This window comes from Cibotium barometz, chromosome 4, assembly GCF_041138505.1.
Source record: "Cibotium barometz isolate CiBa-2024 chromosome 4, ASM4113850v1, whole genome shotgun sequence".
Taxonomy (NCBI): Eukaryota; Viridiplantae; Streptophyta; class Polypodiopsida; order Cyatheales; family Cibotiaceae; genus Cibotium; species Cibotium barometz.
This window is the reverse complement of record NC_141049.1, coordinates 53796315-53868403: the sequence shown is the minus strand read 5'-3', so window position 1 is coordinate 53868403 and position 72089 is coordinate 53796315. Positions and strand designations below refer to the sequence as shown.

General features: G+C 41.1%; 1 protein-coding gene across 1 annotated transcript; it reads right to left on the bottom strand.

Annotated features, from left to right (window-relative positions):
• Window positions 1-47352: 47352 nt before the first annotated feature.
• On the bottom strand, window positions 47353-69128 carry LOC147639400 (uncharacterized). The gene is made up of 3 exons (XM_086790876.1): window positions 68797-69128; window positions 48725-49051; window positions 47353-48247 (listed from the first exon to the last, which is right to left on the bottom strand). Exons 1-3 carry the CDS (start codon window positions 68935-68937, stop codon window positions 47585-47587), a joined length of 1131 nt encoding a protein of 376 aa, XP_086647002.1. The 5' UTR covers window positions 68938-69128; the 3' UTR covers window positions 47353-47584.
• Between the last annotated feature and the right edge of the window lie 2961 nt (window positions 69129-72089).

Sequence of the window (72089 nt, the reverse complement as noted above, 5' to 3'; positions counted from 1 at the left end):
AAAATTATGAGAGTGTGGGAAGCTTCATGTGCTTCTCTTGAGTAGGTGAAATCTTTGCATGATGAAATCTCACATTGGACTAAAGTGAAGCTAGGGGTGGGAAGTGAATGAAGCTTGAGAGAGGATAGGAAGTGAATGAAGCTTGAGAGAGGATATGAAGTAAATGACGCTTGAGAGAGGATAGGAAGTGGTCCACAAGAGAGAAGTAGAAGCCAAATAGAAGTGGTGTGGAGAGTAAGATGAAATCTCACATTGGGCTAAAGTAAAACTAGGGGTGGTGTGTTAAGTCTATTTCTACACCTTGTATCATTGGAATCGACATAGAAGGAAACCTCAGGTCATCGATGTGGAGAGTAAGATGAAATCTCACATTGGGCTAAAGTAAAACTAGGGGTGGTGTGTTAAGTCTATTTCTACACCTTGTATCATTGGAATCGACATAGAAGGAAACCTCAGGTCATCGATCTCACTTCGGCTCTCAGGGGTAAGTAGAGGATTAGGGGGTTGGGATTAGGGTTAGGAAATAAGGAAGAAAAAGGAAAAAGCTAAGGGCTATACTCTCTCTCTCTCTCTCTCTCTCACACACACACACACACACTCTCTCTCTCTCTCTCTCACACACACACACACACACACACACTCTCTCTCTCTCTCTCTCTCACACACACACACACACACACACACTTTCTCTCACCCTCTCTCTCACACACATTAACTCAACTCTCACAGCAATGGATTAAGGTCATGATTACAACTTACACATGGCTAGATACTATCACCACCAGCAGGGAATCCCTAGAAAAGAACTAAGGCATGCCACTCCAAGTAGTACACACACACCAACCCCTTGGTAGATTTCCATACGAGGAGGAAGCCTCAACCAAGACATCACTAGCTAAAAGCTCAATCACATGTCTCTCACATACATAAGAACTCTCAATCTAGCATGCCTTCTAGAAAGCAATGAAAAGAAGAAGGAGCAACCAAGCAATGTTAGCAAGCAACGAGTAAGCAACCCAAATTCCCCTCACACATCAAAGAAGCTCAAACCAACAAAGCTTCAAACACCCTAAACTATATAGTGTCACACATGAGCTAACAAAAGTGGATTCCACAACTTGGAGGGGAACAAGACCTCCTCCCTCCATCATGTTATTATATAGAAAAGGGAGGCTATTTCCTATGCCACACGTTAAGCATAGGAGATTCCCATGGATTACAACCAATGAGAGGTGGCTAATGCCCATCACCCCTCTTTCGTGAGTCAAAACCTTAGGATATATGTACTAAAATAAAAGGATGTGTAATGTACTAAAATAATACCAAAGGATGTGTAATGTTCCCAATTACATGTGCAATGTGTGTACATGTGTGATGTACAATGGATGTGGCATGATGTGATACATGTGCACTATATCCATGCACTCATAGATGTACAATACATGCATGGATAACCCTAGAAAGATTTACATGAAGCCCAATATACAAAGGCCTAATGTGTTAACCCAAAAAGGGTTAACACGCCTCCACCTCTTGGATGTGGAAAAGATGTGATGCTGCAAAGTAGTGGGTAGTACAAGGGGGAAAATAATTTACCAAAAGATATAGAATGAAGTGACTAATGTAGATCAAAATATGTCACCAAAGCCCATGTCAATGAAGATCTGTCGATGATAAAGCCCATGTAGTAGAACTAAGGGATGACACCCCCACCTCTAAAGGAGACCAACTTCACTAGGATCCCAAATCAAAATCGGGAATTCAATGAACTTCCATAATGGAATGCTCGGATCCCCAAGATAAATGATCTAAGAGTAGGTCTCAAGTAGGTGCTCTAGATAAAGCATAAGAAAAAAAACAAAGTAAACTTGCTTCCTTTTGATGGAGAAATTATATCACATTGATAATCTTGGTCCTGGATGCCAAGATCCCAAATGAAAATGGCTCTCGAGGGGTGCACTACTAAGAAACCCTTTGTATCACATGCATTCAAGGAGTATTTAAAAAGCCCTTACCTGTGAATTTTTCATGAGTAAAATGACCCCTTTTTCTTTATGGACTTACAAGTTTTTCTTCAAAATCGATTTAAAAAACCCCCTTTCTATAAATTTACCTCAAAATTTTAAATTAAAAAAACCCTCATTTGAACTCACATGGTATACTTACATATTTTTAGGTGACCCTCGAGAAATGGCTATAGCCAAGTGCTCCAACAAAGGCCATAAATGCATAAATACCATGAGAAATGTGTTCATAAAGTCTATTAGATTTTGGGAAAAAAAAGGAAAAAAAATATAAAGATCACAAATTTGGAGGCTTGATACACTTTCTTAAGGTACTACCAAATATGGTAATTTGACAAAATGTTATTTGAACTCTGGTAATTGAATCACTTAGTCTTGGCTCGCTTTTTGCTCATACCAATTTCTTGTTATCTGAACATGACTAGGTATGGGAGTTAGGCCCTAGTTTTTGTTTGGCATGTTCTTGGTCATGGATAGGTAAAAAGGGTTATTATTTAAGGTAATTTGAATATATTTATAATAGGGGTTAACTCTGTTCACACATTGAAGGGTTATTATTTAAGGTAATTTGAATATATTTATAATAGGGGTTAACTCTGTTCACACATTGAATCTTGAAAAGCATACCTATCTTGATAGAGATCTTTAGCTTACTCTCACTGGTTTAGTTCTTAGGATCAGCTCTTCATGATCTATTTTGGAAATATTCTTTGGTCAGTGTTTGACCTAATCCGAGTCATTGGTGGTAGAGTTTTTGGAAAATAGAGACCTAAATATGGGTTTATTCTCTGTGTTGGTATAAAATGATACTGGTTCTTTCTTTTGAAGTTATAACCCAATGTCTTGGGGATAAATACTAGATTGTGCTTCAGTTCTTAGTTTGTGTTGCTAATAGTAACTGGATTGGGCTTGCAAGACCCTACTAAATAGTTTGGGTTTTAATATGGGTTAGCTGTGTGTTAGCTGGTTGCTTTGAGGTTTCAACTATGCTGGTCCTTTTTTTGGTTTAAATATGTTGTGTTGATTTAGCTTTTTAGCTTATTATCTAGATCAATTCTTATGATTAGCTTACTATCTAGATCAATTCTTATGATTAGCTTCTCATTTAATATGAAGCTTTGCCTTTGTTTGTGACTGACATAATCCAGGTCAATGGGTAGATGTTTTTTTAAATAAAATCCTAAACATAGGCTTATTCTCTAAGTTGGTATTGGATGATATGAGTCTATTTCTTGAGGACATACCCTAGTGTCTAGGAATAAAAAACTAGGTTGAGATTCATTTCTTATTTTATGTTGATCCACCTTCTCCAATATTGCTTATGTTTTTGGAGCACCTTATTGTTTGGGGAGAGTAAGACCCTTCTAACCAAGGATTTCATATTTACGTGATCACACAAAATTTTGTGTTAAGATTAAGTGTGATTTACATGTTAATGTATTCACACCATGATCAATTATTTACAAATAGCTGGTCATTGCCTAGAGGTTAATCCACCGGTAGATCTCCTATCTGCAATGCTACCAGCCCAATCTGAATTGGTGTATCCAAGCACCTGCAACTTTGTACCAATCTCATACAAGAGACCATAGTATACTGTAGACTTTACATAGCACAATGTGCACCTCACACCATCCAAATGTGGCTTTTGAGAAACCTGCGTAAACTGACTCTCTAATCCAACTATATAGTTCAAAACTGGCCTAGTGATCATCATGTAAATCAAGACACCGACTATCTTCCTGTACGTAGTGGGGTTCTCCAAAATTGAGCCCGCAACTGCACTTAACTTGCCATTTGAATCTAATGGCATAGAAATTGGCTTACAACTAGCCATACCATATTTGCATGTCCAATGCATACTGGCTGACAGCCATATGCCCTTGGCCATCCTAATAACCTCAATGCCAAGGAAGTACCTCAACGCACCCAAATCTTTCATGTCAAATTTATGTTTGAGGAGACATTCCACACTCTCAACTTCCTCTCCGGCATATAGGCAATACATCCAAAAATATTCAAGTGAGATAAATCAGGTTTCTTGCCACCGAATTTCTTCTCTGGCGTTACATCATTTATGGCTGCAGTAGGGGTCTTGTTCATGATATAAGCTGATGTGGGGAAATAGCTTCGGCCCAATAGCTATGTGGCATATTCTTCTCTGTTCATCAATGCTCGTGCTATCTCTGCAATGTGCCTATTTTTTCACTCATCAACTCCATTTTGCTCTGCACAGTGTATCTACATGTAAACTGTCTCTAAATGCCATTCTTCTGCAACAATAAGAAATCAGAGAACTCATTGGAGAAGTACTCTCTCCCTCCAATTGACCTTAGACACTTCACATGCTTTCCTGTTTGTTTTTTAGCCAATCACTATGAAATTATGAAAATGAGTGAACCTCCACTCTTCTCCTTCATGAAATACACCGATACTTTCCTCATGTGATCATCAATGAATGTTACATAATACATGCAGCCACCCATAGACGTATTGAGGCAGTCCGGGGTGGGCAACAAGAAGAGCAGCCTCTAAGCACTCCTCAAGGCTCCCGTGTTGCTCAATGGGCTTGGGGCACAACGCAACACAAACATAAGAACCCCAAAACCACACACCCAATAAGAAAAGAGGCACCACCTAGTTATGTGTGTGAACTAGGACACCAAACATCTTTCCTTGTAGCAAATCAATACAAGCTAACCATAACATCAATCAAAAGGCACACACCCTCAACAAACACTCATAACATATGATATTGTGTGTGGAGGAGACTAGCATAACACAAATAGATGCACACCAAACTTGGAGAAGAGCTTAGAGAGACAATATAAACTTGATTTTGTTGTCGATATACACATGGTCTTAAGATTATGGGAGCCCTCTCACCATATAATCCTCTTACCATGGAATGAAAGGCAACAAATCAAAAATAGGCCCTCAAGCCGCCAAGTATAAGATCACACCACAAAATACAAGGATCGAATTTACCTTAAATCAAACACCGGACCGCTTTGCTAAATCAACTTTGGAGATGTAGGAGTCCAAGATTTTATACACAATTGCACCCAAACTACTAATCTTATTTATGCAACAAAGGCAAGATACAATTATGATAGGGAGTATGGCATCACTCAAACCCTCACAAATGACATAACTAGCTTCAAGCTTCAAGCTTCTCTATGCAATCAAAGGTATTGATGTATAGAGAGAGCTCACAAGTTCACTATCTCCTTACACACTAGAGTTAGGAGTGGTGTACAATGTGTGTAATCTCCTTACACACTAGAGTTAGGAGTGGTGTACAATGTGTGTAATCTCCTCTTTTTACAAGGAATGGAGGGGGCTCTATTTATAGGTTTGAGAAGCCCCAATTAGGATTAAGCCTAATCAATCTTACTATGGGAAATCATAGATTATGGATTTTTTATTTTGAAATGAGAGTGGGCCTCTTCTTATCCCTTGAGTCACATGGATGTGGGCTCAAGGTAAGAGAATTATTGAAGATGAGAGGAGAGTGTGATGTAGAGGTTTGAGTAAATAACTTGTAATAATGCCTACTCCAAAAGTAGTAGAGTGGGTGCTTATTTACAAATGTTAGTGGTTAGTCGTTAGTAATCACTATAAAAGGTTAGTAATACAATGTACAAAATGGGTGAGAAGGGCTGAGAGGTTGAGTGAGAGGAGTAAAGATTTGGAAAGATCCTTTGTGTGGTTGAAAGCTCGAAGAAGCTTGGATTCTCCCATGTGTAGATCTTTAAGTTAACCGTCGGTCTCCTTCTTGCATTTGACGCCACAAAAGTTGATTGAGGTGAAGAACATGGGGGTTTTTGTAGATGGAAATCCCATATTTGCAGAGGTTAATATGATACATTCATACTGAATTTTTATGTATTTTTTGAGATTGGGAAAATAATTTAGTAATATGGGAGTAGTAGGGAGAGAAATGGAGATGAGGTATGGGTGTAGAGTAGATATAAGAGCAAATGGAGATGGAAGGAGAGGGAAAAGGTGGAGAGGGTGAGAGAGGACATGAATTTTTCAGGTTTGATGGAGTGAGAAAGGAATGAGCAAGTGTGTAGGTGATGAATGTGTAAGGGAGGTGAGAAGAGACTAGGTGTACCTTGCCAAAAAGTGGGCAGACTGGGGTCCAATAAAAAATTCATATCTGACCGCCATTACCTCCAACAATTCTCAAAAAAATTGAGCATATTCCTGAGCTCCCGAGATAACTTTTGTCTTTTGATGACTAGTCCAAATTGAGAGTGGAGGTGGGCGCAAAAAATTCAGCAGAATCATGTATTTTCTGAATTTTAAAAATCTTTGTGTGGATCCTTATTGGTGGAATTTCTTGATAGCTCCAAGAGTGAGGCCCCCAATACATCATACCCTGGCCTTAGAGACTCAAGTGTATGTGGACACTTGCATGGAGGAGATTTTTTCCATTTTATAAAGGATTTACATAATAAGAAAAAACAAGCTAGTAATTAACTAGTCAACATATCATGACAATATGGTTATTATGATAGGAAAATAAAATAAACAAAGAGATCTAATTGTGAATAAAATATATAAAAATAATTGATATATAAAAAAGTATTTAATAAAAATATATAAAATATTTAATAGTAAAAAATATATACAAAAATACTAAGCTATGGAAGTCAAAAGGGAGGGAGACCCTCATTATTTTAGGGTAGATGACAGAATAAAAGATGAAATAGTCTAAGGGAAAAAGTGATTTGGATAGTAGGCTTTCTACATGGTGTGGGTAGAAATGTGAGGGCATAGGATTTACTTATGTATGGTGAAGTTGAAGCATATGTACAATGATGGTCCAAAAGTATTATGAAGAAATAATAATAATAATAATAAATAAATAAAATATACTTAGGTTTTGTAATACACACGTCTAATGAAGTATTTACATATTTGAGAAAATAGAGATCCCCATATTTAGGCCCTTATATAAAATGAAATATTTACACAAAATGGGCCGTAATAATTTTATTTATTTTTGATGAGTAGCTAGCAAAAACTTTTTTTTAATAATATAAAAAATATATAGAAGATATGGGTAAAGTCCCTAACGCACACACGCCTATTTATAGTGAAAAGGTATTTATGACAAAGAGTTTATGTGATTTTCCTTGGCCGAGGTAGCTCCTTGTGGTAATGTGGATAGCCGAAAAAATGGCTATCATTTAGCCCTCCCCCTAGATGATGGTATATTCATGTACCATCATAATGTAGGCCTTCTAAAGCAAGTGGTGTAATGTGATTCTCTTGTCCATCATTCTTCTGTTCCTTGTGTTTTGCACCACATCCATCACTCAAACCACATAACTTACATGCCCTTTTATCTCCTTTTTGTGGTTGCTTCTGTAAGTCTGTCGGTAGAATGCGACTCAAGTATGGCTTGAGTCTGTAGCCATTAACCTTCTTAGAATGTTCTTTGCCATCCAAATCCATGAGCTGATAATAGCTAGAGTTGAAAACCTTCTTGACAATGTATGGTCCCTGTGATCTAGTTTCAAACTTGGCATCAAACCGATTATCAAGTCGATTGTCATACCTTAGCACAAGATCTCCTTCTTTGATGCCCTTGTCTTTCAAAGTTGCATTGAACTTCTCTGCTGCTTGCATGGCTTTTCTTCTATAACACTCGTATGCAGCTTCTCTTTTCCACTCTAGCTCAACTAAAGTGAGAAGTTGATCTACCCATGCATCTTGATCTCCTAGTCCACCTTTTCCATGTAGCCGCATTGTTGGAATGTTGAGCTCAATAGGCTGCAATGCTTCTTGACCATAAACCAAGTGAAAGGGCGTAAATCCTGTTGCTTCTCGATAGGTAGTCCGGTATGCCCATAGTGCTCCATCAAGGAACTCATCCCAAAGCTTCGTCTTGTTCTCCACCATCTTCCTTATGATTCCTGTAATGACACCATTAGCCTTCTCTACTAACCCATTTGATTGGGGATAGTAGGGTGTGCTATGATGATGTGAAATATGAAGCTCTTCACAAACTTCGGTGAGCAAACCTTTTCTAAAACCTGGATCATTGTCAGAAACAATCTCCAAGGGGGTGCCAAATCTGCAATATAGATGAGTGTAAACAAATTTGCTTACAGTCTTTCCATTCACCCTTGCCACACTTCAAGCCTCCACCCACCTAGTCATGTAGTCTATGGCCACTAAGATGTACAATTTTCCATTTTTAGTTCTAGGTAGTGGACCCATAGCATCAATGCCCCATTTTTCAAATGGACCACTTGCAATGACTAATTGGCGTGGACCATGTAGCAACCTCTTATTACCATTGACTTGGCAGTTATGAAAGCTCCTACACCAATGTTGGACATCCACATGTAAGCTTGGCCAAACATACCCAACAAGCAAAATCTTTTTCACAGTTAGTTCTTGAGCAAAATGGCCACCACATGCTTCTTCATGCAAACCCTCTAAAATGGCTGGAATCTCCTTGGTTGTTGATATTCTTCTGCACACTTGATCTTTTCCTTTTTGGTAGAGGGCACCTTCTAAGAACAAGAAAGAACTTGCCCTCTTCATGAGCCTCCTCTTTTGTGCCTTTGTGAAGTCTTGTGGGAATTCACCTTCCAAGATGTAGCTCACTATGGGAGCTAGTGCCTCCATTCCTTGCTATCGTGGTTGCTTAATAGTCGCTGCAGCCAAGACTACTACTTGCATTTCCTTCTTAACACATGCAACAGCTTGTTGTGCAAGTAGATCAGCATCCTCATTTTGTTTCCTAGGAATATGATACAATTGCACCTCCTCAAATTGATTAAACAGCCTACGGGTAGCATGAACCTTTTGCCTTAATCTTTCATTCTTGCATGCCCAAATGCCTGAAATTTGCCTTACAATAAGAAGTGCATCCCCTTTTACTAGGAGACGTATCCCTTGATTGATGCACACCTTTAAGCCATGAAGTAGTATGTCGTACTCTGCTTCATTGTTGCTAGTAGAACTTGGAAAGTTGATCTTCTCCTTCATAACCACCTCTCCACTTGGGTTGAGCAGCACCAGCCCTCCCCCTGCTTTACCTGTGGCTTTTCTAAAAGCTCCATCAAAGAACAAGGTGAATGCATCAGGTATAGTTTTGGGTGGTGGCAATGGTAGGGTCTTTACTTCAGGCACCTTAATCTCCTTTTCATGCACTCTATAAGTGAGAATCCCTGCCAATTGTGCACGCACACTATCTTCTACCTTGAAAGAGTATTGGAATTCTTGCAATTCCATAAACCACTTTGTGATTCTAGCACTGATAGTCATTTGAGAAGACACCCAAGGAAACAAATTTTCTGTAGTGAGAATTACAAAAGGTTTTGGTAACAAGTAGGATCTAAATTTTCTCACCGCAAAGATGAGAGCAAGCATCATGAGTTCTGCTTCCGTGTAGCCTTTCTCCAAGACATTCATGACCCTACTAACAAAGTAGATGGGCCGCATCCTAGTACTGTGGGGATCTTGCTGTAACAAAACTGCACCCACTGTTTCCTTTCCAACACTAGAGCTAACAAAGAAAGTGTACTCCCAACAAGGAGGCATGAGTGTTGGTAGCTCGGACAAAATGACTTTAATGTTACAAAAGTACTCCTCAAGCTCATTAGACCATGCAAACTTTACTTGTTGAGTCAGTTTTTGCAAGGGGTGAAGTAACTCTGAGGCTAAGTGAATGAAGCGTGACATGTACTTCATCTTTTGAATGAATGAGATGGCCTCCTTGAGACTCTTTGGAGATGGTAGGTTGATAAGAGCCTTTGCCTTTGTAGGATCCACCTCAATGCCTTTGGAAGAAACCTTATGACCAAGCAAGATTACTTCATCCTCACCAATATGACATTTGTCGAGATTGAGTTGGCCCCCCATGTCGTAGAGTTTCTTCAAGCCTTCTTCCACCTTCTGCACATGCAATGACTTAGAGCTATAGATGCAAAAATCATCTATGAACACTCTAATGGATTTCCCAAAGAATGCTTGAAACACCATGTTCATGAAACGTTGAAATGTCGCTGGAGCATTGGTTAAACGTTGAAATGTCGCTGGAGCATTGGTTAAACCAAATGGCATGACTCTGAAAGCATAACAACCCCAAGGAGTGATGAAGGTTGTTTTCAATTGATCCTCCAATGCAATCCCAATTTGAAAGTAACTCGAGTAGCCATCACATATTGTATACTTCTCATGACCTGCTACCTCATTTAGGATCTCATCTTGAAATGGAAGAGGAAAGTGGTCCCTTTTTGTCGCCTCGTTGAGTGGACGATAGTCCACACACCCCCTCCATTTGCCGTTCTTCTTGGGAGTGACCACGACGGGAGAGACCCACTTTGAATTTTCTACAGGATATATGAACCCCGCTGCTAGAAGCTTCCTCACCTCTTTGAGTAGTGCTTGCTCCTTGATGACTCCTAGTCTTCGTAGCTTTTGTGCCTTAGGTTTGGCTTCTGGCTTTAGCTCGATCTTGTGTTGAATGGCCTCTACGCCACGCACATCTGTGTAATCTTTAGCAAAAAACCTAGGAAATTTCCTTAGTATACATTTAAACTCCTCTCCTTCCTCCGATGTAAGCGTTTTTGAGAGCATAGCATCAAATATTTCGTCATCATGCACAATTTAGTCTTCTTGAGAGCCTACCTCCTCCAAACCTTGACAGGGTGTCTCTTTGTCTTTTGCTCTGAATCTTACCCCCATGATTTCAATGGAAGACTCCTTGTCCATAGTACTACTGCTGCTTTCTTCCTCTGAGGCATCATCGGTCCAATCCTCCTCTGTTTCGCCTTGAGAAGATTCTTCATTTATCTCCTCTTGTTGTTGCTCCTTCATGTCAAAGATAATCTTCTTACGATTTTCATTCCTGCAAATTAACTTTCCATTTTCCCAATCCTGCAAAGCTCGCATTCTCATTAGCCATGGTCTACCTAGGATAAATGGATAACCACTTCCCTTGGTAGACATAACATAAAAATCAACAACCTTCTTAATGCCAAAAACTTCCACAGAAACATTCTTACAAATCCCAAGACACTTTGCTTTGCTATTGTTTGCCATTTTCACCTTAATTTCAGGTGTTTCATGAATATGCATGCCTAGTTTTTGCATAAGGTCCTCTGTCATGATGCAAATTTGTGCACCCCCATCTACTAGACCCTTCTTAACTAGCCTTCCCTTGATGTAGCAATCTAATATAGGTGTAATGTCCTCATCCATCTCGGCTTGTGAAATTTTTACAACAACAGGCACATTCTCTTTTGTTTTTCTCCTAGTGCTCACGGTCTTTGTTAATTCCCTCCTAACTTGTGGACATAAGGCTAGAAATTGAGGCCACGAGATATCAGGACCCTTACCTCTCATGTCTTCCAAAAGGTTGTATGGAGCCATACCATGTCCAAGGGGGAAATCTTGGAGGTTTATACGACGTCGTCTCCTCTTGACTTCCTTGTTTTCCATCACTTTCGTTCCTCGTCCATGGTCACTTTGTGATGCCACACCCTCCTTTTCCTTCTCTTTTCCACGCCCTCGTTTGACACCATTTGCTTCAATGTCTACCTCCTTGGCCTTTGTTACCTCTACCACATGTACATTTGGGTCCGGCAAGGGTGGCATTCCTTCCACTCCTCGTGGAGGTGGTCTTGTTGCATTGGGCCTCTGCAAAATCATCAGTTGTTGACTAGTGCCTTCACCTGCATTCATCACTGGATAATTCATGTTAGGCTTCCCTGGCTCCCCACGAGGCCAAGGACAATTATACATCCCATGCCCTGACTCTCTGCAATTCCAACATTGCAAGAGTCACCTAGGTCGTTGCTCTCGTTCTTCAACCCTTTTAGCTTGGCCCTTCTGTTCCACAGCTTGTGCAAAGTGGATAGACAAGTTATTTAAAGACTCATTTAACTTTTCTATCACCTCGACTGTGACCTCAGGTAATTCTCTACGAGTGCAAGACTGTACCTCTTCCTTAGGCTTTGAGTCATCAAAGATGAAGCCCCCCCCCAAGCATACACCTCATCTTTCGGAGTTTCTTGGTAGCCCTAGCCTCAGCAGCATCAAATGTTGTGGGCTCTCCTGACTTTACTTGTAGTTTTAGTGATGGGTACATTCCTGCAAATAAATCTCTCCTTCTTCAAGAATTCTGCACCATCTCCAGGGTTAGGAAGACTACGCAACCAAAGAGTCCAAAGACGTAAGAATTCTAGCTTATAACTCAAGTAGTCCTCTAGATCCTTTTGCTTATGAGCAACTATTTCTTGCCATAGCTTTTGTGTGTTCAAAGGAGTGAAGTAATTGTCTCTAAAAAGTTGCATGACCCCCTTGTAATCTACTCGTGCGGGTGCAGGTAGAGATTGAAACCAAGTGGAAGCATCTCTTCGTAGGACCAACTCAAACATGTCTAAGCATTCTTGGTCTCCTACCACTCTCTTTATGTGGAGTGCCATTCTAAAGTTTGATAAGAACAACTCGGCATCCTCACCGGGCTCTCCAAAGAATAAGGGATAGCCACTCATTTGCCTAGTTGTATCCATGCTTAAGAAGAAGAAGCACAAATATGATTGCACAAAGGTCTTCCTTCACTCTCTTTATCACTCCTTTTTTTCTTTTTTCTTTTTTTTTCTTTTTTTTCCTTTTTCAAAGTAGAATGAAAATGTAGACGTCAAAGCTTATGTCATAACGAATCAAAGGCAAAATAAATGGATTAACTGAGGCATTAATGGGGCTGCTACTTGCCTAGGTCCAAACATACGACAAATGACACGCTGAAATTGTAACTTACTACCAACAACTATGTGTATTTCTTGCCTAGCATAAGAGATTGGCCTACGGTATAAGTCTTCTTGATACATAAAACTAAGCTAAAATAAGATGAAAATATGCACACAAAGGAAATGGTGTAATCTACAATGGGAAGTATGACAGGATTAGGTGATGCTAAAATCTCACTTAGTCTTTCTGGACCAAAAAGAAGAATCACATGCGTTGTTGGTAGAAAATTTTTCTATCAATGCAAACATTCACTCTAATAGAGTGCACCCAATGAATCTGGTTGAATTGAATCCCAAGAGGATTAGGAGGTGGATTGTTCATGAAAGATCACACAGAAGTACCACTTTCCTTCTTAAAATATGATACCCAACAAGCAAACAAGGAAATTTATGTGTTAGAGAGATCGATGTACCTTAAATACCCATTCAAAAACTGCTCGATTCCTCAGTGGGGGCACTAAAATTGAGGTAGTCCAGGGCGAGCAACAAGAAGAGCGGCCTCTAAGCACTCCTCAAGGCTCCCATATTGCTCAATGGGCATGGGGCACAACGCAACACAAACATAAGAACCCCAAAGCCACACACCCAACAAGAAAAGGGGCACCACCTAGTTATGTGTGTGAACTAGGACACCAAACATCTTTCCTTGTAGCAAATCAATACAAGCTAACCATAACATCAATCAAAAGACACACACACTGTTACATTCCCGTAACGCCGCTACGGGCATTACCACAAGAGGGGACGGCCTCTGGCTCACCACCCAGCCATAGAGGAAGAATGAGGATTGCCCCTCATCCCCCAAGCTATATGGTGTGTGACCTGCCGTCCACACTAGCCTGGCCGCCCATGACTCCGCACGGGCGTCCTCTCCCACTGAACCCCGGACATGGCCATCCGGTCTGCCGTCGGTCACAGGCATTACAGCCTACGTGACATTACCCCCCCCTTAAGAAGAGTTTTCGTCCTCGAAAACAAACTGGGGAAACCTTTTGGAAATTGCGCTACGGCGTTCCCAGGTTGCCACTTTCTCATCCCTATCTGTCCATTTAACAAGTACCTCCTGGTACATTTTATGTCGGGTTTGTCTGTCTCGATACCCAAGAATCCTTTCTGGTTAATGTGGTATCTTTGGTGGAGTGATCAATTCCACCAAAATATCTAGAGAAACTACGTTCTCTAACCCGTGAACTGATTTCTTCAGTTTACTAACATGGAAGACAGGATGAACTTGAGAACTCTCCGGTAACTCAAGTTTATATGCTACGTCCCCAATATTCTTAAGGACCTTGAAAGGACCGCAATATCTAGGAGAAAGTTTATCACACTTTTCCGTTTTCATGGTTGCTGACTGCGCAGGAACCTTTAAAAATACAAAGTCACCTTCTGCAAAGGTCACTTGTCTGCGTCCTTTATAGGCAAATGTATTAGCGCGATCCTGTGCGCTACGAATGCTCTCGCGTGCAGCTTTGAGCATATCATTTATCAAGGAACTCCTTGACAGATTGAATTATCTCCTTTTTAGGCCTACAACCATCGGAGATCTCGGCTGGAATCCATACATTGACATGAATGGTGTAAATCCAGTCCTCGCTGAATGCTTGGAGTTGTTATAAGCAAACTCCAATATGGGCAAATATTCTTCCCAATTTGATTGCTTCTTACTTACATAAGAACGCAACATATCCTCGAGTATTTGGTTAACTTTTTCAGTTTGACCATCAGACTCCGGATGATCTACCATACTCATACTCAGAGTAGTATCCAACTTTTTGAAGATTTCCCTCCAAAAATGACTGTTGAACTTTTATCTCTATCCGACACTATATCTGCGGGCAGGCCATATAGCTTGTAGAGATGTTCAATAAAGAGTTTTGCCAACTCTGGCGTTTTTACAGTTTCTTCGTGGTAATAAACTTTGCCAGTTTATTTGTCCACTACTACCCACACCGAGTCATTCCCTCGACTCGTCTTGGGTAAACCGGTAATGAAATTCAAAGGAAATGCTTTCCCATTTCCTTTGAGGAATCTCCAGTGGATGGAGTAGTCCTCCAATCTTAAGACGTTCATGTTTATTGACCTGGCACTTACTGCATTTCAGCACATAAGTCTGGACGTTCGTAAACAATCTAGGCCAATAAAACTGTCTTTTTACTAGTGCATAGGTCTTCTGAATTCCAGGATGACTCGCACTTGGACTATCAAGACTATACCCCGAAGACTCGGCTAGCCTCTCCGGACTAACTTTCGCTTCGCTACCCGCCGCACCTACGGCCAGTCTCTCCGGACTAGCATTACGTGCCGGCGAGGAAGGTGGGCGCGGCTGTGACAAAGTGCGTACGCGTACAGCGCGCCAGACCTCTATAAAGGCAGGATCATGCTCACACAAGCTATGATTTGGTATTTCAACCAAAACCCCAAGGCAAATTTCATGCCTTGATTTGCATCATGTCATTAGCACAGAAGCTAATGTACTGGAGAGCACTCTAGTAGCGCAAGTTCTCAGACTATGCTACCATGTTGCTTCACCAACTTGTTAAAACTTCTCCTTGGAAAGCTCTACGGCCAATCTAATCATGCATCACAAGGATTATTTCCAAAGTTGAGAGATACTTTCTCTCATAGAGTAACATCTTGGCACAAGCATATGCTCTAGAATTTTTTTGAGTTTCTAACTACCATCAATCTACGGATGGTTAAACTCCACTCTAGCCCAGAGTAAATGTAACTTTTGAAAATTTCCTTTCAAATATAACAATCAAACTTCCTATCTCTTATGCCATACTATATTTGCGAGCAGATCATATAGTATGTGGAGATGTTTGATAAATATTCTTGCACCACTACGGGTGTCTGGAATTACATCCATTCACTTACAACTCTTTGTTGCTATTACCAGACACATCCCTTCAAGTATTGTCTGGACTCACACAACTATTCGAGTTTATGTGATATTTGAGGATATCCCTCCTTTCCCTTAAGAAAGGTTTTTGTCCTCAAAAACTGTACTCTCAAGCGGACTACGCGCTCGTGTCATAGGTCCAAGAATAAATCTAGACCGTGTTTAATATCATATGTTATATTCTTGAGTCCTTCCAAGAAACTTTTAAACATCTTGCAACGAAGATGTGGTATAGTGTCTACGCACATATGGTGGTACTATTTATAAATTGCTTTGCAACAGATCAGTGGTTTCACACTTGTAACAAAGTGCTTCATTGTTGCATATTATTACCCTTCATAAGCGGTTACACACTTATGAATAATTTGGGTGGGTTGTACCATCCATCAAGAAAAATTACAAACTACTAATAACCACATTATCAATCCACAGATAATGACTGAGCTTGCTGCTGCGAAGCCATAGGTTGCTAGATAATTGATGGTAATTACACAAGTTCAATGTCTCATTACATCATACATTCAATATAAATGCAAACATCACAGTACTTCGTGATGATGAACTTAGGAATTTCATTCTATCCCTGTTTGGTGTTGGTATGAAGTATAACTATGAGAACATTATTTGCTGCCTCCTCATCATAGCGGCAAAGCTACCTACCCATCACAGGTGGCAATCTCTACCAAGCTATAACCAATGACTAGCAAATAAACGAGTACTCTTGTAAGAACTTCATAACCATATCTCACACCCAACTCATAATCACTACGGATTAAATGCCAGGGCTTGCAAAATTGAATGTTATCTGATAGGTAGAGGGGATCATCAAACTACGGATGACCTCGACAACTTACTAGGACTAGTGATGTGTAACTTTTAAGTTACTCCACTCTCCTTGCTTATTCCATACCATCGAACAAATCGGTCCCTCGATTTGAGCAATGCAACATATTTATGAGTACCTCGATACTCATGTATTGTGGTTCGGTAATTTAAAATGTTGATCTAGAGTATTTTTACTCGAGGATCTTAATGTTATTAGCAGCTATGTATTAGAAGTGAGTAACTACGTACCCACTATCATCACACTAGTAGTTCCATACTAGTTTGTGAGTAACTCCGTACCCAATGGCGTACCTCCCCCGAGTGGGAGTACCATATACAGCCATCTATAACAAGATGCTTAAGTCACTGTTTCTAAGAAGTGACTACACAAATTGACCCCTTCCATTGCACATTGCAGTACAATTTCTGGTATTACAACACGAATTTTTGGACGTCCTTATCATAGAGGTCAACTTAAAAACTAGTGCATAGGTCTTGTGGAGTCTCGGCCGACCTAACCACACCACTGGTGACTTCCTACAAAAAATGTGGCGCCGAAGTCACCACCTATGTACTTTAACTCCGTAAAGTACATGGTCTCATCTATCATCTATGGAAAGTTGTAAAACATTCCTGCGAGATGGATTTTTATCACCCTAAAATCATTGTGCACTATTTTAGTGTGAAGAGCTTTTTTCCTGGGTACCATGGTTCACCCCAAGCTCATCTTTTGCTAAATTCTCCGATTTAACAAAGATATGTCTGCCTCCGAACACTCCGGTTCAGCCCCAGACTTTGAGTTTACTTCTTAACACTCCGGTTAAGTCAAAACTCACCAGATACAGTAGGATTTACCACTAAGCTCTCCGGCTTAGCCTTCTATCCTAACTCAGCCCTAGTGAATGTACACTATATATGTCGGATCCGATTAACAACAACCAGGCTCATCTGGAGTGAGATACTACTCACTATTGCCATGTAAAACCTTATTAAATCCATGGAATGCTCCACTCATTCCCAAGGGGTCTTATGACTTATAGGGTTTACACGCACATGAACTTTGTAAGCAAAATAGCCGGTCATGCAATATTACAATTGCTTATGTAGGAAAGTAATATATTTCCCAAATTCATATGGTAGCAACTAAAATGTGCTCACACAATCGCACACTTATGTTGAACATAGGCAAGACTACGCTTGCAAAATGCTATAGGGCGTCCCCCATGCATGAAACTGTCCAACCAAGCTAGTCTTACTGCTAACCTCTAGATTTAGATCACTCCGGAACTAAATCACTCTGTTAGCACTAGTACACCATCATGGTCTTGCTACCTAGAGCTTCTCCGAACTCTGTAACTGGGTTTTATCCCAACTCATGGCTATATTTGTAATTTTCAAAGTTCAAATTTTATCTTGCACACTTTATCACTACGGACAAGTGTACATACAGACCTGCCAAAGAGTCAAGTTACATGCACAAGCCTTGGCGTCCCATTCCACCAAGACTACAATCGATTCCGTGAGAATTGATGTCCCATACCATCAAATTACCACCAAACCAATTGATGTGACATATAAAAAGGCTCTTTCCCCCCTCGAAAGATCACCACAAACTCTCGAGCAGTGGGATGTCGACGCATGGCAATAAAAAGAAGAGAAAACCATGCTTGTATGTTTAAGAACAGTTCTCTTCGATCAAATTGTATAAGGGCATTGAGCATTACATCTCAAGACTATTGTTTTGTCACTACAAAACAAACACAAATTTGTCCGAACAAAAATTTAACTTTAGCAAGACGACGCTCGCAAAAGTGGAAATTGAAATCTGGCGAGGCTAGTTCCCAGAGTCTAACACTAGTCTTGTCTAGAGAGTACGTTGCCAATGGGGTCATGTGATCAAGGCTACTAGCAGGTAATCGATAAACGCGACCTCAATCCCAGCTATCTTAAATGCCATTGACCAATTTTAGAAGTCATGACTATGGCAAGACTGCGCTTGCAAAAGTGTCTCTACGGACTACATTTGTTCGTCACAATGGACCACATCCAAGTAGACATTTTTCATTGGGTCTAAGCACATTGGAGCCACGAACTTCTTCTTGTGACTTTCAACAAGAACAATGTGTCTGATCTGCTCTCATATTACTTTGTGGTAAACCACATGGTTAAACCACTAACAGAGAGAATTTATATCATGTATTTATGTATTGTCAACGAATACTTCTCGAACTACGCGAGAACATTACCATCGATTTCCCTCTTGCCACCTTAAAAAAAATCTAGTGCACTACGGCACAATGTGGGTATGAGTGCACTTACGACGTGACACCAACATGTGCACGCCATGACATGACGTGTGTGCAAGACTGTCAATGGTTCAGAAGGACATGGGCACGCTACGGCACCCTTAGACGTACGTGCACCGCACGAGCAAGTGCGTTATGCCACAAATGGCCAGGGTGCACTACGGCACGACTAGGTTGGACTCTACCAATGCGTCCACAACTGGTACCAAACATTGGAGGATGCAGGCATTGCGCATATTCTCGCGGGCTATGGTCATAGGCGTGTTCACTAGGCACAACGGCCATAGAACGGCTTTGTCTCGAAGGACTCGGCACTACGGCCGTGTGATTTGTCTCTCTCTTAGCACGCGGCGCTACTACGGCCGTGTGTGGTGGGTCTCTTTCGTGGAAAACGGGCACTACGGCCACACAGCACGACGGCCGTGTTGGGCTTGTTTCGTGGGGTGTGCCGTTGTTTTGGGTGTTATTTTTAATTTTTTTTAAAAAATAAAATAAAATAAAAAATAAAAAAATAACGGGCCGGGCCGGCCCTCGCCGCTTCGGGCGTGGCCGCCCGCCCGTGGGGAGCATTCTTAGGGCCGAGTTTCTGGCCGCCGGCCGCTGGTTTGCCGCCTGACTGCTGGGCTAGCCGCCCGTTTCATTTTTATTTTTTTTTTTAAAAATGAACAATTATTATATATATATATATATATATATATATATATATATATATATATTCGTGCTCTGGTCGGCTCGTTGGTGGCCGCCTGGCCGCCCGCTGGGCTGGCCGTCGCTGGCTGGGTGGCCGCCCTGGCTGGCCGCCGCCTGGCTGGCTGGCCTGGCCGCCTGGCTGGCTGGCCTGGCTGGCCGCCGCCGCTGGCCGCCGGGCTGGGCCTCAGCAGGGCGTTCCATTCCGCCCGCCCGCCATATCAAGGCTACTAGCAGCAAATCTTCGCTGTACTCAGACGACGACCACCACAGACGACGACTACAATTCGGAGCTTCCTTTCCTCACGGGTGAAGGAGCCATGGCTGAAACACGTGTGGAGCCTCAGGCTTCCTGCTTCCTGCTTCCTGGCGGGCGTTGCCTGGTGTGAGAGGGCCTGGGCATCGAGCGAGCTGGAGGCGGCGGGCGTTGCCTGGTGTGAGAGGGCCTGGGCATCGAGCGAGTACAGAATGGCCTGGCTGGCTGGCCTGGCCGCCTATGGCCGCCTGGGGCTGGCCTGGCCTGGCTGGCTACGCAGCACAGGCAAAGGCGTATCGCCTGGTGTCGCCCCCCCAACACAATTGTTTTCCAGCAGTTTCGCAGTGGGCTGCTGTTCGCCCCCCTCCATCACACGCAGGAGGCGACTTCTCTGATTTAGCAGTGGGGCTGTTGCTTCGCCCCCCCTCCATTCCCCCACACAGTATAGAGAGTCGTTTTTTCTCTCCTACCAAACGAATTCAGTTTGCAGACCATTTCAACGCAGAGAGAGAAAGAAAACGAAAATTGCTTACCTCCATTGCTTGCTGTGTGTGACGGGGAGAGAGAGAGAGAGAGTTCTTCCCCTCCATTCTTCCATGGCTGCCTCCCTCCACACCTTCCATTCGAGATAAGGATAAGGAGACGAATGGTCGAAAACCATCGAGTGGGCTCCGGTCCCCCAGTCACGCGCGGGCTCTGCCATCGAACCACGCTCTGATACCAGTGTTACATTCCCGTAACGCCGCTACGGGCATTACCACAAGAGGGGACGGCCTCTGGCTCACCACCCAGCCATAGAGGAAGAATGAGGATTGCCCCTCATCCCCCAAGCTATATGGTGTGTGACCTGCCGTCCACACTAGCCTGGCCGCCCATGACTCCGCACGGGCGTCCTCTCCCACTGAACCCCGGACATGGCCATCCGGTCTGCCGTCGGTCACAGGCATTACAGCCTACGTGACACACACCCTCAACAAACACTCATAACATATGATATTGTGTGTGGAGGAGACTAGCATAACACAAATAGATGCACACCAAACTTGGAGAAGAGCTTAGAGAGACAATATAAACTTGATTTTGTTGTCGATATACACATGGTCTTAAGATTACCGGAGCCCTCTCACCATACTATCCTCTTACCATGGAATGAAAGGCAACAAATCAAAAATAGGCCCTCAAGCCGCCAAGTATAAGATCACACCACAAAATACAAGGATCGAATTTACCTTAAATCAAACATCAGACCGCTTTGCTAAATCAACTTTGGAGATATAGGAGTCCAAGATTTTGTACACAATTGCACCTAAACTACTAATCTTATTTATGCAACAAAGACAAGATACAATTATGATAGGGAGTATGGCATCACTCAAACCCTCACAAATGACATAACTAGCTTCAACCTTCAAGCTTCTCTATGCAATCAAAGGTATTGATGTATAGAGAGAGCTCACAAGTTCACTATCTCCTTACACGCTAGAGTTAGGAGTGGTGTACAATGTGTGTAATCTCCTCTTTTTACAAGGAATGGAGGGGGATCTATTTATAGGTTTGAGAAGCCCCAATTAGGATTAAGCCTAATCAATCTTATTATGGAAAATCATAGATTATAGATTTTTTATTTTGAAATGAGAGTGGGCCTCTTCTTATCCTTTGAGTCACATGGATATGGGCTCAAAGTGAAAATTATTGAAGATGAGAGGAGAGTGTGATGTAGAGGTTTGAGTAAATAACTTGTAGTAATGCCTACTCCAAAAGTAGTAGGGTGGGTGCTTATTTACAAATGTTAGTGGTGAGTCGTTAGTAATCACTATAAAAGGTTAGTAATACAATGTACAAAATGTTAGTGGTTAGTCGTTAGTAATCACTATAAAAGGTTAGTAATACAATGTACAAAATGGGTGAGAAGGGCTGAGAGGTTGAGTGAGAGGAGTAAAGATTTGGAAAGATCCTTTGTGTGGTTGAAAGCTCGAAGAAGCTTGGATTCTCCCATGTGTAGATCTTTAAGTTAACCGTCGGTCTCCTTCTTGCATTTGACGCCACAAAAGTTGATTGAGGTGAAGAACATGGGGGTTTTTGTAGATGGAAATCCCATATTTGCAGAGGTTAATATGATACATTCATACTGAATTTTTATGTATTTTTTGAGATTGGGAAAATAATTTAGTAATATGGGAGTAGTAGGGAGAGAAATGGAGATGAGGTATGGGTGTAGAGTAGATATGAGAGCAAATGTAGATGGAAGGAGAGGGAAAAGGTGGAGAGGGTGAGAGAGGACATGAAGTTTGCAGGTTTAATGGAGTGAGAAAGGAATGAGTAAGTGTGTAGGTGATGAATGTGTAAGGGAGGTGAGAAGAGACTAGGTGTACCTTGCCAAAAAGTGGGTAGGCTGGGGTCCAATAAAAAATTCATATCTCACCGCTATTACCCTTAAAAATTCTCAAAAAAATTGAGCATATTTTTGAGCTCCCAAGCTAACTTTTGTCTTTTGATGACTAGTCCAAATTCGGAGTGGAGGTGGGCGCAAACAATTCAGTAGAATCATGTGTTTTCTGAATTTTTAAAATCCTTGTGTGGGTCCCTATTGGTGGAATTTCTTGATAGCTCCAAGAGTGAGTCCCCCAATACATCATACCCTGACCTTAGAGACTCAAGTGTGTGTGGACACTTGCATGGAGGAGATTTTTTCCATTTTATAAAGGATTTATATAATAAGAAAAAACAAACTAGTAATTAACTAGTCAACATATCATGACAATATGGTTATTATGATAGGAAAATAAAATAAACAAAGAGATCTATTTGTGAATAAAATATATAAAAATAATTGATATATGAAAAAGTATTTAATGAAAATATATAAAATATTTAATAGTAAAAAATATATACAAAAATACTAAACTATGGAAGTCAAAAGGGAGGGAGACCCTCATTATTTTAGGGTAGATGAGAGAATAAAAGATGAAATAGTCTAAGGGAAAAAGTGATTTGGTAGTAGGCTTTCTACATGGTGTGGGTAGAAATGTGAGGGCATAGGATTTACTTATGCATGGTGAAGTTGAAGCATATGTACAATGATGGTCCAAAAGTATTATGAAGAAATAATAATAATAATAATAAATAAATAAAATATACTTAGGTTTTGTAATACACACGCCTAATGAAGTATTTACATATTTGAGAAAATAGAGACCCCCATATTTAGGTACTTATATAAAATGAAATATTTACACAAAATGAGCCGTAATAATTTTATTTATTTTTGATGAGTAGCTAGCAAAAACTTTTTTTAATAATATAAAAAATATATAGAAGATATGGGTAAAGTCCCTGACGCACACACGCCTATTTACAGTGAAAAGGTATTTATGACAAAGAGTTTATGTGATTTTCCTTGGCCAAGGTAGCTCGTTTGTGGTAATGTGGATAGCTGAAAAAATGGCTATCAGTATTTTTTGTAGAACCCCATACATCTGAATGCACCACATCTAGTACATTCCTACTCACATTTCTATCATGTGGAAATGCATGCTTTGTTTGCTTTCCAAATTGGCATGCTTCACATACTTTCTACATACCATCAACCTTAAATGTAGGCAGTCCTATCACAATTTCTTTAGTTTGCATATACTTCATTCTTTGCACATTTACATGCCTGATTCTCTTATGCCAAATATATGTATCTGTAACAACTCCTTAACCCTGTACAAACATTGCAACTTTCACTTCATGCATATTTACATCTAGTGTAAATATTCTGCCCACTCTATTGTCTTTTGCAACCAACCAGCACTTGTCTTTAAAGTCTTCGACATAATACCCATCAGGGTTAAAGCACACTTAAAAACCCTTCTCAATCATCTAGCTAAAAGAAACCAAATTCTTTGTAATATTTGGAATGTGAAGTACATCTACAAGATACTTCACCTTACCATTCTTGAAAGATCCATGCCCCCTCCGTGCAATGAATTCGGGGTGCTAGCAGAGCGGAAGTAGCACCTCTTGCGCAAGGTGACAAAGCCTCTCAATCGAGGCCTCGCCCATGGATATCTAGACAAGACACTAGTCCCTCGGTTCTTCCAAAACCAAACCCAGAAAATCTTCCTCTTGCGCAAGGTGACAAAGCCTCGCCCATGGATATCTAGACAAGACACTAGTCCCTCGGTTCTTCCAAAACCAAACCCAGAAAATCTTCCCTCACCCAGAAAGCATGGGCGATTCCTCCAGGATATTTTTAATCTAACGTAGTCAAGAGCCTTAACTAACCAAACTGATCCGACCGAACCCATAAGTCACATGGTTAGATCAAGGAAAAAACTTGCACTTGGATCATAGAGACCAACGCTTTTTTCCTCATCGAGAGGCACAACCGTTGATTCTTTTCCATAGAACAAGGACTATCCGGGATTTACTTCACCGTTGATTCTTTTCCATAGAACAAGGTATTAAAAGGCTAAGGTCATGTAAAAGGATAGGAGAAGGGTGTGTGTGTGTGAATGGACTTAAGGTCCACTAGCTCACCTATTTAAAGGTAAAGCTAGGAGGCATTTTGTATTGAGTAAGGCCTAGTTATATTCATAAACAACTTAATAAGAAAGATATTGTTCTTGTATTTTGTGAGTCTCTCCTCTCCACACACTTGATCTAGCATGAGCACCACGTTTTCTCAACATGGTATCTAGAGCTTTGGTTGAGTAGGTCACATTTGTGGTGTAGAATAGGTCAAAAATCTTCATTTTCTCTTATCTTCTCCTTGTGGAGCTCAACCCTCTGCTAGTGGAGGAGCTCTAGCAGCTCGTGGAGACTATAACTCGCCGAGCTCTCAACATGGGAAATGAAGTGGAGGTCTGGGCGCACGCGTTCATACCGTTAATGATCTGAATACTCTGCTCTCCGCCCGTGGCATTCTGTCTGGTTTAGCCCGACGCCATTTTTCTGGAGCGCAGCTGGCCATACATGTTTTCGCCGCCTACAAGCCATTAGAGGCAACATTGCCTTAGGGCTTTTGTAGCCCACACTCTGAGGATTCTACAGCTTGATTTTCAGCTGCAATGGAGGCGTGAATCGACCGTGGGAAGGAAAAAACCAGGCGCTGCAGTTTTTTCCATGGAAGCTTGCTCAAGCTTTTGTCAAAAGTGTTTATAAACACCAACAAGTGTTGATTAACACTAATCATGCTATTAATCCAGCAAAGGAGAGCCTCTTAATAGTGTTTTTAAACACTAAGTGTGTTCATGAATGCTAATGGTGAATCTAATCACCAACACAAGTATCATTAGATACTAATCATGTGCTTTTAAGCACTAATAGTGTTGCTAAACACTATTGCTAAGTGTGTTCATGAATTCTAATGGTGAATCTAATCACCAACACAAGTATCATTAGATACTAATCATGTGCTTTTAAGCACTAATAGTGTTGCTAAACACTAATGGTGATTTTAATCACCAAAGAAAGTGTTCTTTAACACTAATTAAGCTCTCTAAATCAGTATTCATGGTTGGGCACAAACCCTAAATGCTAAACCATATATTTACCATCTTAATCTCCTATTTATGCAACATCCTTGACTTGATTAGGGTTGTTGCACTCTCATAAGCCTCTCTCTTTCTTATTAAGCCTAAATATTATAAATTTTTGGCTTTTTCTTCTTCATAAATCAACCCATTACTTTCTAATAACCTCCTTCAATACCCCAATGTCAAAGGAAAACACCAAAATCAAGAAGTTCTTGGGAGAGGGCTTCCACACTTGGCAAGTCCTTGTCAAGTACAAGATGATGTCCAAAGGTTTTTGGCCATTCATCTCCAGCACTAAGGGTATTGATCGAACAAAGGCTAAATATATTGAAGATGATGAGAGGGCACAAGCCATCATCATGCTTCATCTTGATGAGGCTCTCATTCACCATGTGGACCAGCTTCTGATTGCAAAGGAGAAATGGGATGAGCTTGAAAAGCTCTATGGAACTCGTGGTAAGAATTCCAAGATCTCACTTAAAATTGAATTTTTCAGCTTGGAACTCAAAGAGGGAGACGGCATTGGAGCCTTCATCTCTCACTTGAAGGGCCTTATGGCTCAACTTGCATCAGTGAATGCGAGAATGGATGAAGATGATGCAGTGGCTATTTTGCTAAAAGCAGTCAAGAAGGTGTACCCCACCTTAGTCACCACCCTGAAGAACATACCTAATCCCACCCTCAAAGGAGTCATTCCATCTTGTCTTGATGAAGAAAAGAGGCCAAAGGGAGGAGCTGAATCTTCAAATGCAACCACTTCATCGAATATCGAACAAGCCTTGTCACATCAAGTGGTCAAGGTAAGATGTGCCCATTGCAAAAAGGTGAGTCATTTAGCAAATAATTGTTGGATCAAATATCCCAACAAAATGAAATGTAACAAGTGTAAACAAACGGGACATATCACTTCGAAATGTCCTAACAAGGCTAACTTTGTATCAACCTCTAACTCCTCCTCTGAGCACCTGTTTTAAATCTCAATGTAACAACACCTATATTCCTAAACCTTGTACGCCTAATGTTATAAAGGCAACCTATGTCCAATACCACCTATTCCAATTCTTTCATAATTGGTATTGAGGGAGGGTATTAAAAGACTAAGGTGATGTAAAAAGGTAGGAGAAGGCTCGGAGAAGGTTGTGTGTGTGAATGGACTTAAGGTCCACTAGCTCACCTATTTAAAGGTGAAGCTAGGAGGCATTTTGTATTGAGCAAGGCCTAGTTGTATTCATAAACAACTTAATAAGAAAGATATTGTTCTTGTATTTTGTGTCTCTCCTCTCCACACACTTGATCTAGCATGAGCACCACATTTTCTGAACACAAGGACTATCCGGGATTTACTTCATCTATCATACCATAACAGAATTGAGTCTCATTTTAGGGATCCATCAGTTCAGCCTACCCTATCCAGTCCCATGGGTTAGCCAACCGCCCAACCACTGTAGTGATAGAATCCATTTAAGAATTTGGTTATGTTTTGTCCCGGGTACCAGAGGGAAAAGAGTTCCCAGGCCCCCTTGCCGGCGCTTCATGCAAACTTCAAGATAGTCACACCACTTACACAACACCCAATATGAAATTGCATGTTTCACAGATTCAACTAACTTTAAAACAATATTTTAATGAAATCATAGTATCACTGATCATAATCCTCCAAAATATTTGGTTGAATTCTAGTTTCCAATCATTCCTTCATCAGTGTACCTATGGCATCATTCGCAACCAAAACGCTCACCACCTGTCCACTCATCAGGGGCCTTTTCAATAGTTCCTAGCTCATAGTACCCGGAAATATATTCACTTATAAAAATCCAGATGGACTCTCCGTTGAAGATCAGCAAGATCAACCAACAGATCTATATAAAAGAGCCATGCACTCATCCGTTGAGGACTAGCAAGGTCAATCAACCAGATCCATGCCCGAGTTCAGAAAACATCTCTTACTCCTTCTTCCAATATCTTCCTCGATGCACGCATTGGTATCTTCAGTGACCCAGAGCCCAAGCACCGTATGGTCAGCACCCTCTAGGATTCTTCACAGGTCACCTAGTGCTTCACTCATAGGCCACTTCCTTGGTCCCTCATCCACCGTACCAGAACTCACCATTTAAATCGATCACTTAGGTCTCCACGACCTCATTCACAAGACGGTCAAAATGCTTCCCCGGCACCCTTGATATAAAATAGTCATTTAAAAACAGGTCATAAATATAGTTTCTATAACGAACTCTCGTCTTTCCACATTGTTTCACATCAATCTACATTTCTTAATCCACATCCAATCATATGTATTCTTATCATCCTTCATCCATTCTCATCCAATCACATCATATTCCATCTCATCACATTTATCCTTATCACATCTCATCCATTCGCATCTACCCATGTCCACGTCTCATCACATTACATTCATTCACATCTCATCTATTCATATCTACCCCGATCCACATCACATCACATCACATCCATTTCACCTCACATCTCATTCATTCACATCTATCCTGATTCACATCCCATCACATCTCATCCATTCACATCACATCTCATTCATTCACATCAATCCCGACTCACATCACATCATATATCATCCATTTATATCTATCCCGATTCACATCACATCCATTTCACATCACATCTCATTCATTCACATCTATCCTGATTCATATCACATCACATCCATTCACATCCATTTCACATCACATCCATTTCACATCACATATCATCCATTCACATCTATCCCAATTTACATCATATCACATCACATCCATTTCACATCACATCTCAACCATTCACACTTATCTTGACTCACATCACATCACATCCATTCACATTCATTGTATCCCCATTCCATCACATACATTCTATCCACATTACATCACATCCACATCTATCCACATCATATCTCATTCATTCCATCCACTTTACATCACATCCACATCATATCTCATTCATACACATCCCATCTCATTCATCCACATCCATCCAATCATTCACATGCACGAGTATCCACATCTATCCATACATTCACATCTATCACTTCACATCCACATATATTCACATCACATCACATTTCATCCACATCTCTTTACATCACATCTCATCCACATCCACATCACATTCACATCCACGTCTCTTTACATTACATCACATCTCATCCACATCCACATCACATTCACATCCACATCTCTTTACATTACATCACATCTCATCTCATCCACATCACATCTCATCCACATCCACATCACATTCATATCCACATCTCCTTTCAGCACATCACATCTCATCCACATCCACATCACTTTCACATCCACATCCCTTTACATTACATTCTTTCACATACACATCCACATCCATTTACATCACATTCTTTCACATACACATCCACATCCATTTACATCACATTGTTTCACATACACATTCACATCCATTTACTTCCCATCTCACCCTTTTACATATCCTCTCATCTCATTCACATCCATTTACTTCCCATCTCACCCTTTTACATATCCTCTCATCTCATTCTCATCTCATCATTCACATCCACATCCATTTACTTCACATCTCATCCACATTCATTTTCATCACACCACATCCTATCACATCCCATTCACATCTTATCACATCCAATCACATCCCGTTCACATCTTATCACATCCCATTCACATCCAATCGCATCCCATTTACATCTTATCACATCCTATTCACATCCTATTACATCCCATTTACATCTTATCACATCTATTCACATCCTATCACATCCCATTCACATCTTATTGCATCCCATTTACATCTTATCACCTCTATTCACATACTCTCACATCCCATTTACATCTTATCACATCCTATCGCATCCCATTCACATCTTATCACATCCTATCGCATCCCATTCACATCTTATTTTGATTTAGTAGCTTTTCCTACTTCGATACCGATAATGGGACTTTTTCTAAATTTATGTCAATTGTTTGGCTTAGATAAAGGTTCTTTTTCTCAACGACTATTTCCATATTCTTTCTCAATTTCTCAAATGAATTATATTCAATATTCCTCTTTTGAATAAAAGAATTCATGGGATTTACAAAAATCAATTCTATCCATATTTTCACTTTTGATAAATATTCATAAATTGAATTATACTAAAAATTCATCTTTTTTTCATTTAATTTCTTAGATCTCAAATATCATGGGAATTCCTCTTTTTACATTTAATTTCTTGAATTCTAAATGTCATGGGAATTCCTCTTTTATCATCAAATAAATTTATCTAAAATTGCTCTTTTCTTTAATAAAAATATCCATTAATTCAATATGCCAAGAATTTCACTTTTACTATTTAAATGATTGAATTCCAAATGTCATGAAAATTTCTCTTTTATCATTTAAATATTTCTCATCAAATAAATTTATCTAAAATAAAATATCCATTAATTTCAATATGCTAAGAATTTCACTTTTACTATTTAAATGATTGAATTCCAAATGTCATGGGAATTCCTCTTTTATCATTTAAATATTTCTCAATGGTAGGAAGTTCTCTTTTCACGTTATGCATAAGAATGAATTATGTATCAATTTCTTAAAAATTTTGCCATAGCTCTGCTGCTATTACTGATAATTTTTTATATTTTTGAAAAGAATAAGACTTAGTAATGTAATTATGATAGTATAACTATCTTTTAACCTTAAATCCAATTTATGGATTTAACTCATAAGATTACCATAATTTACTAGCATATAAGTATAAAAACCATTTTCTTAACCTCTAGCTTCACAAGCCTAGAGTTTGATTTGTGAATTGAGAATTTCTCCATGAGAAGCATCAATTGAATAGATAATTGTTCATAGGAATGACCATTCTTTGGTGGGAAGAGAGATAAACATAAAAAGCATCCTAATTAAGCATAAATGTAAACTTTTCTTAATTATTCATTACAACTCTTAAGAAAATTCTAATTTGCATTATAAACACTTAATTTAGAAACTTCTCAAGCTTGAGAGGGGTTGAGAAGTGAAAACATTGAGAATAGTAGAGAAAAACCATAAAATTAAACTTTACTTCTTGTTTTTGCTTGCTTCTCTATCTTAGAAGAAGCCCCCAACCAATCAATTAGTTAGTGTGTTGAAAGGAAAGCTCCAAGGATGGTTGAAGAGAGAGAGAGAGAGAGAGGCTCCACTCTCTCCAAAAGTAGAGGACTTAAGGGATAATAAAAATATTATTATTTTAATATAATATTGGCATAGTATAGTTCACATATTTTTTTACAAAATACCAAGGATCTATTTATAGGTGAAGGAGGCCTCTAACCAACTCCAACTAGGTTCTAGAATTTTCTAGGTTCAGTTTGGCTGAATTTGGACAAGATTTGGACCTAGTTTGGCTCCCTTTTGATTTGGTTTGATCCAGGAGAGAGGAGAGATAAAAATATCACATTTTTTTGAGTTAAAAACTACACCACATGTGTGAAATAGGCGCCTCCTTGAAGTCTTCCCCCCTCCTTACCAAGGTGTCAAAAATGTATCATTATACCAAAATATCTCATTTTTTAGTGATATCTCATAGTTTTTAACTAATAAACCTTGTACTTAGTCAACTCTTCATCTTATGTGGGCATTTACTCATTTTTGGGTATTTTCTTTTATTCATTGGATTTATCTCCTCCCCACACTTGGATTGATCCTATTGGCCCATAGGAACCTTAATTGGACTATAATCCAAAAATTTCTAAAAATCTAGACCCTTAGGCTAAGGTCCTTTATACACATTTTCAATTAATTCCAATTGCACATTGGAAAGTTCTTTTTGAATTTCTGTTTCAAGGGAAACCATTTTAGACACTAGGAGGATTTTTATATCCAAAAATATCTCAATTTTGGATTACCTCTCTCTAGACATTTTCTCTCTCCAGGCCAAAACAGGGTAAAATAGGATCTTTCTTCTATTTCAGAGAGGGGAATAATTACAAGAGAAAAAGGGGAGGTTCTTACATCTATACACCTCAAAAGCTGGAGGGAGGAATCTTACATCCTTTCCCACTTAAAAAACGCGAGATATCCTCATCTCGGAGCTGGAGGACAAACTCTTTCCCTTAAAGGTCCAACTGATTATGGGGTTCCTTATAGTCTGATCAACCTAACAGAATCCTGGGATAAAGATTCCTTCTACACAAGAAGAACATATAGAACTCATTATCAGATAACAATTCACTCAGAATATATCATTCATATCCTTAACACAATAATGGCCCATTAGACCGAAAATTCCATTTGAACATTCCTCCATGGGAATTTCAGTTATGTAGGTTTTTAATTTGTCATCCCTTAACTTGATCCACTCAGTCAAGTATTAACAACAGCAGTCTGTCAACACAATCCACTAATCTCATAGTGATTTGCTGAAGTCCACCATTCCAATTATTAATATCATTATTGGGATTCGTCCCATTCATCCTTATTGTGGTTTTGTTCAACTTATCTTCTTTCAACTAGAATTCATGAATCTTCATCTTTCAATCAAAACCCAAATCAACTCATCAATTCTCAACCAGAATTTTAAAATCATATCAACCAACATTTGAATTCATCATCTGGGTAGCATTTTTGCTTATAATTTCAAGGCCTTAGATTTACTCGTATATACTGCTAGTAAAGAACTACAGTTATACCCTCGGTATATATGGCTAGTTAGGGTCCTTGGAATTATAAGGTAAATACCATCATGTCTAGGCCTCAAGCAAGTCAGGGATTCCATACAATTGTGGTACTTCCATCTAAAGACCCAATTATCCATTTATGAATCTTCATTCTAAATATCAATTTATATGAATTTCATCACACTAGTACATAAATTTTTGACATTCCTGGCTTCTCAGTTGCTCCACTTTAGCCAATTCACTTTGATACCAGCTGAAAGATCCCTGCCCCCTCCACGCAATGAATTCGAGGGTGCTAGCAGCGAAAGTAGCACTTCTTGCACAGGGCAGAGCCTCTCAATCGGGGCCTCGCCCATGGATATCCGGACAAGAGGCTAGTCCCTCGGTTCTTCCAAAACCAAACCTGGAAAAACTTCCCTCGCCCAGAAAGCATGGGCGATTCCTCCACGATATTACGACATGCACTTGGATCATAGAGACCAACGCTTTTTTCCTCATCGAGAGGCACAGCCGCCCCGTTGATTCTTTTCCATAGAACAAGGATTATCCGGGATTTACTTCATCTATCGTACCATAACAGAATTGAGTCTCATTTTAGGGATCCATTAGTCCAGCCTAGCCAACCGCCCAACCACTGTAGTGATAGAATATGTTTAGGAATTTGGTTATGTTTTGTCGCGGGTACTAGGGAAAAGAGTTCCCAGGCTCCCTAGCCAGTGCTTCATGCAAACTTCAAGATAGTCACACCACTTACACAACACCCAATATGAAATTGCATGTTTCACAGATTCAGCTAATTTTAAAATAATCTTTTAATGAAATCATAGTACCGATCTAATTCTAGTTTCCAATCATTTCTTCATCGATGTAACTATGGTATCATTCGCAACCAGAACGCTCACCACCTGTCCACTCAGGGGCCTTTTCAATAGTTCCTAGCTCATAGTACCCGAAAATATATTCACTTTATAAAAATCCAGATGGACTCTTTGTTGAAGATAAGCAAGATCAACCAAGAGATCCATATAAAAGAGCCATGGACTCATCCGTTGAGGACCAGCAAGGTCAATCAACCAGATCCATGCACGAGTTCAGAAAACAACTCTTACTCCTTGTTCCAATATCTTCCTCGATGCACGTGTGGGTATCTTTGGTGACCCAGAGCCCGAGCACTGTATGGTCAGCACCCTCTAGGATCCTTTGTCACCTAGTGCTTCACTCATAGGCCGCTTCCTTGGTCCCTCATCAAACAACCGTACTGGAAGCTCACCATTTAAATCAAACCGAGGCTGGTCAAGACCTTGGTCGACCTTGCTAACGCAAGACGTCCTCCATTGACTCTTCGTCCTCAGCTGTTGCTACTTTATCACTTAGGTCTCCACGACCTCATTCACAAGACGGTCAAAATGCTTCCCCAGCATTCTTGATATAAAATAGTTATTTAAAAATAGGTCACTTTATATCAAGAATGCTTCCCCAGCATTCTTGATATAAAATAGTCATTTAAAAACAAGTCATAAATACAGGTTCTATAACGAACTCTCATCTCTTTCCACATTGTTTCACATCAATCTACATTTCTTAATCCCCACGTCCAATCATATGTATTCTCATCATCTCACATCATATTCCATCTCATCACAGCACATCATATTCCATCTCATCACATCTATCCACATTTATCCTTATCACATCTCATCCATTCACATCTACCCATGTCCACATCTCATCACATTACATTCATTCACATCTCATCTATTCATATCTACCCCTATCCACATCACATCACATCACATCCATTTCACCTCACATCTCATTTATTCACATCAATCCCGATTCACATCCCATCACATCTCATCCATTCACATCACATCTCATTCATTCATATCAATCCCGACTCACATCACATCACATATCATCCATTCACATCTATCCTAATTTACATCATATCACATCACATCCATTTCACATCACATCTCATTCATTCACATCTATCCTGATTCACATCACATCACATCCATTCACATCATATATCATCCATTCACATCTATCCCAATTTACATCATATCACATCACATCCATTTCACATCACATCTCACCCATTCACACTTCTCCCGACTCACATCACATCACATCCATTCACATTCATCACATTCATTGTATCCCCATTCCATCACATACATTCTATCCACATTACATTACGTCCACATCTATCCACATCATATCTCATTCATTCCATCCACTTTACATCACATCCATATTATATCTCATTCATACACATCCCATCTCATTCATCCACATCCATCCAATCATTCACATGCACGACTATCCACATCTATCCATACATTCACATCTATCACTTCACATCCACATATATTCACATCACATCACATTTCATCCACATCTCTTTACATCACATCTCATCCACATCCACGTCTCTTTACATTACATCACATCTCATCCACATCCACATCACATTCACATCCACATCTCTTTACATTACATCACATCTCATCCACATCCACATCACATTCATATCCACATCTCTTTTCAGCACATCACATCTCATCCACATCCACATCACTTTCACATCCACATCCCTTTACATTACATTCTTTCACATATACATCCACATCCATTTACATCACATTCTTTCACATACACATCCACATCCATTTACATCACATTCTTTCACATACACATTCACATCCATTTACTTCCCATCTCACCCTTTCACATATCCTCTCATCTCATCATTCACATCCATTTACTTTCCATCTCACCCTTTCACATATCCTCTCATCTCATTCTCATCTCATCATTCACATCCACATCCATTTACTTCACATCTCATCCACATTCATTTTCATCACACCACATCCTATCACATCTTATCACATCCGTTCACGATCCTATTGGCCCATAGGAACCTTAATTAGACTATAATCTTTTTTTTTTTGAAAATCTAGACCCTTAGGCTAAGGTCCTTTATACACATTTTCAATTAATTCCAATTGTACATTGGAAAGCTCTTTTTGAGTTTTTGTTTCAGGGGAAACCATTTTAGACACTAGGAGGATTTTTATATCCAAAAATATCTCAATTTTAGATTATCTCTCTCTAGAAATTTTCTCTCTCCAAGCCAAAACAGGGTAAAACAGGATCTTTCTTCTATTTTAGAGAGGGGAATAATTATAAGATCAGAAGGGGAGGTTCTTACACCTATACACCTCAAAAGCTGGAGGGAGGAATCTTACAATTCTACATAGACAATGGCACATTTTCAACATGGGTAATTGGATGAGTAGTATCATCCCTTGTTTCGACAAAACGTGGCTTTTTAGGATTTTTCATATCCTTGAACCAATAGCCATGACTGGTCATGTGGTTCAAAGCACCTGAATCCACATACCATACATCATCATTGTATGCGAATACATCATTTTTTGACACAGCATTAAGCACATGTCGCATAAAAAACAACCTTTCATTGCCTTTATTACTTTGGCTAGAGGGACACATAATTATTTTGCTACACTTTTCCACTTCTCGTGTGATTTTTCTTCTTATAGCAATTTGCTTGCACATGCCCAGATTTTCCATAATAAAAATAACCTCATTTTTCTTCTTATAGCAATTTGCTTGCACATGCCCAGATTTTCCATAATAAAAATAACCTCATGTATCATTTTTCTACCTTTGCCGATTTCCACGACCTCTTTGACTCCCCTTGCCTCTGAACTGGCCTCTTCCACCTATGTGTTGTTGTTGTGATTCATGGGACTGTTGTTTGCTGACCATAATTTTGATTACCTGTTTGGCACCACCTTGGCCTTGGCCTCTACCTCGTCCTCTATGTGCACTTGTATAGAAGGCCTGCTACTCCAAATTGCCTTTGTTTTGTGAAGACTGGTCTTCACCCAAACTCTTTTCTTCAATGATCAACATTGACACCAAATCTGTAAAGTTGGGAATGTTGTCCGAGTCTGAATAGACGTCTTGAATGTCTTGTATTGTGGCCCAAGACCACGTAGACATGATTCCACCCAAACTGTCCACAACCAGTGACCTCAACTTGCATACATACTCCCAATAGCACTTGTAAAACCTCTTTGTAGTACACAGAGTGTCTACACAACCAATCTCCCTTCCTACAGTACCAAAAATAAAATTTTACATAGAATCAAAAGTTACCCCCAATGAACACCTACTGAGAACTGAAAAATGGAGGTCTAGACACGTCCTAAACGTGTTTTCAGCCAAAAAAATACCTACCAAACATGCCAATGATGTAAGTGGTGGAAACGGTCACCCAAGCATATCATAAGTGTCAGCTCGTGTTGCGATTGACATCACAACATTGCATTGTCTACAACCACATACAGCACACACGTATATCATTTATGCATTCTCCTACTTTCTTCCTCCTTAGCGAAGATCACGCTCAGGGGGTACACGTGAGTTCATCATCAAGGCTATATATTTATTCAAATTTTTTGGTAAATTTACATAAATATATCTATAAGGAAAATTTGTACTACACTTTTGAAAAAATTTATAAGGCTATAAAGAAAAAGGGGTTGTTTTATTAGCTTAAAATTCACATGAGTTCTCTCTCATACACATAGTCTCTCTCTTGATGCTTGTATTGCATTTTTTGATGCATTAGAAGCAAACAAAGCCTAATACGCTCTATGTGTAAGCCCTAGGAACACTAAAAATCAAATTAACAACAACAAAAACAATGATTTAAGCTAAAAATTAAGCAAAAAAGCATTGTTACAAAACAAAAAAAGAGACCTATTCCTCACCAATAATCACACACAAATCACCATTAAAACCACATCTTTTTTATAGTAAACCATTACTAAGTCGATGGGCAATGGGTAATGCGCCGATTAGAGAAATACAACAAAAAAAGCCAAGAGATGGCTCCTCGACAGTAGTGCCAAAAATGTTATGGCTTGCCCAAACCCTCGTTTTGAAATACATCCAACAAGAAGATTACCTAGCGAACCACAACTATCATGGGGATCTTTTCGATGGCCGAGCTCGTAACCCTTGAGGTCTCCAAGCTCCACCACTCCTTGAGTATCAATTCTAGCATAGCCTCCCACGTGCGTTGTCACCCCATCGCGTTGCACTATGTGCACTCGTCCTTTATCTCACCTCACTTCACTCACAGACACTCACTAGCATGCATTAGAGAGAGATTAGCAAGAGGATTACCAAGAGCCACACTCAATTGCACAATGATAGAGTTCTTTGTATTGTGAGAGATTTTCATTTATATACATGGCCATAAGTGTTCGCACTCACTTAAACTATGGCCGACCGGGCACTTTAGGCTAATAATAAGAGGCCTAATGATATTACAATGACTACGGTCATAATATATCCATGAAGTACATCACTTGGGACTTCATCATCCTAACTTGCTACCACATGCTCTTGAAGCGAAAATCACCATAGGTATTCCTTCGGACCATTACCAAGTAGATTTGGACACCATTGCTTTATATCTTGAATGTATGACCTTTTGGTGTGTCTACCTTGACTCCTTCATGTAAGATAATGGCATTAGCTCTTGTTAACCCTAGAAATGGTTAACACACATAGTAGTAGTTGGCTAGCATTAAAGGCCACCGATTCACATGTGTGAAAGACACCAATGCTTGGTACTATTTACAACATTTAATGCTTATTTTTTTAGGTTGTGGGCATTAAATATAAGTCAAAAATAGTAAATCTTAGCCGACCAATAGCATATGTTAGCATATAAGGTGCCCCTCTCATTCCTCGCATAAATCATGTCATTTCATTGAAGTTCATCAAGCAAATAGTGAGCATGTGTGCTTAAAAGCCTTTAAGTTTTTCTAGAGCATACAAATCAGCCTTCAAGCAACCTCATGCTTTATCCCTTAGTAGCATAGAAGATCATCTCATCTTCAGCCCCTAGCATATGTGCATATCCTCAGTAGATTTGGACTTACATAAGTAGCTTCATAGAGTCTTCTAAGTGCTATTGTTTCAGAATCTTGTTTAGCCTACGACAATCAGGCTTCCTCATCGTTGTGTTTGGTAGTCAATAGTCATCATTGTATGAGTTTTATTATAAAGTAATACAAGCAAAGACTCTTGTTTTTAGGGGGGACCTTTAGTGGGGTAATTGGGTCCCAATCCAATGTTAACTCTCATCTTCTCTCAAAACTCTTCGTTCTTAAGTAAAGTAGATTGCATAAACTCATAGTGTTAAAGAAGGCTTTGTTGCAAATCACAATGGTTAACCTATTGCATGCTATAGATGCTTTGATACCAACGTCCCATTAATGGAAGTTCTGTGTGTTGGAACTAACCTGTGTGTAATCATGACTAAATTCCCAAGCTTAGGTAGGCCGGCATATCAATGCACCAAAATTGGCTTGTTGCATTAGGTATAGTTATATTAGGTGCTCTTCAGAAGCCGACTAGGTGGTCTGAAACCACATAAGTGCCGGGTCTTGATAAGACACCGACACTTTTGGCAATCCTACTAGTGAATGGTATGTCAAGAAGGGGGGTAGAAGGAAGAGGTTAGTTCTGAGGTTATTTTTACATAGGAAGCCTGTGGTTAGTTTTGAGGTTAGTTCTACACATGAAGCCTGTCTGAGTTATACATAACATGCATATTCACCTAGAAAACTTTTGAAATAAAAAATGTAGGGGTAGATAAAGAGAGGAAGTGTGTAAGTCCTTGTGTCTGGTATGTTCTATTACAAAATGTTGTTTGACTTTTTACTTTCTACATTCCCCTATGTGCTGTGAGCAACTTTGGCTCATGTGCTACTTTGGCCTAGAGGTCATCTCTAAGAGTGAGGTAAATTTTTTTTGGCTATTTCTTCTAGCTTGGCTACATCATTGGTCCAGAGGGTAGTTACAAGCACTTTTTATAAGAAGTACGATTTTTTCTTTACAACAAATTTTTGTTTAAGAAATGGGTGTTGGTTGCTGGAGTTTTCCTCTTTGCTGACTTCATGCTTTTCTGCATCTCTTTCGCTTTTTCTCCTTGAGTTATTTTCTTCTTTTTTATTTCAATATTGCTCTCTTCATTGTGCCTTTGGTTCTTTTTCTTACACACTGATGCGACATTATGTCATGTAGCAGGTGGTCTTACCATGAGCGTCTTGAGTCTCTATGGTAGTATCTAGGACCTAAAAAATGTGAACACAAATGCAATATTTTCACATGAAGGTCTTAGCCTGTATGGTCAGTGTCTAATCCCAATGCAAAACATGGAAATAAAATATGTGTAACCATGACATGCAATATGCATGCGGATCACACTTATTTTTAATGCAAGAAAATGTGTGATTACAAATTAAGTACGTGGGCACCAAAGCGTGTCATCCTCTTCCTTCTTCACTTCCATGCAACATTAGCTTGGAACAATGATGACAGCCACCCCATGAAAAAATTATTGAAGCACATGTTGTATAAAGGCATTGGTGTGCAAGGCTCACAATTTAAAATCATCCACAAGTTTTTGATTTCCTCCATAGGATGTTGTCTTGAACAGCTTGTTGTTGTATGGCTGCCATACGATGCAGATCCCACAACCATGTTGTCTAGACTGCCTACGACCTATTCCATCCTCCTTCTCCTAGTTTAGATTATGCAATAATGCCCCCTAAAACAAACTTTAGGAGGTTTTTTTCCCCGGCTTGTATATACGCCCATCCTTCTAGGGCTAACTTATCTTTTGTACATTGACACAATCTAATACTTTGTGTTGTGTGCATTCTTGCTCCTTCTTCTCCAAGCTTTGTGTGCTTTCCTGCAACCCTAATTCCAACAATTGGTATGTTGCAATTACAAGTTAGGGCCCAAAACTAGTCTTCCTAGTTTTACTACTATGTACATCAAATCCTCATGGCCGACGTTACACGTCATAAGCTCGGTCATCCCATGCCTCATTTACAATTAGTGCATTGCGCGGTTACAAAAGGATGTGTTACAAAAGTGGCATAGCAGTCGCGTCGTGAAAGGTCATGTTAACCGGAGTGGTTAACATTGTGGTAAAATTCCAACCATTACATTGGGTGGTTCTTCTTACTTTTGTAGCTGATTCATGACTTCAAAAGGAATATGTGGGTGTATTTTCTATAGAATAAGGCTAAAGCTTTTGGAAATTTCAAAATATGGCACTATGTATTGGAGAATGTGACAAGAAAGAGATTGAAGAAGCTTTGAACAAATATAGGAGCAGAATTCACATCTATGCTGATGAATTAAATTCCCTACTATAAGCCTGCACGGGATCAAGAGAAATTTGGCAGTTGCTCATACTTCGCCAACAAAATGGTGTTACAAAGCATAATAATCGCATAATTGTGGAGATAAGAGCAAAGGATTTTGCATAGGTCAAAAGATTCAACTTGTAGGAGACATTTAGCCCCACAGCTAGATTAACCACACTACTTATACAATATTGATAAATGGTCGATGTTGCAAATGAATGTGAAGTCACCTTTTCTAAATGGCCATCTCAAAGAGGAGGATTATGTGGCACAACCATCCAGGTTGTAAGGTTCCTCCTCAAACCTAAAAGGTGTATAAGCTCTCCTCTCAGTCCCCTGTAATCATCCCCTATTTTAGAATGCAAGAAAATAGTATTTTTCTTTGTTTTTGGCCTAGAGAGAGAAAATATTCTAGAGAGAGATAATTCAATTTTGAGATATTTTTGGATAAAAATTTTCTCCTTAGATTTAAGATAAATTCCCATGAAATAGAATTTCAAAAAGAGTTTTCCAATGTGCATTAGAAATTAATTGAATATATGTATTGGTGGAGACCTTAGCCTAAGGGTCCACATTTTCAGATTTTCGATTAAGGTCCAAATAAGGTTCTAAAGGGCCAATAGGATTAATCCAAGTGTTTCAATAAGAAAAATGCAAAGAATAAAAGAAAATCTTCCAAAAATGAGTAAATGCTCACATAAGATGAAGAGTTGACCAAGTGCTGGGTTTATTAGTTTAAAAAATGAGATTTATTAGTAAAAAAATAAATTTTTGACACCTCAGTAAATAAGGAGGGAGGGGACTCATAAAGGAGGCGCCTAAATCAAACGATTACTTCTCATTTTTTATTCAAAAAAAATTTTTATTCAAAAAAATGAGATAATTTATCTCTCCTCCTTCAAACTAGATCAAAAAGTGAGCCAAACTGGTCCAAAACTTGTCCAAAATGGATCAAACTGAAGCTGGAAGCCTCTAGATCCTAGTTGGACTTGGTTATGGCCTCCCTCATCTTTAAATAGACCCTCATTCCTTTGTATTTTTATCTTTTTGTATTTACATGCCAATATAATCTGCAAATTAGTGTACTTTTATTATCCCTCTATTTTGCCTCTACTTTGGGAAGCTTTGGAGCTTCACAAATCTCCATCCTCCCTTGGACATTACCCTCCCCATCTTGGTAGCCAAGTTTCCTTGTGGGCTTCACTTTTTTTTAAAGAATCAAGCCAAAAACCAAGGGTAAGCCTTAATCCATGGTGTTTTTTCTATCTTTCTCAATGGTGATCTTCGTCCCGACCTCCCTAATGCTTGGGAAGCTTTTTAATCAATGGTTTATTCTTGAAATCAAGCTTTTTAGTGATTCATGATGTTTAATTGGATTAATGCTAATCTTTTATGCTTACATTTAATATTTTTTATTAGTAAATCTCTCTTTTTGAAAAATTAATCATCTTTTTGGATGGATCCTTGTTAGAAAGATGGATCTTAGTGCTAATCTCATTATCTTAATCAAAACTCTAGGCTTGACAAGCTAGAGAAGAAGATTAAGTATTTTTATGATTTTAATCTAGATAAAAATGATGATTAATTCTTTTAAACTTGTTTATGATTAAGAAAAATCATATTAATTCATTTTAAGATTGAAAAAGAGTTATGCTAGCATTTTGTAAGTATTTTCATATAGGAATGATAAATGGATATTTTTAAGATTAATCAAGAGTTTAAGTATAATAATGCTTATAATTATGTTTATAATTATGCTATGTAGGCATAATAAATTTTTTAGTTTAAAAAAGAAATTCCCACCATATTTCATAATTATGGGTATTTATTTAAAAGTAGAATTTTGAGAACTCTCAGAAAATACAGCAAAACTATGGTAAAAATTTTTTAAAAATGAATTTAATTTTATGCATAATTTTGTTAATACAAAAAGAGAAATTCCATTGTATTCTAGGCATAAACATTTTTATGCTAAAAGAATGATTTTTTTTACATTTATGAAAAATACTTTTATAGTATTTATGCATAATTATTTAAATAGAGAAAAGAGGAATTTTGTTATATTTATTTTACATGCATAAAAATTTGATGCAAAAAGAGAAATTTTCACAATATTCTATGTGTAAAATTTTTAAATATTAAAAGATATTTTGGTCATATTTCAAAATAGGTATATTCATATACATGGATATTTTTTTAAAGGAATTTTCATTGGACTTTAATTAGGAAAATGGCTAAAGTAATCTCGATGTTAAAAGATTAAGTTTCACCATAATTCTACATAGAAATTTAGGGCATGTTGATGCCGAGTTTCAATTGAAGAAAAGAATAATTGAGAATAATTCTATGAGAATAATTCAATAAAATGATGTATGTATATTCACAAATGGATCATTGGAAAAAGAATTATCTTTATAAAATTCTATTATTCATGAATAGAATTATTTATAATTCTATTATGTCCAAGAAATAATGAATTTTCATAATTTTAGATTTTTTCTTACGAATGAAAATCACAGTTAATTTATGAGAAAAAAACGAAGAATTATCTTTAGAAAATATCTTTAAGATTAAATTCGAATAATTTAGGGTACTAGGATCGCGTGAGAAAGATGGGCCAGTAGATGCTTACCCATCTCTCGAATCAGAAATTAAGCAAAACCTTGTGACCATTCCCATTTCTTCAGTACAAAGAATGGATTACCGGTGATTTAGAGAAGTTTTCCTTAGATCCGGAATCATCGAGAAATAAGTTAGAAATTCATTGTAATTGATGGGTGGGTTACCGAGATACTAGAATTGTGACTTTCATTAAGAAAGTCTGGATTCTGAGAAAAAGAATCTTGTGGAATCAAACTTAACGGGAAATTCTTACTTGCATAGAAACTCTGTTTTTGAAAAAGGACTGTCTTACACCAGAATGCTGGAGGAAGCATTTGGCTTATGGTTTAATATAAGGAATAGAAATTGTGCGCTTCCGGTACGATGGGCGAGGGCCGACGAAGCGGTCCCTGAGTGAAGTGCTAGGACACCTGAGGAGGATCCTAGAGGACTCTAACCAGGCGATGCATAGGCTCATGGCTGCTAAGACACCCATGCGTATGTCGAGAAAGATATGGATGGACTGGTAAGGAATTATCTATGTGAACTGGAACTTGAAATTAGATCTCGTTGTTTGACTAGCTGGTGTTCAACGGAGAGTCCACATGACATTTTGATTGTAAAACAATGGACTAGAATTTTGAGGATTATGATGAAAACATTATGGTTTCATTCCAATTCTGTTTTAAAGACATCTGAATCTGTGAAAAAGGCAATTTCATGTTGGGTGTGTAAGTGGTGTGTCTATTTTGTATTTTGCTTGAGTGTGCTGGCTAGGGAACCTGGGAACTCTTTTCCCTAGTACCCGAGACAAAACACAACCAATTTTTTATAAAAAGGGATCCCACCAATTCAATGGTTGGGCGGTTGGCTAACCCATGGGCCGGTTGGGGTGAGGCTGGATCGGTGGATTCCTACAATAAATTTAGATACGTTCAAGTTATGCTAGTTAGAGTAAGTCCCGAGAAGATTCGTTCTATGGGAAAGAATCAACGGCTGTGCCTCGCTTATCTTAAGGGGGGAAAAAGCGATGATTTCTCTGAACCAAGTGCAAGTCCCTTCCTTGGTCTGGCCATGTGACCTACGAGTTCGCTTAGAATAGAAAGGATAGTTAAGGCATTGACCCGTTAGATAAAATTTTTGTTAGAAGATTTTTTCTGAAGGAATCGCCTATGCTTTCTCGACGAGGGAAGATTTTTTCCAGTTCGGTTTTGGGAGAACCGCCGGATTAGTCTCTTGTCCGGACATTTGTGGACGAGACCCCAAGTGGGAAGCTATGCCGCCCTCCTGCGCCGCGCAAGGTTGCTACTTCCGCTGCTAGCACTCCCGAGTTCGATGCGCATAGGAGGCAGGGATCTCACACAGGTTTAAGAAACTCGATTCAAAAAACAAAGTGTGCAAACTCTAGAAGGTAATGTACGAGCTGAAAAACATGCCCCTCGAGCATGATACACCAGCGGATAGATGCTTTCTTATTTTGGTCTTTCTAAAAGCCTATTAGATATAAATTTGTATAATTTTTGTGATTCTCTAAGCAAGGCAGGTACATGATCATTATCCTATATGTGGATGGCCTTATTATGATGGGGAACCATGGAGAGAAGGTCCAACAAACACTAGAGATGTTGAGTTTAGAGTTTGAAATGATAAACCTTTCTATTTGGGGATTGAGATCTAGTAAGAGTTAAATGAAATCTTCATTTCTCAACAAATGTATGTAGGACACATAAGTATGCATAAGGCACTTGGCATGGCTCAATGCAAGTCAGTGTGTGGTGGTTACACCCATGGAGGTTGATGCAAATCTATCTATGGCGGAAGATGTTTCTCCACTTATGGATATGAAGGAGTACATAAAGTTCGTGGGGAGTTTTATCTTTCTGTGTAACACGTGGCCTAACATTAACTTTGTAGTTGGTTTCCTTAGCAGGTCCTCAAATCATCCCCCGAGAGAACCACCGTTGGAAGGCAGGAATGCGAGTGTTATAAAGTACATCCAAGGTACCATTGGGCCTGGCATCACTTACACATTGGGCAATACCTTGATTGGATTTGTGACCTCAGATTAGACAAGAGATTGTGATAGCAGAATATATATTTATAATTATTGTTTTCGTATTAGATCTAGAAATATACTCCGAATCAGAAAGAAGTAGTATACAATGGCACTTTCTTCTATAGAGGTTAAGTATAAGAAGGTAGCATGTTTTTCTTCATGAAAAGCAATTTGGTTGAGGACTTTAGGAGACATGGGTGTTTCTCAAAAGACAGGGATAGTGTTAATGTGCGACAATCAAAGTTGCATGGTAATTCATTGCCAAGGACGCAGTGTTTCATGCTTACACAAAGCACAATGAGATATAGTATCATTATGTGTGAGCTTGTCATGGATGGAGAGCTAAAATTATGCAGATATTTTGGGAGAGATTTGCCATAGCGTCATCTTTTCACAAAGGCTCTTGGGAAAGATTTCTTGGGGCTTCATCAACTCGGTATTGGGCAGAAAAGATAGTTCACCTATCGGTGGACATTGAGCGGAGACATTGGAAAAGCATGTTCTTAATACTCTTGTTACTGCAGATGATGGATGTGCTCTATTTTGTGTCTCCTATATGAGGAGTAGCCGTTGTGGTGGGCACTCAATAGTTTCCAGTTTAAACACTTGAATGGCCAAATGTGATTAAATGGTTAGGAGACAGCTTATATGGACTTGACACTCTACCAAGTAGGGTACATGCTTGTGCAAGTAATGTGACTACATCTATGAATGTAGCGGACAGCAAACTGAAGACAATGTTATCAAGTTGCGAGGCTTGTTTGAGAATCCAGATAATCTCAAATGGCCGTGGAAGTAGTGCAAGATAATATGGTCAGTTGGTCATTTTGGACCAACTCATGGGTTGGCCGACATGGCAAAGACCTACGTCCATGCCATCCCTTAATATAATGTGACGGCAATGGTAGTTCACTTTCATCAACATTGTCTCTAGTTAATACCATCACTAGATACATCAACAAAGTGTGATTTGCAAAAGGCACATGTGATTAAGAGGGATGTTAACTTTCTTAATTTTACAAAGATAAAGCTAGACTCCCAAGGATACATGTAGAAAATGAGGTTATTATGGCTAGGTATACCCTACTTGGGAATCTCAACAATCTAATGATGAGAAGTGGTGCAAGGAGGAGAAAAGCACCAGCAATGTAGAGAGACTTAATGCAAGAAAACGTAATAGCGAAAGTAGAATCTTTACAATACAAAGCATTGAGTTGCAGAAAGAAGCGGAGAGAGAATAATATAACTGCTTCCAAACTTTTGATTACAAATTGATGATTGTTGCCCACCCACGTGCTTCAATGACTCTGAACGGTGAATGTCTTGCTTACAAAAGCGTTTGACCATAATAAACTCGATGATAAACAAAAGTTACCAAACTAGTCTATATATAGTGCCCAGAGTTGGCATGGATATAGATAGAAGTGGAGAGTATATAATATGCAAACTTTGATTGCAAGTCTATATAACATTATTGCTTGCAATCTTTGATTGCAAACTAATGATTGTCGACCCACCCCTATGACTCGGGTAAGGAACTTTAATGGCAATCTAAACAGACTCTAGACGGAGAATGTCTTGCTTACAAAAGCGCTTGAACACAATGAACTCAATCATGAACCAAAGCCAAATTAGTTTATATATAGTGCCCACTTCTACTGCTTCCTTCTCTAGGGAAAATCTGACTTTCACACATGGTATGCCTTTGTCAGCAAATCCGCTTTCCATGGCCCGTCTTGTTTACATGGCTAATGGCATAAGTTGTGGTAGGTTTTTGTTTAAGCACCTGCTGAATCTTTGTTTTGTCAGGAGTCTTTATCATCCACCAGGATATCACAACACTTTGAACTTCAAGTGATGACACTAGCGTATATGGAAAGTGTCATCAAAGCAGAAACTTTTTTATTCTCATCAATCAACATGGAATTTGAGTCCAACATCATCTTCAGAGAAGTCGAGTTTCAATAGCATGGGAAGGAATAAAGGTGAGCCCAAGACCCTAGCTATTTTAATTAATCATATCTTAATTAAGAGCAATCTTGGTGAAGAGTCTGGCCATGTTGTAAGCAGGGACAGCTTTTGGTGAGGCCAAACCTTATGATATACCATACAAGATTTGTGGAATTTTCCACTCCACAACCATATGCCTGAACAAGCTGTTGAATCCTGTAACTAATTTGCAAGGGAAGGTGCAAACGTTCGAACCTGGGTTTAGCCATCTGCAACCTTCAACCCTGGCAACCTGGAAGCTCTGTTTGCCACAAACACATAAATATTGTATGCAGAGCCAAAGCCCCAATAGAGGAAATTGAAGGGAACTCATAGCCAGATATCTCTGTACGAAGATACACACTGATGCTTCAAACAAGGGCCACCAAAAGCTATTTAACCGTTTAATTATTGAAAGAGTTCAGAATATATAAAAATGCTAGTGAACTCTTTAATTATTGAAGGAGTTCTGGATAAGTAAATATGCTATTATACTGTTGAATTATAAAAAGAGTTCAGAGTAAAGAAGGCAGGACTAGAAAGTAAATGCGAGATGCTTGATTGAGCATCTCAAGAAACTTAACAACCCAATCAAGCATCTCAATAAACTTAACCCGCAACAAAAAGATTGTGTCCAGCAGTAAATCTTGTTCCAATCAAGTTCTTATTCAATGATCTCAAAATGTTGGAACAAGTTAATATCAACTCAAAATACGCTTAACGTATTTGCTGATGGACTCCTCTTTGTGGAAAATTTCCATTCCTCCTTCCCACATAAATGAGCTGCAAAGGGGTCAAGCTTATCAGCAGAAATTCCTGAAGGCATATCTTCTTTCCTAGCAGTTGGAGGGGGCAAAGGTTCATTCACTGTTTCTGGATCACTTTTCGATGCAAGTTCATCTGCCCTCGTATGCACAATCTCCATTCTCTTCCTCTCTGCCCTTGACCCAATAACTTGGCCCAGAATGGAGGCTGCAATGGTGTAAGCCATTGCATACTTTGGCATGTGGACAGCCTTTCGCAGCATTGCAATGAATGGTACAGATGCATGAACAGCAGTAAACCAAGCTGGTGAGAACTTCTCAGTATGTTCCCTCCAGATCCCTAGAGGCACATTTAAAGACATTCCCAGTAACCCGACTGCTAAAAACCTGGCTGGTAATGGTTGAGGTCTTAAAGCTTTTACTGCAGCTGTTCGGGCAAGGGCTGCGCGTGCTGCAACAATGGCAGGTGGGCACCGAAACTTCATATCCGGAGGAGGTTGGAGTATCTTTGCCACAAGTGGTAAGACCCCACTAACCGCACGAAACGATTTTGCAATGGGACAATTACCACTTTGCAACCACTCACTACTCAATGCTTGATGATCCTGCAACCATCAATCAAACAGGCAATTTTTTATGAGAAAAACAAAAACTTCAAACGTTTGGCAAAGGGAAAAATTCTTATCATTTACAAATCAAAACAATGCCCTTTCTAAGATAGCTGTACCTTTTTCCATGCAGTATTCCCTAATAATGAGGATTCAAAATATCAATCTTTAATGTTCACCTACATTCTAGGCTTTTAGCCTTCTTATCCAAGCTCTTTAGTAAAAAGACTTCCTCACAGAGTCTTAACGAAACTACATGGTGAAGCTTTGTATACCCCTGTTAATAAGAGGCAATCGCCTGTGATCCATGAAATATAGATATCGTAGGGACAATCTTAAAGTCAATAGCGTGCACAGCGCTTGATTCCATACAGTAGCAAAGTAGCATGGACAAATCATTAATAACTGCCATTAAGAATTAAAAGCACACATTGAGGGTAGTAAACACTAATTTCAAAGGTCAGACAAGCTTACAGTTGAAGATGGTTTCTTTTCCGGTCGCTCCTCCTTTTTGCCAGGTTTGTTGTTTTCTTTCATCCTGATTTTCTTGGACATAAAGGCATCAAAGCCAAAGGGACCAGATACTCCAAGTGAAGACAGGCTGATAGCTGCTGCAGAGGCAGCCAAAGGATGGAAGTGGACACTTGAAGCTTCTGAATTGGATATAAAGGACTCTGTGTCTTTTGCTGCCGAGTCCGTCCACCCAGATAAAGGGACCACACCATTGCGCCCATGAAACAGCTTAAAAGCAAGCTCAAAGTTGGGACCATCCTCAAATATAGGACCTTGATTGCCTTTCACCTGCCCATACATGCAGCTTTTAATCAGCTGTCAGACAAAAAAAATTACTTTTTGCAACTGGACGAAAAATGATAACGGTGGCAGCTGCTTTCCAAACCACTGTTGGAACTCAGACAAGAAGAAGCAAATCAGTATATTAAGCATCTACTAAAGACCCAATGGGCCTATGAGACCAAAGTCATACTATAATGTCCATAGCATATCTCATCATGGAACGGAAAATAAATCAAAACTATCTCACTAGAGTGACACAAAACTGTCCATGGAAATCTCCATGGAATATCAGGAGCATGAAACATGAAAGGAGAATCAGCCCCCAATAGATTGTATACCACTCTCTGAAATATCAAGCATGGGTCTAATGAATATGGCCGCCATGTCTCCCTTAGCTAAGTCACATGAAAAGGTGGCTTGATGGAGATGGAGCATGTCTTGGATCTAGAGCTGATGAGGGGATCATGGCAGACACCCGGGGGCCATGGGCATCAGGCACACTGGAATGTGCAGGCCCGGTCCGAGGTAACCCCCATCGGGCAAGGTGGGTCAGTAGCAACCTGTGGTGGGCTGTATGGGTGTCCTCCTGGATCCCGAAGAAGCTGGTGATGGTTGGCTGACGAGGGAGGGGTAGGGGTGCCTGGGGCCGTGGCTCTCTCAAGAAAATGTCCCTTTGTCTGCGAAGCTCCAACAGGAAGAGCCCTATGCAACGCTGGTCCACAAAGTCAAATGATCCTGGAAAGTGGGCCAAATCCCTCATGGAACATACAGTGAAACTTCGCGCGAATCTCTAGCATACTAGGCAGCGACATATGTAATGCTCCTCTATCTCAACCTTTGTGTGGCATAACCGGCAAATCCTCTCCTGCCTAGGTCTCCGTATAAGCCCCCCAGCTCTGAAGAAGCGCTCAACTCTCCCTGGGCTCCACTCTGAGGCGGTGGGATGGCACCCGTATCTAGCCAATCGCAATCTGCATGATGGGACATGTGAACACTCACGTAGCCCAGCTGTTGGGTGCGGGTCAGTGTGATTGATGCAATGGAGGTCTGTGACTGTCTGAAAGAGTGCATCCACTACCATCAGGGCTCCAGCAAACTTTGCCTGGATAATCTAGTGTGGGACTGATGGTTTGCTGCAGAGAGAACATCGTGACCTACGGCCTCTCAACTCGCCGTCAATCCTCATCGGATAAATCTAGTCCCCAGAGGGCTGCTCCATACATCAAGACTGGACATAATAAATTATATGCGCAGCCGTCTGGTCCCTCCTCTTCTATGTACTGGTGGCTGGCCGACAGCATCCATGTCCTCCACTCGTCAAACCCCTTGCCAAAACAGCAAACAATGCTCCAAATATGTGGTTCTAATCATTCTTAATCCTTCTTTATCTAGCTGCACTCTAGGATTAGTCCTGAGATTAGCATGTACATGTGTGTGCACATGACACATGCACGGAAGCCTTACTATATTGATCCATAGCCCTAAGCTTGATTAAGAACATTAATGCTGAATTAAGATGATTAAGACAAAGGAGAGAGAAGAACAAAGAGATTGGTGTCAAGGTTTTCTTATATTTAATATGGTACCAAAAGGTTGCATAAATGCTTGTACATGTGTGGGCCTTGGTCAGCCCCAAGGGGTTGACCTTCTATCCCTTTTCTACATGCTTCTATTGTTGAATGATGAAGATGACTTGCAGAAATGACTTGATGTTGGCTGAAAATGATTGAATGCTCATATATGCTTCTGGGGACCATGTCGGCCATATCTGTTAGACAAATATTCACTACATTCCCTTTTTAATGCTGCGCTTATGCCTTGATATGTCCCACTGCTGGCCTATTGCGTAGGCTCTTCCATGGACTGCTGATTGCTGGCTGAGAGTCCTGGATGACTGTTGACAGGAGCCCTAGACCCCCATGATGATGTTTATGATGATGATGATGGTTGTTGCTGATGATAATGTGATGCCCATGGTGAAGATGATGACTGTGACCGCTCCATACAGGAGGCCTACATATCAGAAGACAATATACACATATTTAGAACAATTAATTTAACTGTTATTAAACAATGGAAACAAAATCAGCAACACAAATACTGAAAATACAAATGACACCAGCACTGGGGCCGAGGGAGTGAAAACAACCAAAAAGAACGGGTTCAAGTCGATGAAGAGGTGTTGGGCAGAGTAGCCCCAAATCACAGGCTCATTCCCACCTTCATTGGGTGGACACCTGCCTTTCACTGGTCTTCCGGGACCGTGCACCAACAGGCACACCCGTACTGACGCAAGACAAAGAGTACACCGCAGAGGGAACGTGGCCTGGTTCTCTCCAATGAGCTTTGCTCCCAAATTCCCTACTGAGTTTAACCTTCACTGGCTCTCAAAAGCTCTGAGAGTGCAGTTAACAACACCACACAGGGAAATATACTAGCCACACCAGGAAGAATTTCCTGAACATGGCCAGCATATACATGCCATGCTCCTGCACTACACAACTTTAAGCATTTTCTGAATTTAAATTAGCAAATTTCAGATTTATTCAAATGAGAAAAAGAATATGAGAGCACCTGGTACGGTGAGTACAATCCAGATACAACTGGTACTATTTGTAGCAGGTACAATCAAGCACTTTAGGTACTTCACAAGTGTGCAAGTACAACCAACCAGGTACTATGCAGGTACCTGTACTTGTAGCAAGTACAACAGGTACACAAGGGTAGCCAGCAGGTACAGTAGGTACACCAGGGGCTGGTACAGGCGTGGACAGCAAGTACACAAGGGCTGGTACAAATGTGGACTGCAGGTACACAAGGGACTGGTACAACAGTGGACTGCAGGTACACCTGGGCTGGTACAGCCGTGGACAACAGGTACACAAGGGACTGGTACAGGCGTATACAGCAGGTACAAGCGTGGACAGCAGGTACACCACAGTAGGTACAGGCGTATACAGCAGGTAGGGAGTAGACTGCAGGCGATGGAGAGTAGGCGGGTACAGCCAGCAATCTTCAGGCGTGGGCAGCCGTGAGGAGGCAATGGAGAAAGAGAGCCACCAACCCACCACGTGGGGAATTTTTAAGAATGTTCCATGCAAAAAGGCTTATCAAAGGTTATAATACCTTAATACATAATTTATACTTATGGGCACCCACACTAAATGTCCAGTCCAACTTTAAATGTGTGTGAACACATTAGCTTATAAAAAAATTAAGGTTTACTCTAGTTTATGGATTTCACCTTTTAAAAAGGGAAAAATGAATACACTTACCACCTGTTCACACGCCACACCACCAAGTCAGCAAACTGCATTCCACGGTACACTCGGGGCGTCCCGTCCAGTGTATTGGCACAGCATAACAGGCAGACACACGCAAACAAGTCATGCAAAAACAAATTTATGCATGCAGGCATAAATGCATGTACACAAATAGTGGACGAAATCTCCCTTTCATGAAACTTGTACAAGAGGTTCTTGTCGGGCACAAAACTGGCGCGACAAATATAAATAAATATGTCATGGTCTTCCTATGGGGTGACAGTCCCATAGGTAAGACACCATCCTGGCTATACACGGGTGGCAACAACAGGCTCCCATCCATACAGCACGAAGCAAATCACACGGGTGACACGAAACTGGTTCCCGTCCATGTGACGTAGCACTGGTCGCACACAGGTGGCACTGATCTGGCTCCCGTCCATGTGACACCACAAAACTGGCCCTTTCACATGAGACACTGGCTTGGCCCTATGTGAACATGGCACAAATCTGGACGCTCTATGGAATGACAATCCTATAGAAGTGGCTCCAGAAATGGAGATGGACCAAATGGTGACAATGACACCTAGATGCTATCCTAAACTACTGGATTGGTCAAGGATTAAGAATGTTCATGCAGATGATTAGCCATTGCACGGGCGTGCACGTGATATTCCCTTCTGCTAAACTTGTTGACGGGGTAGACACTTTGTCATCCTTCCTCCCTGGACTACTACTGACTTTAAACTGTGACTTTGACGTCTACTGACTTTGACTTTAACTGACTGATATTTTTGTCTGAACACCTTCACTCCTGATCTCCACTTCCAAGTCTTGCTGAAGAACTGAGCATTTGTTCCATTGTTGTCACCATGCCTGCATTCCCTTACCCTTAACACAACGGTGGGTCACCTACCAGAACTGATCATGACTATTGCTAGGCCTTTGGAACTGATATGAGAGCTTAATGATGTACTGGTTATGCATACATACCCTCAGGGAATGCTTCCTCTGACTTCGCCTATTGCAGACCACTCCATCTGCTACCCTATTGCATCCCTTTTGTTGGAACTGTGCACCTTCCTTGAGACAATGCTTAGTGGGCTGAGCCTAAATGCTCTGCTACCAATGTTGCATGCGCGGAAGCCTTGCTGTATTGATCCACAGTCCTAAGCCTGATTAAGAACGTTGATGCCAAAGTAAGATGATTAAGACAGAGGAGAGAGAAGAAGAGAGAGATTCATTTCAAGGTTTTCTTATATGCAATATGGCTCTACTCCTTACAACCTCAGGTACGCAACACCCGTGTCACCAGAGCTTGCACCACTCGGGATGGCAGCCCTCTCTGCTCCTCACCACCCCTCACGTACGCAGCACCCTTGTCACCATAGCTTGCACCCCTCAGGTACGCAGCACCCTTGTCATCACAACCTGCACCCTTCAGGTCTTGCAGCACCCTTGTCATCAGAGTTTGCACCACCACCACCACCACTCAGGACGGCAACCTCTCTGCTCTTCATCTACCACTTTAGGTACCGCAGCACCCTTGTCACCAAAGCCTGCATCACCTCATCTTCTGCTGCCGCTACCACCTCGGAGTGCCTCTGCATGCACCAACGCGAGCCTTCGACACCAACAACCACTCGGAGTTCTTTGCCTCACATCGACGCAACTCCGACATCATCTTTGCTTCTGCACTCGTCTTTCTACTCAAAGTCACCTCACATCAGAGGGCTCTTGTACATATGTTCACTCACCATTATATATAGACTCAACGCACATATTTCATGCTGTGTTGTTTTGCTCTGATCTCTCGTACATCTAGTCCTTTTTCCCTCACATTGACCTTCTCGCCCTTTTCTACATGCTTCTACTGTTGAATGATGAAGATGACTTGCTGAAATGACTTGATGTTTGCTGAAAATGACTATATGCTTCTAGAGACCAAGTCGGCGAGCTTCCCTACTGTCGGCCATATCTGCTGGACAAATATTCACTAAATTTTCCCTTTTTAATGCTGCGCTTATGCCTTCATATGTCCCACTGCTGGCCCATTGCCTGGTTGCTGCCGACTGGCTGCTAGGTTCTCCCATGGGCTGTTGACTGCTGGCTGAGAGCCCTGGATGGCTGCTGACAGGAGCCCTAGACCCCCGTGATGATGTTTATGATGATGATGATAATGGTAATGCTGCTGCTGATGATGTGATGCCCATGGTGAAGATGATGACACCTAGATGCTATCCTAAACTTTTGGATTAGTCAAGGATTAAGAATGTTCATGCAAATGATTAGCCATGGCATAGGCATGCACGTGACAGATAGGGGGCAGCCTTGTTTCACCCCAGTAGTGCTGGAAAATCTCATATGACGTACCTCATGGGGCTCTCACACGTTTGGTGACGGACTCATAGAGGGCAATGATGCTCCAAACCATGTCAAATGGGACTCCTATCACCTGTAGACGTTGTAGGAGATGAACTCAGGGTACAATATCAAAAGCTTTGCAGAAATCCACAAAGCATCAATAAATCCTATGATGTCGTGCTCCACCATCGTCTATGATGGAACAAAGGGTGAAGATGTGGTCAAGGGTAGAGTAGCTCCTCTAAAAGCCTGCATGTCCCAAGTGTTAGAATTTTGGGCATCTCATTGTGTGGGAACTAGCCCTTGTATAGGCGCATGTGTATTTTCTCTCACCATTTATAGGCCGTGGCTCATTTATAAAACGTGGGATATTTACTCATGTGAGTAGGGCACCTTTGCCTTGTATACCTATACAAAGACCTCTCCCCTCTCGTGTAATCATCCATTCGCAGGCGCATTGCTTAACACCTACCTCTTGGCTAGTATTGCCCATAGTTGTCAGGTACGATACCGTACGGTTTGTACAAGACGATACCGTACGGAAAAATACGGTATGATATTTTTAAAAAATTATCATACGGTATCGTACTGTCTTTTAAAAAAATACTTACAAACTTTAGTATTTTCAATTTCAAAGAGAAGACAAGTTGTCACATGATAATGACTCAAACCAAAATTCCATTAAAACCAAGTTGAAAACATACATAGATGTTAGGCTAAAGCCTGAGTCATACAATGCAAGGCGCTCTAGGCACATGTAGCCATAGTAGTAAGTACAAAAAGTGGTGCACAAAAAAGGGAGGCTAGAGGGTTGGAGCTAGAATCTAGATGGAAAAGTGATCACTATCAAAATCAGAGCTCTTGCTAGGATCATCTCCATCAGAAGAGTGCCTATCGGAGCGCTTGCAGAAGTCACCCTTGTCATCAAGCTCGGGCTCTCTAAGCTCTTATGACAAGGCAATCGAAGCGTCCTCATTTGCAGGAGCAGAGGAACTACCGGAACCTCATCGTGTGTTTTGAAAAATTACTTATAAACTTATGTCAGAATATGAAGCGGAGATGATGACAAAATCTGAGAACACGAGCAAGTGCACTGCAGAAAAATACAGCAATGGAGAAGGAGAGAGAGAGAGGCGTGTAACTCTGCTCTATATACACAAGAAAATCCCGAAAATATGATACAATGAGTGGGGCCATTTTACATGGGCCCATATGAGCAGTCGGCCAGCAGTAAGGACAGCCGACAGCCACCCAGAAGTCCACGACCAGGTGAGCATCAATTGGCCAGCCCCAGATGGTCCACAACCCGCACCAGCTTCAATCGGCCAGCAGTAGCAGAGAGAAGAAGGACCAACTGGCTAACACCTGAACCACTCCAGACAACCTCCCACACCTAAAAAATAGGAAAAAATAGGAAAAAATATGGAGAGTGGGGAAAAATGAGAAAACACCTAATCCGGGCAGGCACACCCACAACAGAGGCCCTGGTGTAAATGTATAGATAGGAGATGACTTCTAACACCCCCTCTCAACTCCTAGATGTGGAACCAACCCCAGGGAGCTGGAGTGCCATCGGAGCATAGCCTAAGGTAGAGACTTTGTGAAGTGGTCCGCCGCATTGTCCTCCGTCGAACAATCAAGTAGCAAGATGTCACCAACCAAGATCTTCTCACGTACAAAGTGATATTGTATCTCTATATGCTTGGTCCGGGCATGGAAGACCGGGTTCTGAGCAATAGCTGTACAACTCTGGTTATCGCACTGGATGACTGTCGGCTCCTTCTATGTAAACCCAATCTCGCCAAGCAACCTCCGTAGCCACACAACATCGCAAGCAGCACCACAAGAAATCCGGTACTCTTGCCTTTGTCGATGATAAGGCAATAGTTGGCTGCCTCTTAGATCCAAGAAACTGCTCCTAAGCCGACGGTAAAACTGTAACCTAAAGTAGATCTCCTCGTGTCTGGATCTCCTCTCCAATCTGAGTCACTCCAACCTTGGAGTCGGACTCCATCCATCAATTCCCCTCCTATGTAGAAGAGTCCAAGATCCTTCGTACTCTACAAAACTGCAAGATCCGCAATCCTGCGTCCCAATGAGACTTCAATGGCGTCTGCATGAATGAGCTCAACAGCCCCATGGAAAAGCTCAAGTCCAATCTGGTGTTCAGCAACCACATCAATGAACCAACCAGCTTCCGATACTGAGAGGCATCAACTGGCTCACAAGGATCATTCACTGTCAACTTTGTGTTCGGGTCCATCGGCAACGTAATAGGCTTGCAGTTCTCCATCCCAAAGGCCTCAAGCAACTCATGAACATACCGTTGCTGAGAGACAAAAAAACCCCCTCTGGGTCTGCCAGATCTCCAATCCCAAGAAGAAGTGGAGTAAGCCTAAGTCGGTCATCTCAAACTCCTTTGATAAGGCAACCTTCGTCACTCCAATGTGCTCCACATGACCGCCAATGATAATGAGATCATCCACATAAAGGATGATTAACGTAACCATGCCGCGTTCCCAAAAGAGATACAGGTTGGGATCTGCAACCGATCTCTGAAATCCAGTCCGGAGAAAGAAGAAATCAATCTTCTGATTCCAAGCCCTAGGAGCCTGTTTAAGACCATACAAGGCCTTCCTTACCTGTAAACCATCCCTTCTAATCCTGGAACCACAAAGCCTGGAGGCTGCTCAACATACACCTCCTCCTCCAGGTCACCATTAAGGAACGCAGATTTGAGATCCATCTAATACACAAGCCACCTCTGAGAAGAAGCAAGGGCAAGAATGGTCCGAATGCTGTCGGTGTGCAAAGGTATCCCCATAGTTGATGCCTAGCCGCTAAGCATAACCCTTAGCCACGAGTCTGGCTTTGTGTTTGTCAACCGACCCATCCAACGCATATTTGGTCTTAAAGACCCATTTGACAACCGTTTTCACGGCCTCGGGACCAACTCGCAACAAGTGTTGTTCTTCTTAATGGCATCCCGCTCCACCTACATGGCTTCCTCCAAGTATCCTGTGCAAGGGCTTCCTTAACGCAAGTGGGCTCTTTGTCCTACATGATACGAGACATCAAAGCATAGTTTACCTGTAAAAGCTCCGCTGAATGACTTGTCAGCAATCTTCGAGGTGTCCGTCCTCTGTGATCCATTCATAGGGAAGCTCCGTGACACCCGACTCCCGAAGAGTGTCAACTAACCACCTGGGTACTCGAACAAAATGTGGAGCCTCCTGCTGCTGCGCGGGGGCTCAACTCAAGTTGCAGGCTCAACCTCCTGAACTAACTATGGTTGTCCAGCTAGAACAATGGACTGGGAATCTATTGGAAGGTTGGCGATTTCGAGCATGTGATCTATGGCTAGAAGGTGCCTTGGATTATCCCATAAGTGGAAGCATGGGAAGTTGAAGAGCCATATATAGGCTAGAGTGGCACCTTGTCAGAGTCAGAGGCGGCTCACCGAGAGATGGAAGCCCGGTGGAGGGATGCTACAATGCCCGTTGGGGGTGTTCGTGGAGCTCGATGGTGATGTGTCTCCTACGTGCGTTAGTCTTCCGCTGCGCATTCTGACATGGTATCAGAGCCTGGGTGTGTGTGGTCCTGGGCAACTCAGGCGTGTGTGGTCCTGGGTGACCCCCTCGCGCCTCGGTGACTTGCGGAGCTCGAATCGAGGGAGGGTGTTGGAAGGTTGGCGATTTCGAGTGTGTGATCTATGGCTAGAAGGTGCCTTGGATTATCCCATAAGTGGAAGCATGGGAAGTTGAAGAGCCATATATAGGCTAGAGTGGCAACTTGTCATAGTCATCTCCTCCGGTCGGTGTTTTGGGAGGCAGCTCACCGAGAGATGGGAGCCCGGTGGAGGGATGCTGCAGTGCCCGTTGGGGGTGTTCGTGGAGCTCGATGGTGATGTGTCTCCTACGTGCGTTAGTCTTCCGCTGCGCATTCCGACAGAATCATCATCAGAATCCTCTGGGTCTCAAAGAAGTGGCGGCTCATCAACAGTGGAAACCAGAACATGCTCATCAAAGACCACATCCCTGCTAACAACAATCTCATTCCTCTATGGATCAAACAACCTGTATCCCTTGGAAAGAGAGTTATATCCCACAAATATAAGATTATGGGACTTGGAGTCGAGCTTTCCCCCTCTGCTTCTTTGAAATGTGTACATACTCATCGCTCCCAAATACACGGAAGTGGGAGACATCAGGTTTCCTGCCAAAGTATGCCTCAAAGGGAGTCATATTCAGTACTGAAGTCGTCGGAGAACAGTTGAGGATGTGGACAGCCGTAGCCATGGCCTCTCCCCAAAGTGGACAAGGAAGATCACGATGCTCCAGCATCGTCCTCGCCATCTCCACCACAGTTCTATTCTTACGTTCTACCACTCCATTCTCTGATGGCGAACCTGTATTGGCTAGTTCCCTCTTGATGCCATGATCTGCACAAAATCTGACGAAAGCATTTGAAGAGAATTCACCTCCTTTGTCAGCCCTGAGAGTCTTTACCTGTCACCATTTGGCCACCCAAATGGTTCACTCTTGCTTTCACACTATGTACATATTGGATTGGTGTCCATGGCTTATGGAATATGCCTATGCAGGTGATTGACACGTGTCATGCTATATAGTTGGATATGATATTCCGTTGGGACTTGATGTTATCATGCCCGGAATATCTGGAGGACTTGGCTTTCCGCTGGGACTTGTGCCTTTGTGTACATGCCCGGAAACGCATGGAGGATTGGCTTTCCACCGGGTCTGGTATTGCATATACTTGCCTGGAAACACCTGGTCTTATATGGTTTCATGAACGGAAATTGCTCATGCCAATGCTGCATTGCATAGCATCTTTATGTGCTTGCCTGCAAATGAAATTGCATGCTGTTTTCATGCCTGCATGACCTATGTGTAGTTCCGGGCTAGGGGACACCCGCCCGTGAACCGTGCGTGTGAAACTGTCTGCTGACATGGTTGTGTGGCATGTGAACAGGTGGTAAGTATTACCCAATCTAGGCTCAAATAGCCCTTAGGACTTAGCCAATATTTATAAGTGAGTACGTTCCCATTTCATTAAAGTTTGGGCGCCCAAAAGTCACTTATAAATTATGACCACTTCCAAGTTCACACTCACTGAAGTCCCGAGGCGAACAAGACTCAATGTCCAGGACCTGATCCTCCCCTTTTACTCATAAATGGGCATCTCCCCATATCTCTTCACCTGATTGGACCCCAATTCACTTACTTATTAAGAGAAATTCGTGTTTTCTCTTCATGAGGATTTTTGGAGGCTAAAAACTTTGTTTTTCCACCATTTCTCTCCATTTCCAAGCTCTCCATAGCCATACCCAACTTGCTAGGGTGTTTTCAAAGCTTCCAAGAGTGTTTCGAAGTGCTAATCACTCTCCTCCTCACTCCCAATGACTGAAATTCAGTAAAACAGCTCTCATTTTTGCTGTAATTTCTAGTCTTTTTGCTGAAAACCCTAATTTCAGCCTTCCTTTCTCAAGTTGAACCATAGGGGAAGCTTTCCCAGGGTTCCCTTCATCCTCTTGAAGACTTTTGTCGCGAAGGATTGCGGCAAATCGAAGATATCCACACTTCTAAAGCTTCCAACGCGAAGGCCTCCGCTTGCAACAACTTCTATGAAGACTGGTAAGCTAATTGGACAATGTGTTGTCATTACTTACTCAGTAGAAGGGCAGGACTCCTTGTTTAGCCGCCCTGTGTAGTATTTCTCTTGTCCTATGTGCTCTTGAAGATGTTGCTACCTTGCTTGGTAGAACATAGAGCCAATGGTAGAGAATATGGACACTGAAGTCGGGCCGGGCATCAAGGCAGCTCCTTGGTGATCTACATCGACATACCATTGTTTTCTAAATGCTGAATTTCATATGCATTGGCATGGAGGATTTGGCAATGGATGCCCGTGAAGCTATGTATTGAATTTCTCCAATAGTAATACAATTTACTCAAGGGAGGGGTCGGCCGTTCCGGCTCATTGTGTGTCTCTTGTCAATTCAGCAATTTACATCTTGTATTTGAGCAAGTGTCCTTCAAATCTTAGTGTATTTAAGTGTATTGATTAGCATTGTGTTCAACCAAGTTACATTGGTATCAGAGCATAGGGTTCTCTTTCACTTCTATCGTGAGAGACGATCACCGTGAACACTAGCTATCTCTACACTTAGAACATTATGGACAGCCATACAATGAATGTTGGAGATGCTAATACTTGTAAGGTTCCCCCCTTCCACAAATAGGGGGAAACGCTTAAGATAGTCCGCTAAGTCTTATCTTAGAGAAAATTTCCTACTCATCAACACCTTGACCATGCAGAGATTCAAGGATATGATTTATAGGTAAGACCTAGTTCTATCCCGCAGGGGGAGCGTGGTCTTCTAAAATCAAATCACCCATAGGGTAATTGATCACATAAATTGGGTAACTACTAGTCTTGATTCCTAGAGACAACGCTTTTTTCCTCATCCATGCAAGGCACAGCCGTTGGCCTAGTCTTCTAGAATAGAATTGCTCGAGAACCTATTTATCTAACGTAGGGCTTTCACTTAGTATGTTGGAAAGCTATCCGACTAATCGGGTCCACCCGTCCGTAGGATGGTGCCGTCGGGGCATTCCATCCTCCCACTTTCCACCCTACTCACGCGTCAATTTGTTTTCTAATTAATCCTACCACACTGTTTGACATAAACAAACATGTTCCTTAATTAAGGCCCTTTCACAAGGTTTATTAAAACAGCCCTTGCCTTTTTCCACAATACAATAATGCCAAAGATAAGATTTATAAAAACAAAGTTTAAACATGAATCAATTTCATACAAGCCAAACTGGCTCTCTTATTCTTTTCCTTTATACCGCCGATGATCTAGAATTCGGCCTTCCAGCCTCCACATGCTGGGCAAAACCCTACGGGACCATACACCTCATCGTCGGCCGCTGGCGAGGACTCAAGCCGGCCTGTCGCCCTCTCAGGCTCCATCGCTCGATCCTCCCGCCCCTCAGAGGGATGTCTGCGCACTAGGGTGGGCTAATTCACCGCACTAGCCTGGGCCCTCAGAACTAGGCAGCATCATCACAATCACTTGCCTCAATCGGCAAACCTCATTCTCCCAATGGTATGAGGGATACCATGGGCCAACTCCGGGCCTTACTAACGTCTCCGCCGTCTGGCTATACAAGCACAAGAACGGGGCAGCGTCAAGGCAGGGAGAAGTTATACCTGTACCTTAATTTAACCAAGATAACAATCCATTTACTCACTAAACCATATGATTAGGATCCATGTCACCTTCTTTAAGAAAACAATCTTTTTCACAAAGATTTTAGCATTTCAACTTGAGATTGCGATAAGACATTCTTTATTAAGGCATATGCTATTGCTTAAAAGAATACAAACTTTAAATGGTAAATCAATCAAATAGATCACTGTAACAATCAATAGAGAAGCCGGAGCCATACCTCAACCCCTAAGAATGATATATAATTGAAAAACAAAATATGTATATACCTTATAGAAATTTGTCGTTTATCGTTGCCTTTGCTCGTTAACAAGAGCTTTAGAACTTGACATATGAGAATAGAGTCTTCTAATACCTTGTCTTACGATTGAAATCATCCAATCATCTCCAAGCTTTATCTCCTCTTACTCATACTGTGACTCTTCTCTCTTTCTAAGATCTATGGCAAAATAGCCTTTTCTTACAGGGCTACGGCATACTATTCTTTCTCTAAAAGAAAAGCTATGGAGTTTTGGTCTCTTCCTCCGAAAGACTATAGCAATCTAAGCTTCTTTTCTGAGATGTTAGATAAGAATGAAGGGATAAATGCATCTCAAACTCTAGGATTACCTTGAGGCTACTTGCTGCCTTCTCACAGTTTTCTTTATGTAGAGACCCTGACAGAAACAGCAAACTGTTTCGGCCATAACTCTCTGATAAAAACTCAGAATATGGTCATGTAACCAGTCAAAAGAACGGGAAGGCATCTGGTCTACAAGCCAACGCGGGCAGAATAGGCAAAAACGTCTGTATATAACCGCAAACGCACCATCTTTAGAAACGCGTTGTTTTTCCACATTTTTAGTATGCATGGACTCTAAATGTGTAAAAGTACTCTAAATATAACCTCTTATCACTTAAACTCGAAATTCTATTTTTGGAGATACTTATCTCTTAATAGAACTATTCTTATGTTCTTATTTCTTTTAGGATTTTTAGAGCTAATATTTTTATTCTAACACTTTTCTAATGTTTCTAGTCTTATTGTCTCACTCTTTCTAATTACACTCTCTTTTCTTATTGAAATCTATATTAAAAGAGACACATACATACATGGCTTGGGAGGGACTGGGCTGCAATTTTCTATTGGTGCAGGTATTCCACGTATCTCTCATGCCACTCATGCCTTCGAGTGTGCTCGTGAGGGAGAAGTTATGGCTGAAAATGTCAATGCATGTTGAGGGGCCAGCCATGCCTCATGCTTACAGGGCACATGTATCTATGCCTTATGCATCACCTTTTGGTCCAAAAATGATGCCAGTCACAGGAGCTGTCCCAATGGACAAACATGGGGGAAAACATGTTGAGATGCACACACATGCATCAAAGTCTCGTGACTTCAAAGCCGGAGACAAATCTGTGAAGTTTGACACATATCATGGAGAATATGATGCATCAAAGGCACTTGCTTTTATTGCCCAGTTTGATATTGCTTTCAGTGATGAGGATTTCACTCAGAAATCCATGATCCGGCATGTAAGCATGTTCATGAAAGGCACGGCTGCCCATTGGTGGCTCACGGAGAAGCTCTCACCGAATCCTGTTAGATCATGGGAAGAGTTCAAGGAGAGGTTCTATGCTCAATTCTTGCCTCCCAATGCATTGAATGAGATAACAATGAAGTGGGATTCGGTAAAGCAAAATGAGGGGGAATCGGTAAATGCATATGTACAAAAGTTTTGAAAAGTGCTCTTGGAGGTGTCTCCATTTATGCATGTCACCGAGGCGGAAAGGAAGAGAAGGTTTCAATCAGGATTGCAACCCGTGTACAAAGTGGGATTACAAATGTATCCTGGTCATACCTTACATCAATTAATCGCAGCCGCCACCGCCACCGAGCAATTGGAACTCAAATTGAGTCGATCCAATAAGGCTAAACCCTCATTTCAAGGCAAAGAGAGGGCTGTCCAAAACCTGCAAAATGATGGACAGCCACCTAAAAGGGACCAAAACCAAGCCAAATCAGGTCCAAAAGCTGAAAATAAGTTTGCTAAAAAGCGCCCTTAAAAGCCGGCAAACTTTGGTCTTAGTGCTGAGAAGAAGGAGCAATATATGCGTGAAGGCAAATGCTTTACTTGTGGCAGCACTGAGCACATGGCAAGAGCATGCCCAAATAAGAAGAACAAAGTTGAAAATGCTAATGTACCGAAGCCTAATGTGCATATGGTTCCGGATGTGCAGGGCAACACTTCACATGATAGCAAAGATAGGGTTGTATGTAAAGCTTGGGGATAGCTCAAAGATCAACCCGCTTTGTTCATGTTTGATGATTGTGCATCGGAGAATTTCATATCCACTCAGATGGCAGCTGCTTTGGGTATTGAAGTGAAGGACATGGGTCCTCAAATTGAAGCAGGGGCTGCCTTTGTTGGTAGAGAAAAGCAGGTCATGCCTATTTTTGGCAAGTTGCGCATACACATTCAAGGCTATGTGGATCAGGCGCCTTTGATGGCTGTGATGTATTACTTGGAAGCCTGATGCTGGTGAAGAGGGTGATACCATTCCCCTTGTATCTCATGTACAAATTAAGAAAGTAATGAAAAAGAGTGTTTTTGCGTACTTGATTTTTGTACGAGATCATGTTGAGAAAAATAATGTACATGTAAACACTCTTAGTAATGATAGGCTGAAATTTTTGCAAGAGCACAATGATTGTTTTGTTGATGAGTTACCAAATGAGTTACCACCTGTACGACCGGAAGATCATCGCATTGATCTTGTGCCGAGTAGCTCACCACCTACTGGCTAGCCTATCGTGTAAGTGCATCCCAAAAAGAGGAGATCATGAAGCAAGTGAATGAGCTTCTTGAGAAGGGTTTGGTTCAGCCAAGCTCTTCCCCATATTGTTCACCCGTCCTCTTGGTTCAAAAGAAGGATGGATCCTTTTGTATGTGTGTGGATTATAGAGCTTTGAATAAGCTTACCATCAAGAATAGGTTTCCGATTCCACGCATAGACGACATCCTTGACAAGTTGGATGGATCGGCATGCTTTAGCCGAATTGATCTCAAGAGTGGATATCATCAAGTGCGTGTAGTGCCTGAGGATGTACACAAAACTGCTTTCAGGACAGCATTTGGGCTTTATGAGTATCTTGTTATGCCTTTTGGTCTTACAAATGCCCCGGCTACATTCAATAGAATGATGGATAGCATATTCCGTGGGTACAGGAAATTTATAGGTGTCTTCTTTGATGACATCCTAGTCTTCTCGAAGACCGAAGAAGAGCATAAAGCTCATTTGGCTATTGTTTTTGAAGAGCTCCATACGCATAAACTCTTCATAAATGCAAAGAAGAGTGAGTTCTTCTTGTCAGAGATACATTATCTTGGGCATATTGTGTCCAAAGATGAAGTGCGGATGGATCTTGCAAAGATTGATGCAATTCGGAATTGGCCCGAATTGAGTTCGGTGCATGAGATCCGCAGTTTTCTTGGATTATGCTCTTACTACCACAGGTTCATTCGGCACTTTGCATGGATTGCTTCTCCTTTGCATGATTTGACAAAGAAGAAGGCCGTGTTCAAATGGACTAATGTAGAGAGTGATGCATTCCTCAAATTGAAAGATGCAACTACTCATGGTCCAGTGTTGATCGTTCCGGATTTGCAAAAGCCTTTTTGTGTGGAATGTGATGCATCTGGAAATTGCATAGGGACTGTCCTTAATCAAGAGGGACATGCCGTGGCTTATGAGAGTTGTAGATTGCATGATGCAGAGCTATCTCTTGGCATTTATGAGAAAGAGCTCTTGGCTGTAATTCATGCACTTACTATATGGAAACAGTACCTTCTTGGGGCTGATTTCACTGTGAAGACAGATCACCAGAGTTTGAGGTATTTTCTTACTCAAACTAAGTTGTCAAAGAAGCATATGAGCATGGCCAATTTCCTCTCTATGTTTCATTTTCAGATCTTGCACGCCCCAGGAAAGAAGAATGTAGTGGCCGATGCATTGTCACGAAAGCCGTATGTAACAGCTATCTCGGTTGCCTCTCATGGGGACTTGTCTACCATGCGTAATTTGTATCATACGAATGCTGATTTTGCCACTATCTGGGCTGATTTGATGGCTGGTCATGCACATGTCTCATATGTGATCAAAGAGGGGTGTCTGACATGAGGCAAAAGGTTTTGGATGAGTGCCATGCTCCTCCATATGCTGGTCATAGAGGCATAATGCCTACTACGCACATGATTGAGCGGTATTTCTTTTGGCCAGGTATGCGGAAGGACATAGAGGCACATGTACGTGCATGTATCACCTGTCAAAAGGTCAAATTTGATAGGCAAAAGGCACCAGGTTTGCTTCAGCCATTGCCTATTCCCACGCAGCCATGGGAAAGTATTACAATGGATTTCATTATGGACTTGCCACGTACCCAACAGGGTAATGATGCAATTTGGACAATTGTGGACAAGTTTAGCAAGCAAGCTCATTTCTTGCCGGTCAAAAAGACCATCAAAGCTGAGCATATGGTTAAAATATATCTTGCACAAGTGTTCAAACAACATGGAATGCCGAAGTCCATTGTGGGGGATAGAGATCCCAGGACTACAAGTCTCTTTTGGTGGGCCTTATTTGATAATATGGGCACCAAATTGGACTTCTCATCAGCTTATCACCCTCAAACGGATGGACAAAGTGAGGTTGCAAATTCAGCCGTGTTGGATCTCTTGAAATGTTATGTGGCGGATCAGAAGTCTTCTTGGGAGAAGTACTTACCGCTTGTGGAATTTGCATACAACAACACGGTGCATGCATCTACGGGAAAGGCCCCGTTTGAGATTGTTTATGGTAAGGTGGTTTTGCCACCCATCCTTCGCACAAAGGATGAGATATTTGCAGCTGATGAGTATGTAAGAGACTTGGATATTGCTTTTGCTCAGGTGCGGACAGCCATTGCAAGGTCACAAGACAAGCATAAAAAGGCTGCCGACAAGCATAGAAGGCAATTGGATGTTAAAGAGAATGATTGGGTATTGCTGAAATTTGAGAAAGCAAGACTTGCAAAGAGGCCTCGCAAAGAGGGTGCATATCTCAAGCTTGCAACCAGGTACTATGGACCTTTTCGAGTGATCGAGAAGATCAATGAAGTGGCTTTCAGATTGGCATTACCTAGTCATTGGAAATGGTCATTAAGGATCCACCAGAAGTGGATGAGCTTGAGGAGATCTTGCAGCCAGAGCAGATTGTGTATCACAAGGAACGCAAGCTTGCTGCAGGCAAAGTTGTGAGGCGTTACCTTGTGAAGTTTAAGAACTATCTTCCCATTGATGCTAAATGGGTAGATGAAGAGTTCTTCAAAGATTGCCCGCATGTGCTTCAGACATATTTGGATGCATTTCAGTTGCGGACAACTGTTTAGAAGCGGAGGAGAATGTCACCATTTGGCCACCCAAATGGTTCACTCTTGCTTTCACACTATGTACATATAGGATTGGTGTCCATGGCTTATGGAATATGCCTCTGCAGGTGATTGACACGTGTCATGCTGTATAGTTGGATATGATATTCCGCTGGGACTTGATGTTACCATGCCCGGAATATCTGGAGGACTTGGGGTCATATCAAGTGATCTATGCAATGTGTCTAAGCTTGTGTCTCTACGGCCAATTGAGCCATCCCTTTGCAATTGACAATTTGCATGTCATGTGCAAGACATGCAGTGGCTAATCCCGGGGCTAATCCTGAAGAGGCAACAGATAAAGAACTAGACTTGAATTTGGAGTAGATTTAGCTGTTTTGGCAAGGGATTGATTGGTGTTGGACAAGGATGCTGTCGGCCAACGCACGAAAGAGAAAAGGACCTCTCGGCTGCGGTGTTTGAGGAATACCTTGTCCAGTACCTGGCCGACTTGCAGTGGGCCAGTCCACTAGGACTTCCCAAGGCCCATAAAAGGCGATTTTGCTCCCTGTTGAGACTCATTCAGTCCAGCCCGGACTGGGTCTTAGATTAGGTGCTTTACCTTTTGAGGGGCAACCATGGGCTAGCCAAGATGTACCTTTTTGTACCATAGAATATACTGAATACTCAGCTCTCTCTCTCTCTCTCTCTCTCTCTCTCTTCTATATGCATTTTGCATCAGCATGTTCCAAGATGGTGCTTAGGGCTGAAAGAAGACTCCCAAGGCTTCCGCGTGTGACATTGGTATCAAAGCTTCAGGCTGATTCTGAGATATTGTTGCTGCCCATGTCCCACCCACCCTTAGTGCATCAAGCATGGATCCATATGCTTATCCATGAAGCTAGGCACTCTTGGTTGGTAAGATCCCGATGCAGATTGTGATCAACCATTGCCCTCCGTCACTCTGGTTATTTTCCCAATGCCATGTGCTCAAAACCTCTGCTCAACGACTACCTATATACTCCTCAAAACATTCCATGACTTGTAGAATACCCATATTCCCAATGCCACGTACGCTTAAAACCTCCAGTCTCCCGATCGATCACCCATAAGATTCCCAAAAGATTTCATATCTCTGGCCATGACATGTGAGCAACCGGTGAATCTGGTGAGGGGTTTGGAAACCAAATGGACAAGATTTCAAATCTCTCATACTCAAAGGGAGAGCAACAACCCACTAAAGTTGTTCTGATAAACTAAAAAGCTCTACAAGTTTCCCTCAAAAGTGCTTTTCCATGAGGACAATCATACTGTGCTTGGATATCCCGTTTCTGATCCTCCTCACCTTGTCTATTCCCTTTCCCTTAAGCTTTTCATAACGCTAAGCCTTGTCCATGGCAATACAGCCAAAAGAAGAAACCTAGCAAGCAACAACAACAACAGAAACCTTGACCCCAGAAGAAGCATGAATGGAACTCACAGGTGTAGGAAACCTCGAGGAAGGCAGGAAGGAGAAACTGGTGGACTCTCCGATGTTTCTTAGAAAAGGGCATTTCTTCAAGCCTTCGGTGATCATGCGGAGGTCTCCCGAGCAATCACTGCTGTTTTCGAAGAAAGTCATTGCGAAAGGAAAGTAGAATAAATAGAAGCAGAAGCAGATTTAGAGAATAGGAAGGAAGAAGAAGACACGAAGAGAAAGAGAGAGAGAGAGAAAGCAGGAGGAGGATGATGATGATGATGATGATGAAGATAAAGAAAAAATCCCTGCGCGGAGGCGTCCGCCAGGCACGCGCTTGGTCAACACATTTTTACATCAAGCGCTGGTGTTTCTGGAAGACGGTACCTTTCTTTCATGCTGACTTGGTCTTTGGCATCAGGAATTAATGGCGTTACTTTTAATAGCCATGCTACGAAGGGCCTAGTCACAGATTGAGGAAGGCAGTTTTTGGACGATCTCCGGTAGGAGATTGATAACCTCCCTGCTTCTAATGGCTACTGACTGGAAAGATTACCTGGCTATAACAGTTATAGAAGACGAAGTAACCAGCTACAAGACCAAGAAGGCTGTCCTGAAGGACACCGAGTTCTATCACACTCATCTGGTTTCTCCCTGGATGCTCTCCATGCTCCAGCTGATGTAATTTTTGTTCTATTCTAATTCAATTCACCGCGCTTATGGGAAAAAAAAAAACTACGGGCCTACTCACCAAAAACGTTAAGAGCTGTGGGCAGGTACTTTTTTGATAAATAATTGTTGGGCGATAATACTCTTTACAGACCACGTGTACACCCACGGAAAAGGCATCTTGCAACTGAGAACTGTGGGTAGCTATTCCACCCAAAACTGTAACGATGGTGGTTGGGGTCCAGTCAACAAACACATCAACACTGAGGGTGCATGGGCGTGGTCATAGTCTGTAAAGAAATGTCAGATGAACGAGTGATTGAGATGATCTGATTGGTTGGGCAAAACTTTTTTGTGGGCTTCCCAAGTGTGTAAACACCCTAAGGCTCCACATCATGCCCCCCTAGCATGCCTCTCCTTGTTTTTTTGGAATAGAAGCCTTGGCCAAGTCCTATGTTCCTCCCTTCCATTGTTATGCTCGTAGATCTCCTAAACATTGGACAAACAGGATTAGTTCCAAATGTAGGCTAGCTCATTACCCAACCAACCGTAGGTTTGCATCAGTAGACCCCCCAAGCACAAGGGCTAAGGCTCGAAGAGGATTGTGTCACCGGCCTAGGCACATACCTCTATCACCCAACAACACGATATAATAACATAGTCCACTCAATAAGCTCACCCCACTTATCACTATTGACATATAAATAGCTTTAACTTATGGGATAATACTAATTAACACCCTAGTCCATTCAGCCACCCTACTACACTAACCTCCAGGGTAACCGTGTAGTTAGCATCATGTACGCAACATCCATTGTGCACATGTTGTCACCCAAAACCATGTTTTCACCTACATCCTCCTTCACCCACCTACATCCTATAAGAATATGGCACAGCGGAAAGAGATAGCAATACAAAGCAACCACCCTACTACACTAACCTCCAGGGTCCCCTAACCCAAGATTAGACTAGCTAACCGTGTAGTTAGCATCATGTACGCAACATCCATTGTGCACATGTTCTCACCCAAAACCATGTTTTCACCTACATCCTTCTTAGCGGAAAGAGACAGCAGTACAAAGCACAATAGACAATGCAATAGATACACAATGGAGAGAATTCAAAAATTCTGATTATACCAAAGAGGTACAAGTAATGGTGGTGTCCACCCATGCGCTCTCAAGTAGAGCTTAGATGGCGATCTAGACAAACTCTGGATGGAGGATGTACGAAGTGTAGAAGAGGGTGGATACTCACAAGCATTGGATGCCTTAGCTCATGGCAACCATGTCCATATATAGTACTTACTGTAGGCGGTGTGGTAGACGTGTATATGAGGGCGTTTACACTGTATAGACACGATCACCGTCCGAGTATCAAGAATGCGGCCCACCGACCACCGCCCAGTAATGATGGACTTGGTATCTGAGGGAATATTCCTCATATTGTCGCCCTAGGCCCCATCTAACGCTCGTACCCCTGACCATCTCCTAACCATCATCAATGGTCACAATAAGGACCCCATCGGCGTCAAGTCGGGGTTCCCACTAAAGACATATAGACCATGGCTACTCCTCATAATGGGGCCCTAACAAATGTGCATTATACATCAAAGTGAGATACATGCTAAGAGGGGGCATTGAGTGTATACTAACACATCCTTCTCCTGCAAGTGACCCCTTGCAAATTTGTCATGGATGTTAACTACAACATGTTAAGATATCAAGCTCAACTAGTGATACAGACATTGATGACCCGTCTATGTGATAGCTTTTGCACTTACACCACACTGGCTGGGTTGGTGAGATTATGGGCAATATGCTGCCAACGGTTTACAAGCTGTGTGACCATCACTTTGGTATACTGGAGTTATGGCATAGTTATAGTGCCAGCTCATGTAGTCAGGTTCACACTATGGATCGACCTTTGTATGTTATAGTAGGAGAGTGAAGCATGACTGGTAGGAGTCATCTCAAATAGTTTTTTCTTTTTTCTTTTCTTCCCTTTTTTGTTCTTTTTCTTGTGGTCTTTTTTTCCTGGTTGGCAGTGCATTCAAGTGATCTGCAGGCTTTTTGTAATGCTTTTGAAGGATTTCCTCTAGCGTGAAAAACTAGACTGGCTTCTCATGATCATGAATATCTTGAGATACTGACGTCTTTAAAATATCATCATTTTGAGGGACAACTATGCTAGAATTGTTCACTTATGTAAAAGAAGCTGTGAATGATCAATGTGAAAAGTGCCATTCTTGAACTTTTTTTGGGTGAAAGTATCTTAAGATATTCACATCAAAAAAAGTTTGTTAATTTATGATTCTGACCAAATGTGGGCTTTCCTTAGGTCCTCTGGAAGCTTGTGATCACCTCGATTGATTAAATTGAAGCACTTTTTAAGGCTAAAAAACTTGAGATATTCACGATCGTGATTATCAGTCGGTTTTTCACATCGAAAAAACATTTAAATTTCATGTCTCTGAGGTGATTTTCCGAAGTACCTTATCAGTGTGAAGACTTTTATATGATTTACACTACCATTAAACTACCTTTTTTGGAGGTGAAAAATCAAGAGATACTCACAACCGTGAACTTTGATTGGTTTTTCACATCAACTGAACTGCTGAGTTTTCTTTTATTTTGGCAACAACTCCT

What these genes read in the sequence shown, in the direction of transcription:
- LOC147639400 (XM_086790876.1), bottom strand. Translation starts at nt 68,937, where the DNA reads ATGACTTTCTTCGAAAACAGCAGTGATTGCTCGGGAGACCTCCGCATG. An exon ending in CCTCGAGGTTTCCTACACCT is followed by an intron (nt 49,052 to 68,796) that starts GTGAGTTCCATT and finishes ATGTATGGGCAG; the next exon opens with GTGAAAGGCAATCAAGGTCC. An exon ending in AAAAGAAACCATCTTCAACT is followed by an intron (nt 48,248 to 48,724) that starts GTAAGCTTGTCT and finishes TGATGGTTGCAG; the next exon opens with GATCATCAAGCATTGAGTAG.